This window comes from Mustela putorius, unplaced genomic scaffold (assembly GCF_011764305.1).
Source record: "Mustela putorius furo isolate JIRA1106 unplaced genomic scaffold, ASM1176430v1.1 tig00003869_pilon_pilon_pilon, whole genome shotgun sequence".
NCBI classification, from domain to species: domain Eukaryota; kingdom Metazoa; phylum Chordata; class Mammalia; order Carnivora; family Mustelidae; genus Mustela; species Mustela putorius.
Genome location: NW_025422021.1, coordinates 24,602,116 through 24,674,204, shown reverse-complemented (window position 1 = coordinate 24,674,204; position 72,089 = coordinate 24,602,116).

Genomic DNA, 72,089 nt, shown 5'->3' with positions numbered 1-72,089 from the left:
TATCTTGAAAAGTAATTCTATTTTTCCTATCCATAACTCTCTTGTGTTGTATTCACATAAATCTTTCAGAGGAAAAACAGAAATGGGGAAATCTCAACATGAAATTCATTCTTATTTCCTGTATGCTAATTTGTGAGTGTATATAGGAAGAAATAAATGTCAAATTAAGCTCATAAATGTTGTTACCTGAGGAAAGCCCTCTCAAAAATGGAAGTGAGAAGCTCTTAATTTATAACACACTTCAAAAGTTGATAATGCACCTGTCTGAAATGGGATAGATACTTTGTCTTAAAATTTCTACATAAATGAGAACTTTCCCTTCTTTAACTAAAAGCAATTAAGAAAATAACTATTATCATGCCTTACCACACTCAGTGAGTTAATAAAAACTTTCACTGAAACACTTTTTGTACCATAATTTTCACATAAAATACTTCTCTATTTTTCATTTTCAAGACAACTACCAAGTTTCCAGAAAGAACTGTGAAGTACTTAATGAGACATTTATCTGGTCTATGTATTTTATATTTAGCTGATAATATAATGAGGCCAAGGTACTGGAATGAAACATCCCTAACATTTCACATAATTTTCCACTTCGTCTCCACGATTTTTGGTATTTCGGCAGGGTATTTTAACTTTTTGATGTTTTGAACTTTACCATCACTATCAATAATCACACTATCAGATGTAGCATCCTACTAAACCTTATCCTGAAAAATACATTTTCATTTATCTTTGAGTATATTGTTAAGATGATTGCAGTCTAACAAACAAAGTAATATGTTTTAAATTTGATTTTTCTATAATACCATATGAACTTTTTTTATAACTCTGATGTTTCCTCATGCACATTTTAAAACTGTATTGCAAAAGCAGAATTTCTTATGGTTTCTCAAGTCATTTATAATTTTACATGTATGCCTCTCTTTCAAAAATATAGTTAATTATTACACTTAATAACATATAGCTAATAATCCTATAAAAATGTAAAATACTTCCATCTGGTATTTTTTATTTTCCAAACACATGACAGCTTTCATTGTTACATGGCAGGAACAACTGAAAACCAATATGTTTAACATGAAGCATAAAAAATTCTCTGTAATTTTCTTCCCTTTTGTGTATTTCAACATTACTCTGAAAAGGAAAATTAAAATTACAGAAAAAAATATTCATTTATTCTCTTAAACATATTTCTCCTCTGAAATGTATATCTTATTCCATGTTCCTTCTTATTTCATATGACAGATCAATCTGTCATCAAAGATCAACAGCAGTTAAGAATCTTACTTTAATAGGAAGAAATTGTTTCTCTTTCTATGGTCTGCCACAATAAGAAAGGGGAGCACATAAAAAAGTTCTATATAAATAGCAAAACACTATCCAAATAAAGTTGTTTTTTCACCTTATTTTCAAAAGGTGGTTTAACTTAGTGAAACATTAAGAATTGACTCTATATAAATTGGCCCCTAAACTGTGATTCCTGAGCAAGTGATCTCTTCTGCCTCAGTTTCCTAATCAACAAGATGAGAGATGATGGTAATAAGCATACTACATTCCTCACAGGATTTCTATGACTTTGGAGGTGGTATAAATCTGGCAGTGACTTTAAGCCATGAACAACATATAAGGAATCATCATTTTGCTTTAATTTATGGCAGACTGATTTATATGATCAATTAAAGTTTATAGAATGAAGAATCAAGAAATCCTACATGTAGAAAGATAGGCATCAACTTATAGCTCTCACTTGATCTTTTGCTATTTTATTTTATAGAATTCTACAAATCAAAAATTAAATTAAAAAAATATGTTGGTAAATTTCCCAAGAGTGAGGAAAATACATAATTGTGTTGTGTGAATACAGTTGAATAAGATAAGCAAAGAGAGTAAGTAAAATTTCACCCAACTCAAAATACTGCAGAAGAAATTGCAATCACATCTACTATCAAAATTTCATGGTTCCCAGATAGAAACACTCTCTTGTTTCCTGATTCCACATGGTAATCTACTGTTTTCCTTTCCTTGAATGATTTTGAGATACAATTGAGTGCACTGAATATATTAGAATACATTTGCAATTTAATTCTAAAATTCCATTTTTGTATTTAGGCACAAATATCCAGAGACACTAGGTTAAACACATGCAGGTAGCTGATAGATAGGTAAATAGATAGATAGTAAGAAAGCAAAAATAACAGAGGTAAAGTTTCTGATAAATAGACAGGATAAAAATAATAGTTTAAATATTCCCGTACCTATTACAACTATGATAATAGTTTAAATATTCCTATATAATTTGGGATTATTTAGTGGATATAAGATATGTGATCAAAGAGTTAAAGAAAGAGGAACTGTTAGAAGTTGGGTCTACTGTTAAGCATGGAGGAAAATCATTATGTGTCAAGATAGAATTTTATTCTTAGAGACAAAAGAATAGTCCCAGGATGGCTGAGAGGGGAAATTCTGCATTGTGTTCATAAAATCCTGAGCAGAGTCCCCGAGGGAAAAGTAAAAACTCCACAGAGATTGCTAACATTGAGTTGGCCCAAAATGACAGAGGAAACATGGAATGTGGATAAAACATGCTTAAAACGGGCTCAGGGAAATTCCTCTCTGCCAAAATGAAATTCAAGTATGAAGAATGTATTCCCCAGTGGGCAATGCTGCACATTGATTTTTAGGACCCCTTCCAATTGTCCATAAATAGAAAAGTGCGTGTTAGTAGTTGTAGATGGATTTTTCCAATTGTATTGGGAACTTCCCTATGACTAGAAAAGTACTTCAGTGGGAAGTGTCAGCTAACAAACTGCACCAGAATACAGGAATATTCTCAATTGACATTAAAAGAGCATATAAAGCCTTGGGAAAGTTCTTTTGACAAGCTCTTAGCAAACTGCATATGTAGAATAGCATAAAGTAGTGCATTATTGAATAATCCTCCAATGTGGTTTTTAATTATTATTGCTATCAGCTTATGCAATAAGCTTGAGTTTTCAAGGTGGAACAATCAAATTACTAAAATAAACAAATTTGAAAAATTTCTTAATAAGTTAATTACCCTTTAATTGTATTATCTGGTGTTTCATTCAAATGATCCAGTCAATGAATAGTAGCACAGTTCTTTTTAACGTATAATAACTTACAGAGTCTTAGTTTTACTTTTTCTGGCTTTCTACTTTTTAGCACTTCTTTAATTTTTTCTCCTGACTAACAACTGTGAAGTGGTCAAAAGGCAGGGATAAGGAGGAAAGCGAAGAGGAGGAATCCACAGGGTGTAGATAATCCACAAACAGGCTAATTGGTCCCTGGATAATTGCTGATCTCCTCAGCAGCAATGCAAGTGAGAATTCCAGGAAAATGAAAATACTTTATTTATATCTGTTCAAATTTTGTTTTCAAAAATAAAAGTATTAATCAGATGAGTTTAAATATTTGATCAACATCTCTGATCTATAACTACTTTCTAAATATTTACACACTGCCTTTGTCTGCATTATCATGGGCTTGTATTTTCATTCATTTGTAACTGAATAAAGTCCTGACTGATACGAAACTAAAAATAAGGACTAGAAACCATCTGTGTTCCCCTGCCCCTTATTTTGCTTTCCTGTATTGTGATTCTGCCTCAGCCCTATCAGTGACAAGCTGTATGACCTTGTTCAATTACTTTACCAACATTACACAAGAGGGTTTTCATTTCTTAAATAAGAATATTCTACAACATTAAGGTATTCACAAAAACATTTAAAAAGTGCCTATTTCATGAAAGGCTTATCTTGGCATGAAAGAAACTCAAGCAATGACTAAATCATAACCCTTGTTTTAAGAAGCTAATATTCTCTCCGGAGATAAATACCTGTAATAGAAAATGGTGTTATTTCCACTTAAGATCATGAAACCAAAATACAATGGATGCGAAGAGATAACTTCAGCTTGGAAGAGTAGATTGAGAGAAAGCATTATTGGGAAAATGGTATTTGACCTTGGTCCTCAGAGATCTCTAAAATTTGTCAACCTGTGGTGTCCTAACTGATGAGAAATTGCAAAGAATGAAAAAGAAAGTACATGCTACGGAAGCACAGGGAATTTTTAAGGAAGTATGTACAGTGTTGTTTGGTTCAAGTATTTAGTATATGTAAAAGAGTTCTTGGACACAGGTTAACTAGGCAATCTGGGACTTTGAAGTTCAGGGAGAACATGATTTGATCATGAATATTTTTCAGCAGAGTGATTGTTCTCTAGAAATATTTAGCTTGATACAATGTGTGGTGTTAACACAGAAAAGAGACTCTAGGTAGGTGGAGCTAGTAAGGAGGCTATTTTAATGATGTTTCTGATGGGTGGTTGATAACTGAACTAGAATGCTAGTAGTAGAAATTGTAAAAGGAGAAGAAGTACAAAAGGCAGACAACTTGTTTTCTAGGTAGAAAGAGAATCAAGACCACTAACATTTCAAATTGGTTGAGTAGAGGATAGTTCCATGACATAAAATAAAGGAATCCAAAGAGAAGTCAGAATGTAGCCAGTTATCTGTAATTATACTCATTGACTTTGACATATTAATAGTTAACCAATTGGTCACTGAATAGTGTGTAATTGGATTTCTGGACAGAATGTGAGGTTGTGAATAATACCTTGGTTCAAACTGTAAAAGTGGATGAATTATCAAAGAATATAGGTGAAGAGCAAAGAAGTGGCCTTAGAATAATGCCATAATTTGGAAATTTGAGAATAAAATATGGGCCACAGATTTAATATAGAAAGAGCGGTTAAGGTATGGAAAGAGAACACAAGTAGCAAATGATCCTAGAAACAAATATAAGAAAGAAAAAAAAATGTTTGAATACTTAATGTGTGGCAGAGAGGGAAAGCAGCTACAAGGCACAGCAACAAAATTCATGTTGGTCATGAGAATTCCCATGGAGTTTTAAAAACCAAAGCTCAATTTGATCTCTCAACTTCAATTTGGGTTTTTATGGTGAATAATGTTTAGGATCAAAACAAAGATGTATTTGGGGCACCTGGATGGCTCAGTCAGTTAAGCATCTGAATCTTGATTTCTGCTCGAGTCTTGATCTCAGGGTTGTGAGTTCAAGCCCAGCACTGGGCTCCACACTGGTTGTGGAGCCTACTTAAAAAAAAAAAAAAAAAAAAAAGGTGTATTAAAAATTGTAAGCTTGTATGATGGGAGAGTATTGATGCTATTAATAGAAATTAGGATGTGAATGTGAGGGAAACATTACACAAACACTGCTGGAATTTAATAAACAGAAAATGTCAATTGTCTATAGTGGTTAATATGGCAACAGCTTGCTGTTTGACCACTAGGAAATCCCTCCTGATGTCACTTGTATCTATATGATATAATATATGTTTTATCTTGAACTAAAAAATAGTTACATTAGTTCACATGCCAGTTGAATTCCCAGAACCCTGACCCAATATTTAGTGCATTTAAGTTATAGATACATCTTTGCAAGCCTATTCTTTTAAAATAAGTTTTTGGTGTGTGTATGCAATCCGAGGTGAAATCTGGGGTAAAGAGTGGGGTGTGGTTCACAGACATAAGCATAAGCCAGTTTGAGTACAGAGGATTCTAGAGGTAATATACATTAGAAGGTCTAGTTTAATATCACACTGATTTCATAGCTTCTCTGGCCCAGGGGACTCCAGGAAACAAAAGCATTCTAATGCCTAGGAAAGGCTTAGAAATGACAAAGATATCTGCAGTATTTTAAAGACCATTTTAAGACTATCCATTTTCCTAGATAACTGTAGAAAGGAATGCTAAGACAGCTTACAAGGACCAGAAATGATTTTGTATTTCAGTTCTCCTAAACAGAGATGAATGGAGAACTGTTTTCTACTTGTGTATATATGACAATATGAGGGCACATCATATAATTTAGCTATACTCTGGATTTACAAAGAAAGCTATGTGCTATTTTGGGGTTGGAATTTTTCACTGTTAATTTCCCATCTATAACAACTCTCCTTTTGAAACACTGTCCACAGATCTGTCCTGGAAGGAGCATAATTCACTTAAAAGGTTATTTCTGAACTGTGACCACATTAACTTGATTGCAACACAGAAGAAGTATACATGATAGAATTAATTCATTTCCTAAGAAGCTGTGATACTATGATATGAGAGGAATAAAGGTATCCGGATGCCCTCTAGTTTCATTGTGTGCTTTCAGTGTTTTGTGCTCACTCCTATCATTCTTGTCAAGCGCATTCACCTCGAAGCTCATGACTATGTCTCATTTTCCCTCACCACTATACATGTTAGACACATCCCAGTTCAACATTTTTGATAAAATGTAGCAACCAAGATTTACCAAGCAATTTTTTTTCTAAACATTTTTTTCAAGATTTTATTTATTTTTTGACAGAGAGAGACACAGAGAGAGAGGAGTGGAAGAGGGAGAAGCAGGCTTCCCACTAAGCAGGGAGCCTGAAATGGGGCTCGATCCTAGGACCCTGGGATCATGGCCTGAGCTGAAGGCAGACGCTTAACGACAGAGCCACCCAGGAGCCCCATTCCTGAGCATTTTCTGAGTGTCAAGGATTGTTATGAGCATTTAATTCTCAAACTAACACAGTATAATAGTTTAGCTCTCTTTCTGATGTTTGATGGCTAACAGCTTTCAAGCCCTGCTTCTCCCCTTTACCCTACATTTGGGGAGGCTGATAAGAAAGCCCAGGTTCATCCTCTCCTGGGTTTACTCCAGTTGTCCAAGGATCCACCTCTAAGAGTGGGTGGGATCTACATCTAAATTCAGGCAGTCTGGTTTCAGAGCCCAAACCTGAACTGCTACACTAAGCTGCCTCTCTATTTTCTTCCAGTGGAAAAGATTCTCAGATGGATGTCAGTAATCATGGTATTACACCTGAATAGATTAAAATGCATTAGAATAATAAAATGAATAATGTGAGCTTATAGATTTCAGTGCTAATGGTAAGTGAGCAAAAAGTTCTTTGTGTTAATACCTGCATTTTACAATTAAAATTCTTTATAGAAATGAGATATCTGTGGCTAAGTTAGCTGTAATAATTAAAAAAAATACATAAAAAGCACTTCAGATGTTCAAATGGTTCTCACATGTTATGATTATCTGTCAACTGAAATTTCTTAGGTTATATTAATTTATTAGGTTTGGTTACCTTTAAGAGTATACTACCTGTGCTTCAATTTGTTCTAGTAATCTAATAATTTAAGTCACCTGCAGTGAAAAATTTCAAGGACATAGAATTCTAGCCTAGAAGATTTTTTCTTGCTTTCTGCTTTAGCCGCTCATCTTCAACAGTCAACACAATCCAATCTTTACTAGCACTGTTAGAATTGACATTGGAATCTGCAGCAGTATTTGTCTTAATCCAATATTTGTCTCATTCCCAGTTCTTACTCTCAGTATTTACCTTATTCCTGAGTGTTTTAATTTTTGTATTTGTTATATGCCTTTTCTTCTCTCAAAGACTCATCTTAACAGGTTTTCTCTCATTGCATCTGTAAATGACGGTGCAGCACATGCATGTGTAATGTGGGACAAGGCAAAGTTCCAAATAATGACTAGATGAGCCAGCAGGTGAATTCAGAATTACCAAGCCATTGCTCTCAACTTTCATGAGTTTAAATAGCAGTGATGAATAGTCATGGTGTATGGGCTTGTCTTCTCAGACCTGAAAAATGTAACTTTTTTAGCTAGTTGGTTAGAGCAACTTCAACTTCATACGCCTTCCTTCCTTCCTTCTTTCCTTCTTTCCTCCTCTTTTTTTCTCCCAAGTATAAATAATATTTGCAAGAGAAATTTTAAATTGGTTATTTAAATTATTTAAATTATGCCTATATATACCAAGAGAAGAGAAACCATTTCGAATCTAATGCACAGTACAGTTAGAACCAATTCATTGAAGGGCAAAAATTATTTTAAATTATGTTTTTATATTACTTACTTCATGAATACAATAAAAGAAACAATATTGGATTTATAAAAATAAAATCAGAGTACTCTGATAGGACTTTTAATCATGGTTTATACTAAAGAATTGAATAATTTTAGCAAATATAGCAATATATATTATGGTCAATACTAATACACAACATAGTTTGGTAAATTTGTTCTTACTCTGAAAATTTAATATAATTTCTTTCTCAAACAATGAGTCATAAAAAAGTACTTTTAATTTGCAGAAATAAGTGGATCTGCTCTGTGTATAAATATTTTTTTAGTCTGATGAACATGATATACTTGAGTAGAAAAAATTAACAAGGTAGGTATAAAAAAGGTTGGATTAATGTAGGGAGTTGATTTTCTCATAACCTTAGAGAATAGACATAGGGAAAGAAGGAAGATAAAATCTGTGAGTATCTAATAAAGAAGATGGGTCTTTCTTTGATAATAAAAAGTTTAACTCAGGACATATATGCATAGTTAAAATCCATCTGCTGGAAAGGGATAAATGTGATGTTTTATATTTTATACTTCATTCAGTGAAAAGTTAAATGGGTCTAGGTGAACTAAGTTTACATAGCATTACTAATTATATAATAATAAAACAAAAGAAATATTTCCACCATGCACCAGTAGGAAAGTGATGAAACCAACTGAATCTGGAGACCCAAAGCCTACTCTCGATCCCACTAAAGCCCCATGGTGAATTCCTCATATTTCAGAAAGGTACTATGGTGGATTCTGTGTCCCACAATGGGGTCTCCTCTCTAATTAAACTTCCAGGCTCCTCCCTGATCTGTGTTTCAGATCATGTATTTCAGTGACAGCACTGAAGCAAACAGAAAAGAACTCATCAACTTACTCTTCTAAGCTATTTACTCCAAATAGGTAAACATTTTTCATCCTTTAGGCCTGAGTTTTCTTCCCCTTAGACTGGAACTAGAGAATGAGTAAGGGAGAAACACGGTGTATAAAAGCAAGGTTGATAGGAAAAACAATTATATATATATATATATTAAAAGACTTCCAGGGTTGGGTAATGAGGACAACACTGAAGGACAAAATAAAGTGTCAAATAGTTGGAGGTGTAGAATATGCCATACATAAGGAGGATTCAAGATGACCTGTCACCCTTGCAATTTTCCTGTAGGTCAATTGATTACTTAGGTCAGCAGTTGAAAGCTATAAGGGCAATAGTCATCAAATTTTTAGACTGTACTCCCTGTCAGCTAAAACAAATTTTGGGGTATACTTTATACACTTATTTATCATCCATGTTATATTAAATATATATTTATATTATAAAATATACAAAAATGAAACACAGAAAGGAGTAGAAAACTATGCATGGATGTTTGTTCTCCAGGGGATTGACTTTCGTTATCATATGCACTTCTACCCCAGCAGTGCTTGCTTACCTGGCTTTGGCGACCATAAACTTAGAGGAAAGGGCCACAAACTACAGATTAAATGCCAAATCTGTCCCTCTATTCAATTTTTGTACATTTCATGAACCGGCAGTGCTTTTTACACTTTAAAATGGTTAGGAAAAAAATCAAAAGAAAATATGATTTTGTGACATGGGAAAAGTGTACAAAATGCAAATTTCAGTGTCTATCAGTAAAAGTTTATTGACACATGGTTATGTTCATTTGCTTACTCGTTGTCTGTTGCTGCTTATGAGCTACAGTGGCAGAGATGAATAGTTGTGACAAAGACCATAGAGTCCACAAAGCCTTAAATAATTGCTAGGTGACTATCAAAAAAGTTGGCTGACCTTTGACTTAGAGGATAATATCACGCTCCATGTAAATTCTTTCCCTTCAGATCACACAAGCTAACTTTACATCTAAGACCTTTCTCTTGATCAAATTAGTGCACCTCTTGGTTTTCTATTTCCTATATTCTAGAGCTGACAATTGAGTCAGATGATCCCAAAGGTTGAGAAAGTGCCCAGTCAAATATGAAACTAATTTTTACTTTGAACAAAAGTATACAAGTAGGAATAAGTAGGCAGTCATGGATTTTTCATTGTCAAAAAAATGCATATATATATATATATATATATATATATATATATATTTCAGTTTCATTCTATTTTTTTGCGCTCTTCTGATTTATTATCTACCCTTCTCACCTCATCTTCTTCCAACAAGTTGGCTTGCATCAGTGGACAACCTTGCCCTGTTCCCCTCCTTGTTTTGACCAATGGATGATATCAGAAGACTGGGAAAATGGATGAGGTATGTATTTCCTAGTTTCCTTTCTGGGCTTTCTGCATCCATGACTTGAGGGTAAGGTTATGGAAACAAAGGCAGCTTTGCAGTTCAACCTTTCTTTAGGAATTTTAATCTAAAATCTACAAATGTACATTTTAATTTTATAGTTTAGTCTTTTTAATGTTGCACCAAACTGACTTTTTACACATATATATTTAGTCTGCTTCTTCCTCTCCTTCTGCCCTTCCCCCTGTTCCTTCTCTCCTTTTCTGTCTTGCTCTCAAATAAATAAAATTTTTTAAAAATGGAAAATAATAAGTATTAATATGTATAATGTGTTTTCTGTTAGCTGTAACAAAACATCAAATTCTTCTCTTTTTTAATCTCTGGATTCCGTCCTTCCACTCTGCCATTTCAAAGTGGTACTCTCTCCTCTATAACAAAAATCAATGCACAAAAAGACTAGAACATTCTTAATATAAATGTGCGTATATTGTATTTGCATATTAGTATCAACAAGGCTTTCTTATTGGATTTTATGTATTCAGAAAGAGACTAAAATGATGGGAAAATACAATGGATTAGAAAACGGATTGGTTTACAAATACACTTTATTCTCCATGAATGCCACATTGCTGATGGGTGTGAGGGGCTTCTCCCACCTTTCTTTCCATGAGAAAGAATATGCCAGTGATGGTGATGTAGTGACGGGAAAGAAGTCAGCCTAAGCTCTCTCTGTTCCATGTCACTACTTAGAATAGAGATTTTCTTCTTAGAATAGAATTTTTCTTGAATTGGCTAAAAAAGTCATACTCCTCATGCTGCCTTCTGCAGTACCATCTGGGAAGGGAATTAACAGTCTGGGAAAATAGTCTGTGGTGGAATCCTTTGCACTTCACTGTGGTGGACGGCACAGACCAGTTGCATTTTAACAGATGTGCAAAATCTTTGCAAGTTGCCTATTATGCTTCCAAGGATTCAAATGAAATAAAGTACGAAATTTGCTCTATAAAACCAAAGATGAATAATCTAAATTCTTCAACTGCAATTTTTGCTCATCATTCATAGGATATTATGTACCCACAATAAATTGTTAACATATACTCACATTAATAGAGACATTGACTTATTGGCATGTTAATGAATAATGTTTATTGCACTTGTGAAAATACCTCCAAGAAAGTCACCTTCTAACAGCTAAAATATGGAGCTGGTTTTAAAAGTTAAAAGTAGTGAATGATCGAAAATTGTTTTCTTTTTAAGGGGTCAGGCATAATAGACAAAAAAGTTTAGCTGTTTAATGCAACATGGCAAGCAGCTTTTCCCATTATAGCCTTGATATTAAAAGTAATTTTTGAACATGCGATCTACCTTTTTTCTAATAATTTCTTCAGATATTTTTTAATTGTTTTTCCTTTTTTATAATATTGTATCACTCCTTAGAGAGTGGCTTCTTTCAAATACAAGCAATTTCTTTAACTAATAAAATGCAAAACCAAAACAGCAGCAAGGCAACACCAACATAAGCTTCTGTAGAACCAGCCTTCTACTCTGATGTGGCCCACTAGTTCTTCTTTATTGGCAAACTATCTCTAATAAGTAGTATTTGTAAAATTAGCTCTTTGTTTCCATTTCTCTTTTATAACTGTGTCGTTATACTGTTATACAGTAGAGAGAGCCAAGCTGTAGAAATACTTAAATCATGGGTTATAATCTAAACACTGAGATAAACAAATGTGACTGACTAGGTTAAGTGTTCTTTATAAAATTATGACTTTAATGAGTAGATGTATTTCTATAAGTAAATTCCATAATAAAATTCAGACATTTCTATGCAAAAATATAAGCATGATTAATTTAACTTTAAAAAATATGTTTAAATAATCTCACAGGGGGCGCCTGGGTGGCTCAGTGGGTTAAGCCTCTACCTTCGGCTCAGGTCATGATCCCAGGGGCCTGGGATCGAGTCCCGCATAGGGCTCTCTTCTCAGCAGGGAGCCTGCTTCTCCTCATCTCTCTCTCTGTCTGTCTCTCTGCCTATTTGTGATCTCTCTCTCTGTCAAATAAGTAAATAAAATCTTTAAAAAAAAAATAATCTCACAGTAACTGCAGAATATACAGAATAAACAAAATAGGATATAGACTCATGAAAAACATTGAAAATGTATCCCTAACCACCAAAATTATTTTTAACAGTTATTCTCTTCAGGAGATAACCAAGTTATTCTCTTCACACAATCTAATTCAAACTATGTATATAGTATCATAAAGTACTCTCTCTACATGTTATAAAAAATTTTAAAGGCTGCATAATATTGCATTATAAGACTTTTCAAAACTTAACCTAACATATTTGCTTACTAGGCTATAATCAGATGGTTTTAATAGGGAGACATTGGCTATTATCTAATTGCCTTCCTGTTGGGAATAGGTTCAATAAGTTTTTATATATTTCAACAAAGGAATATCATGCAGTCAGTATCACTGATGATGTAAATCAATATTTTTTTTAAAGAATTTATTTATTTGACAGAGAGTGAGGGAAGGAAAGAGAGCACAAGCAGGGGAGCAGTAGAGGGAGAGGAGAAGCAGACTCCCTGCTCAGCAGGGAGCCTGATGTGGGACTCAATCCCAGGACCTTGAGATCATGACCTGAGCCCAAGGCAGAGGCTTAACCCACTGAGCCACCCAGGTGCCCCTCAATATTTTTTTTTTTTATAAGAAAATAGATATACTCAGGGCACCTGGGTGGCTCAGAGGGTTAAAACCTCTGCCTTTGGCTCAGGTCATGATCCCAGAGTCCAGGGATCGAGCCCTGCATCAGGCTCTCTGCTCAGCTTCCCTTTCTCTCTCTCTCTCTCTGCCTGCCTCTCTGCCTACTTGTGATCTCTGTCTGTCAAATAAATAAATAAAATATTAAAATAAAAAAGAAAGAAAAGAAAACACAGTTGTATCTGGAAAGAATATACTGTCCATTGCCTGAAACCAGAGCGGACTCATGTGGTCTTAGCTTCTTTACATTGCTAACTTACATTCAGAATCTGAACTGGTGAAAAACCTGGCAGAAATAAAACTTCAAAAACCCAGAATGCATTGGACGCCCACTGAAAAAACACAAGAATTTTGCTGAGAACAATTTCATGCACACAAAATTAAAAATTACTTGATATGATAATATAACATCAAAACACGCCCATGCAGTGTTTTTACTTTAAATTAAAACTTCAGATATTGACCTTAGGACTCATGAGTCCTTGGTTCTAGCGCATGAATGGGTAGAACTCAACAGCCTTAGCGAACAGGGGGGCTGGATTCCCCAGTCCTTAGCTGTTAGAAACAGCTGAATCAGAGATTCAATCATACAAAAACGAAAGTTAATATGCATGGTTTTTAGACATTAGAGTATATTGTACTGAGCTTGTTGGCTTTCTCAACAACACTAGTGGGCACCGAGGCCAAAGACTTTAAACTGCAAAGAAAATTTTGTTTCATGTTCAGTAAAGAGCATGACCGAACATACAGCTTTAGATTGTGGGTGTCAGGAAGTGACAGATGAACGGCCCCCATTTCTCTTTCTCTCAAATGTCAGTCAAATTTGGGAACAAGAGGAGAAATTCCAAAGGGGGCATATATTTCATAATTTTATAATTAGTCTATTGGTTGAAAGGAAAAGGAAGAATATTAGGAACTAGAATAAATGTACAGATTTGTCAAAAGATAAAAAGGCTGTTATGAACTGTTACAAATAAAAGCATGTTTACAAATACAGAAACAAACATAAGGAAGATAATATTATTGGAAAGAAGTTAGTGCTGGAAAGAAGTTACAAGCTAATTTTATCCTTGCTCATAACAGCAAACCAATATATACCATCTAACAGAAGAGGCAACAATGTATTATATAATACATAAGTATAAAGGTAATCAACAGAACTCAATTTCTAATGAAAACAACTGAAAAACTAAAACAGCAAAATAATAGATCATATTCATATCTGTGTGAATATATACAATATATAACATATTTTACCTACATATACATATGCATGTATTTATATGTATTCATATATGTTTGTATGCCTTTTAAAACAACTGAACTAAGGCCAAACATATCATAAAAATAAGTGAAATAAATGTAGCTCACCTATTACAGAAAAAACGATCAAACTTATTCATAGAATATAGCTCATTGCTCTTTACAAGAAACCCAAAGAAAAATGATTTAGAAACATTAAAAATAAAATTATAGGCAACATGCACAAGGCAAACGTAAACAGAAAGAAACATATACTGTGATCTTATTATCAATTAAAGTAGACTTCAGTTAAGTCAGACTGAGAAATACAAATACCATATGATTTCACTTATATGTGGAATATAACAAAAATGAATAAACAAACAAAAAGTCGAATCAGACCTGTAAATCCAGAGAACAAACTGATGGCAGCCAGAGGGGAGGGCAGTGGTAGGATGGGCAAAATGGGTGAAGGGGAGTGGGAGGTACAGGCTTCCAGTTATGGAATGAATAAGTCATGGGTATAAAAGACACAGCATAGTGAATATAGTCAATGATATTGTAATGTGACAGATGGTAGCTACATTCGTGGTGAGCACAGCATAACATACAGAGATGTCGAATCACTGTGTTATACACCCAAAACTAATGTAATATTGTGTGTCACCGATACCCAAATAAATAAAAAATATTAATAAATTAAAATTCAGGAAACAAGTGGATATTATTAAATTAAAGGCTACAATTTAAAACAAAGGTGTAACAAAATTATAAATATATATTTTATAAATATAAAGCCAAGAAGCTACTTTGATATAGTAGAAATTAGAGGGAATACGGACAAGTAATAATGGAATTTCAGGGAGTCAGTTGATAATACAATAAAAATAATACTTATAAACTTAACCAATATGACTGTATACCTTGAAAATAGAGAGCAGGTCTTCCTTTCATGAACACACTGAAAATATACAAACACTGAAGATATATTTGGTTACAAGTAAAGTCTCATTGTGTTTTGCTAAATGCAAAAATATTAGGACTATTTGTTGGTAACTTTGCAAATAAACAAGATATTAGTAATAAATCTTAAACAAGTTGCTTCCTTCTAATTATTAAAAAATCATTTAAAATTATTCTGTAGACCAAACATTAATAATTTTTAGAAAAAATAAGGAAAATAAATATTAAAATGTATGGGATATTGCTAAAACAGTACTCTAAGGAGAATTCTTAGCGTTGAGTATTTAACTCGATAATATAAACTAGTTGGAACATATAAATTAAGCACACTACTCACAGATTTCAAAGAAAGCATAAAAGTAGCCAAGACAAAAGCAAAATAAATTTAAAAATTTCAGTAAACGGGATAACCTACTTAACCAAACCCACAAAATCTCTGAGATATGCCTATGTATTATTTTCATTATTTGTACTTTCTTAAAATTCTGTTGACTTTCATTGTCATTTGATTATGAACAGATTAATGATATACTTTTAACTTAACAAAAGGAAGGCTTTCTTTGCTTCATCACTTCATTTTATTATTTTCTAATTTGCTTTGTTTATTTGCATTATCATCAGAAAAGTTTTTTTGTATTATTTATATTTTTATAAATGCACAATTCATATAAAAAAAGAGATAATTGTTAAATATCAGTGTTCAGATTCACTCAGCTCTTTAAGACCACATCTCATCAAGACCAGTGAAATCTACATTGCAGACTAGTTACAACTATGTTCTCCTAATATTTTTTTTTTCCTAAATCACCCTTGGAGAGATGTGTTAAACTTATTCTTATTGTTTTTTCTTTTCATTTATATTTTATTTTAAGATTTTATTTATTTATTTGAGAGAGAGACAGTGAGAGAGAGCATGAGCAAGGAGAAAGTCAGAGGGAGAAGCAGACTCCCCATGGAGCTGAGAGCCCGATGCGGGACTCGATTCCGGGACTCCGGGATCATGACCTGAGCCGAAGGCAGTCGTCCAACCAACTGAGCCACCCAGGGGTCCCTCATTTATCTTTTAAATTCTCCATTATGTTTTTATAAAAGTTGTTGCTCTCTTATTAATATAAATATTACTTGTAGACCCTGTATTTTGATTTTTACGCTTAGTATTTTATAGTGACTTTCTTTGCTTGTTTAATTTTTTCCTCCTTCCACCCTTCCTTCCTTCTTACTTTCCCTTTCTTCGTTTTCTCTTGCTCTTCTGCCCCCACTCCCCGTTCTCCTTTTACCTCCTTTTTCCTTTCATTTCCTTCCTTACATCCTTCACTCCTATCTTTTGAAGTGTGAATTCTTCTTTGTTTATGAAGATCGTGATCCCTTGTTTTAATTTGTTTCCCTAGTATATCTTTGCTCATCGCTTCATTTTTAGTAATTCTGAAATTCTTTCTTTTTTTTTTTAAGATTTTATTTATTTGACAGAGAGAGATCACAAGTAGGCAGAGAAGCAAGCAGAGAGAGAGAGAGAGAGAGAGAGAGAGGAGGAAGCAGGCTCCCTGCCTATCAGAGAGCCGGATGCGGGACTCTATCCCAGGACCCTGAGATAATGACCTGAGCTGAAGGCAGAGGCTTAACCCACTGAGCAACCCAGGCAGCCTTGAAATTCTTTTTTAATATGCATCTTTTAGGGGCACTGAGTGGCTCAGTGGGTTAATCCTCTGCTTTCAGCTCAGGTCATGATCTCAGGGTCTTGGGATCAAGCCCTGCATCGGGCTCTCTGCTCAGCAAAGAGCCTGCTTCCCCCTCTCTCTCTGCCTGCCTCTCTGCCTACTTGTGATCTCTCTCTCTCTCTGTCAAATTAAAAAAAAAAAAATGCATCTTTCATAACAAGTGAATTTAGGTTTCCTTTTTTAGCCAATCTGAACATTATTTTAATTGTGGAGATAGGTCACTTAATTACTGAAATGACTTATATAATTTATCTTACATAACTATATAATTACATAATTCATGTATAGGATGTAAAAGTTTTAAGTATTATAACATAATAGATAATGTACTACAAAAATGTTTATTTTTCATATTTATCTTAATATTTCATGGGATTTGCAGGTTTTCTAGTGGAACCATACTATAATACACTTAGTTTCTATTTATTAAAATAGATTTTCTATGAATTCAGTTCTATATTTCAAGTAGAACTGGAGGGAATAATATAAGTTCATTCTTACAATGATTATTATATATTTTAATCATCTCCTTAAATATTTTTATTTATTCTCTCGTAGGAATAATTAGATTTACTAATAACCTCTTCTTTTCCTTTCCTTCCTTCTCACCAGCATCTAGTTTACTTCTAGTTAATATCTATAAGTAACTCCCATGAAGGTTAATCTACAATTTACATACATTCTTATATTCTATCCTCACCATTTTGTTAGTCGTATTACACCATTTTTTTCATTACATATGACATTTGCATGGCATTCTATCATTTTTATCTACCTCACTTAATGTTGTATATTTATTAAGTATATTCAGTACTCACCACCAAAACTTGTGACAAAACAGCTTCTACAATTTTATTGGCTGAAAGTTATCCTCTGGAAGATGCTCCAGGAAATGTTTGTCAAAACAATGTTATCTGAATATACAAAGGTACATAGCAATGGCTTGACTTAAAGTGACTGGATCTTTACATCTGGTTGCTTAAAAGGTATTTTTCTCTATCTTTAAAAACCAATAAATTTACAGAAATAGATCTGGGTATTGACAGCTCCAAGTGTACTTTCTAGGGTATATGGTAATTCCTTTCAATGTGCACATTCAATATTTTTTAATTTCAGAAAATGTTACTGAATTAGAATTTTTAGCATATGTTGTGTTCCGTTGCTTGAGTTTTCTTCTTTAAAGGACTTCAATTGTACACACACTGAATTTTTGTATGTCTTCTTTCACCCTTCATTTTTCTCTCAATCTATATCTTTTCTCAAATATTTGTCTATTTTCCTGTTTTTAAACTACATTTTATATTCTCTTTTACAATACTTTTCTTGCTCTTGTGCTTATTTTAATTTTTTTAATTTTTATTTTTTATAAACATATATTTTTATCCCCAGGGGTACAGGTCTGTGAATCACCAGGTTTACACACTTCACAGCTAATTTTTATTTTTTATTTTTTTATTATTTTTTTAAGATTTTATTTATTTATTTGACAAAGAGAGATTACAAGTAGGCAGAGAGGCAGGCAGAGAGAGAAAGGAGGAAGCAGGCTCCCCGCTGAGCAGAGAGCCAGATGCGGGACTCGATCCCAGGACCTTGAGATCATGACCTGAGCCAAAGGCAGCGGCTTAACCCACTGAGCCACCCAGGCGCCCCCATAGCTAATTTTTAAATATTTCTTAATTTTTTCTCTATCCTTTTTCCTTAAATATTTATCTTTATTTACTTTTTTGTTTTTTACTTCTTTTTATTCTTTTATTACTATGCTATCATTAATAAGAAAAATATCTCGGGGCGCCTGGGTGGCTCAGTTGGTTAAGCCTCTGCCTTTGGCTCAGGTCATGATCTCAGGGTCCTGGAATCCAGCCCTGCATGGGGCTCTCTGCTCAGTAGGGAGCCTGCTTCCCCTTCTCTCTCTACCTGCCTCTCTGCCTACTTGTGATCTCCCTCTCTGTCAAGTAAATAAATAATGTCTTTTTAAAATATCTTCTGTTATTAACATGAATATATTTTTAAAAGTCCTCTTATAGCTACTTTCATTCTTTTGAGATTTGTTACTCCTGAAACTTTCTGCTTAACCTTATGTGTGAACTTTTCCTCTTTACACTCGGTGTTCCTGATGTGGTATTTTGTTGTTGTTGTTTTTTCCCTCCCAACTCCCAGATTTTTTTCTCTCATAGTCTTAGGTCTCTGTCCTTCTAAAAAATAATTTTTAGAATATGTGCAATGTCATTAAGGTAATGTAACCAAATATCTTGGGTTTGGGGTGACTCTTTTAGTGATGAAACTTCTGGATCCAGGAAAACTCCTCAGTTAAGAACAAATGGAAGCTAGTCACCAAACTCAGTATCTATTTAACTCCAGTACTAAAGTAGGATTCTAGTCAATTTGATGTCTATTCAACTCTAAGAGCCTCACAGCTCTTTAGTGAGTCCTTTAAGTCTTTTCTGTTTTGCTATGTTCTTTTCCTCAGACCTGTTTGAGGATTCTCAGTGGGATATTCTCTTTTTGGAGGTAGCTGTTTATTAGCTATCCCTCTATTCCAGGATTCTTGGACTTTTCAACTCCAATTTACCTTATTCTACTAACTCTTGAGAAGCAAAATTTGTTTGGCTTTGTTTTGATGTAATTGGGTCCTACTCATTCATATTTTATGGTTTCTCAGTATCTTATCACATTGTCCCTTTTTAAAAACTTTCTTATTTTGTTTGTCTATTTTGTTAGTGGATTTGTGTAGATTTTTAAAATCCTATTAAAATAATGTCCCAACTCAAATTCCCAGCAGTTATAAATATTTCCTTCTAATGGCTATCCTTTTGAAGGGTCCTCTACCTTTGTGTAGCCTAGAACCTCTACCGTGATTGTATAATCAACAATAGAGTAAGTTGAGACTACTCTGAAAATGTGCATTAATTGATTATTTAATTTTATGTCTCTTTCTCTTCTTTTTTTTTTGTTTTTTGTTTTTTTTTGCATTTCATTGCTCATCAATACTCTTTCTTAAATGGACACTGGAGGGGAAAATAAAGTTAATTTACCAGATATATTTCCAGTGGATTTTGGATGATCTGCATAAATCTACTTAAGATTAATTATGATTTTCTGCCCTGAACAATACAATTGTCTTGAGGTGCACAAAACTGACCCTCCCCTTTTAACATCCATTAATCCCTTGGTGAGATCACTTACTTTAGCAGCATAAAATTATTCAAAGTAAAGGGCTTATTGGAAATTGGAAAATCTGTGAAACCTAGTGTTAATGAAATAAAAACTTTTCAAGTAAGAGTTAGTAACATTTTTAAACACCATATCACCAAGGCACAGTTTCTTTAGTATCATAAGAACTTAATATGAAGAGTTTCTTAGCAATTAAGCCTTTAGAACAAGTGATCCTTTCTCCCCGTCCTGTTTTTCTCTAATTCTGGTGTCTTGAACAGTTAATCTTCTCCTCTTCCTCTGAGTATATGAAAATCTTTAAAAAAAATAAAAACATAAAATTCTATTGCAATATGATTTTATATCTGTAGATTATTAATCAATTTTTAAATATACTGTCTTTGGTAAAAATGAATCTGCAAGTATTTTATTAAAATCTTTTAAAAAAATACTTGCAGGGGCGCCTGGGTGGCTCAGTGGGTTAAAGCCTCTGCCTTTGACTCAGGTCATGATCCCAGGGTTCTTGGGCTCTTTGCTCAGCGGGGAGCCTGCTTCCTCCTCTCTCTCTCTGCCTGCCTCTCTGCCTACTTGTGATTTCTGTCTGTCAAATAAATGAATAAAATTAAAAAAAAATACTTGCAGATTCATTTTTATTTGATATAGAGAGAAAGAGATCACAAGTAAGCAGAGAGGCAGGCAGAGAGAGAGGGGGAAGCAGGCTCCCTGCTGACCAGAGAGCCTGACATGGGGGCTGGATTCCAGGATCCTGAGATCATGACCTGAGCCAAAGGCAAAGGCATTACCCACTGAGCCACCCAAATGCCCGTGGAAGTATTCTGATAATCAAATAAAGAACAATGATAGTATGTAAATCTAGAAAAATATTTGACCTCCATTACAAAAAAAAAAAAAAAAAACTTTCTTTAATAGGAGAGTGAAAAAGTATTGGGATGACAACAAGTCTAGGAAACTGGGCCATTCAAGGTTAGAAATGTCATCAACCAGATACTTCTTTGGAAAATATAAATATAATAACTGGGTTAAATAAGGTACTTGATATTTTTTATGAACAAGGAAGATAAAAAGAGTGAAAAAAACCCACAGGTGTTGGAAAATAAAGAATGTATTGTTTATTCAGTGAATTTTTTATGAAAACAGTACACATATACTAAGCTCATTCTGAATAAAAAGGGATTGGGAGTACGATTCAAATTACTAGAGATTATTTGTTATCTGGATGTCTTTGGTAACAGATTTTTCTTGCCAATGAATCAGATTATCTTCAATGCCAGCTTTCCATTGGCAATGAATATATCATTTTACTTTAGTATTTGTAGCTACTCTCAGTAATATATGTGCCAAGGACAACATCATAGTAAGAAAAGTAAAAAAGCAGTGGGCTTAATCATAAAGAGTGAAAAATAATCACTCATTTATTCTATTCATGTAATTGAGGTAAGTAGGTTCTCAAAATTTTAAAGGGTATTTCTTTTTCAGAAATACCATTTTAATAGTTGAAAAACCCGCTGCTATTTCAATCTCCATGATCCTTAAAAAAAAAAAAGTGATATTAAAGAATAATTTAAAATATAATAAAAATGTTCCAGTTTAATTTTAGTCCATCTGAATGTTTTGGTTTTTAGATAAAATAAAACAGTTTCATAGTTAGTATAAAACTCTTTGAAATATTGCACAAACAAGAGGTGAAATATTATATTATATCATGCACCGTCAGTATCTCACACCTTCCCATAAGGTTTTGGTTTCTCTCAAAGGTTGTCATTCATTGGACTACTAATCTATTTGTTATTTGGATTGGAATTTTAGGAATAAATTTGAACTCATGTCGCCAACATTGTGATTTCTGGACAAATATTCACCACAGAAAGTCAGCATAGTTGTTTTAATATCTCTCTGAGACAGTACACATCATTTTGTACATTCAGGCCATCATTCTTGCCATAAATAACAGAGGATGATAATCCATGCAGAAGAAAATGGAAGACGAAGTTAAAATAAATACTCTGCATCTACCATTGTTCCAATGTGGTACCATTTAACTTCTGCACAGACAGTAATGTCTATCATTGACATTTCAGAAAAGAACTGAAAACATTGTAAACCATTTTCTGATGTAAGAAATTATGGTACCCAAACAATGCTTCAGTCTAAGAGGGGAAGGCTGATGAGTCTAGCGTAAAACAAAGCTCATCATAAAACCTGCCATTACCCTCCTATACAGGATGCATATGAAAATTCGCTAATAAGAAATTCAACTTCTAAGATTCTCAGATTTGTTTAGGCTCCTTCTGTGGCCACAAAATGGAATAGAATCAAACACGAAGGCAATAGTAAATGATGGTATCATGGAAAAACTAAATATGCAGTAACTGTCCAAAAAAATCACCAATCCCATCTTTCAAGTCATATTCAATGCTGATGGCTTTTTATTTTATTTTAATAAATCACTTTGTAACTTAAACAATTGAATCATAACTATCTCATATTTGATATTTATATCCTTAGGAATCCTTTTTAAATGTGTCTAATTCTACCTATAAGGTAGTTACAGAATATTTTGAGAAGATTGGGGATAATTAAAGATTACAAATGGGGAAAAATAGGAATTTGTTATAGTTTTTGACAATGTTAGTGAGCAAGTTAAAAACTCTTCAAAAACTGGATTTTTATTTCAAATGTGTGTGTATGTGTGTATGTGTGTAGTTTCAGCTATTTTTGAAGATGGCAGATCTACACTTTGAGGGCTGTCAGGTTTTCTATCCAATAGAGTTGTTGAAAAGTACATTTTCATAGTTCAATTTGCTACCCCTGGCCAAAATAATGTGACACTTAAAGAGTGATATGATAAATTAATTGATTTCTCCACATCACCAGGCACAGAGATGGTTTCTTTTATGTCTATGGAGGCAAAGTGAGGTTCTGGTAACTGACAGGACTGTAAAAATATTCATCAGGTTTTTCTTCAGGGATAAGTAACTACAGAAAACAAATATCCCTGAGTCTTTTACATGGCACAAAATTATACTGTGTATTCGTTTTTTGATAAGGAATATCTGAGGTATTTAGATATGGAAAAACTATAATATTTATCACAGATAGGAAATGAGGGGGCAATCATGTCTTACTCAGTGTAGATTAAAATACTCAGCTTATTTATTTAAATGCAAATTCTATTTATTTTTAAAAATCATTCTCAGTGGTTATTTTATGTTCAAAACAACAGGCAAAAGAATGATCTCAAGGAAATAGGAAATACTGTGACTAATTTTGTGAACAAGTATCTCAAAATGTTTGCAAAATATCAACAGAGAGATAATATTCCTTTTTATTTATAATTATATAAAGTTGGACAAAAAAAAAAAAAAAAAGGAAGTCTAAAACCCCTTAAGCTGACAGGCTGCCGAGCTATAACTGGCAGAGTGAGTACAGAGAGATTCAATGTGAAAAGTGGAAGATAATGTGCTCACACACTAATGGGCACTGAACTAGACATAGGCTCATTTTTCACATCATGTCATCTCTAAGGTTTGAATAAAAAGTAATGGCCAGAATGAGCCTGGCTCTATCTCAGACATTATCATTTGCCTTCTCAGTTTTATTTGTGTTGACTTGTACAGTCTAAAAAGATGACAGTCTCTGGGCCTCTGGATCACTCAGAGTGATAATACACAGCACATTACACTGTTGGTGACAGGTTCTGTTCTCCTGGATGGCATATGAAAGGAACGCATCTCTTTCCGTCATTTCAAATGCTATAAACTGACAGAATAAAGAATCTTGCAGAGGGGACATCACAAACCCTGTCTGTTATGATTTTATGAGATAAACTGGAGTTTCCAGGGTATCTTGTTCAGGAAATTAGTGTCAGTCAAACTTTAGTGTTTTTTTTTTTTTTTTAAGAGATAAATAGCAGACTCTCAAAAGTAGCCTTACTCTATTTCATATAGCAAAACCACCAAAACCGTGTGTTCAATCCAGAGAAAAACTGGTTTTTCTCTCTTAAAAAAAAAAAAGAAAGAAAAGAAAAGAAAGAAAAAGAAAGAAAGAAAGGAAGGAAGGAAGGAAGGAAGGAAGGAAAAAAGAATGCTCCTGGACTACTAAAGTGCAATAAACTATCTGCGGCTTCAAAGAGAAATAAATGTCTACGTATCGATGAGATCTTTAAAGAAATCACTAGCCTGGTTGTATGAAAGAATAAATCAGCACTTTTAAATATTTTGGAAGGCTCATTTTTTGCTGAATTGCTAACTTAATGTTCTGTTGAACTATAAACATGCCAAGACTATAATGTTTTTTTCTTGGTACATTTATTCAAGGTTTTATCTTCTTTCTCTTTATTTCAGTAACTATTACTGAATTGATTTACAGTAGTTTGAATTTAAGTGAAGACACCACAAAAATATCACCAAGGTAGATAATAATATGCAGAATTTTATTAATTTATCCTAAACGGAATAACATATGGATTCCCTATTCTTAACGTTTTTTAAAACATTACAGTGTCATAAAAATTTACAGGTACTTGAATCATAATCTGCCAATTGTCGTAGCTTTTTCCCATGTAATTTCAAGTACTTCTATTATAATAAACGTTCCTTGCATGACTTAAGTTTAAGTGATTATTTAAGTTAGACTTGCTCGTTGTACTTTTCTGTCCATTTATATGTTTGAAACTTTTTTACTGTCAAGATGAGTAGAAATGAATGTCAAAGAATGTTTCATAACATACATTTATAAATGGTCTTTTTGTCAAAAACTTTTATTATCAACTCATTAAGAAATTTTAGAATTTGACCGAGTATATGGATTTTAAGTATAGGATAGGCCTGATGATACAGGTTTTTCACCATAAGGAGTCTTTTAAAAGTTAAAGAATGTGAGTATAACACCCATAGTGTGGCTAGGTAAAAGAAATGATATTTAAAAAGCAATGAGAACTTATTTCATATGTATTTCTTTTCTTTGGACGTCTTACTAATTAATTAGTACTGAGACTGCACACTACTCTGAAATATAAATCTAGGTTCCTCTTTTAAAAAGAAAAAAAAAAAAAACATGAAGTAGGTAGCCTCTAGTTAGAAAAAGTATGATGTCTTTCCTAAGTTCACATGGAGCATTGCAAAGGTGTGGCTCATCATTCCACAGCTGGATTTTCAGAATTCTCTGGTTCTTGGAAGATAGATTTGAAATTCTCTGAATTTCAGATCTAGGGAATGATTGGACCACTTTAAGTACCCAGACATGTTTGATCAGACTCTCTTCACCTTCCATTAGGGTGTTTTCATTCATACAGTTCCATAATGAGATTTACCCACCTGTCATCTACTTGACATTCAAACAATGTAGTCACTAGCTCTTGTTTGATGGAAGACATAGGGAGAGAAATAAGAGTGAAGGAATTAAAAGGGGTTTAACAGCATTAGTCTGTAGTAGGAGTATCTTGGTTTTCCTTTGTAATTTTTAGAGTTGCTCACTTTTTTTTTTTTTCTGACAAGCAAGCCATTTTTATGAGACCCAGCTTCAGTCTGCAAATTGTTCTCCAACCTGGAGATTTTCATTCGCTCTCTTCTCTTCTTTAAAGTCAGGACTCAAATGTAGTCTGTATTCTCCTACTTACATTGTATCACGCAGTTTGATGCCCTTTTTTATAGTCTACCCCCTCTCCTGTGTTCTTATGTGTTTTGTCTAGTCTATTCCGGGAGGTGAAAAACAGCCTGAATTATTATTTATTGCACACACACCCCAATTTCCTCAAAACAGTGCTTCATAAATAGTGAACACAGAACTGTGGGCTGATGAATGAAAGATGGCCGAAGAACTACTTTCTTTCATGGAGCTAGCTAGCCCCTTTCGGGTGAGTTTCATTGAAAGCAAGTTTGGCTTCCCCAGATAGACCTCAACTTCATAAGTATGAAAGAATCTAAAATGTTGTTTTAATGAAATCTGTAATTAACCTAGCAAACAGCAATATTTAAAAAAATAACAGTGAGTAATAGCTCACTTCATTCCTTGAATAGCTACATCTGATAAAACTCATTTATTAATAGAAAATAGAAATAAACATAAAACTCATTTATGTATACACAATGCACATATTTAATGAAGAACTTCAAGTGAATATCCTTCTATATTATGTATGTGGGAAAAAATAGAATCGAAATCCTTTAAAATTGTATACCAAGTTGGTATATGGAGATGTACATATTATAGAATACCTTTTTCCCAGTATCATTTCCAAGTAAATATCTGTTGTTACAGAAATGAGAATAAACTGTAGCTCCTAATAAAAGTCTGCAAATTCACAATGTTCTATATCAAGCAGGGTCATAACTGACCATCTACTAACACAGGGACATGGAAGATGCAGTCACTTGCTGAGGCTTACTGTAAAGTCATTTTTGCTCTTGGAAATGGGAACCGCTGCCCAATCCCATTAGGATTCCACCTCATGTCCTTAGACTTCCTTCCGCCTTTCTTTGTTCAGGTCTTATCCCTCTGTGTGGGTGTTGAACTCGCCTCCCAGAACAAGTAAGCCTCCTGCTTGTAGTCTGCCCATGGAGTCACCAGGTTAAGGGTGTATCTTCTCCATTCCTGATAAATGCCAGTTTTATCTGCCCATTTCTTTTGTGTGTCTCTCAGTGAGATAGCAGGGTTAGGACATATCACATCTTGTATTCTCCATGTCCCTTTTATTTTGGAAAGCTTTTGAGAGCTTAACATTTCCCTGTTTCTTGTTGTTCAGACCAAACCATTCCCTTCTGAATCCGTTTACTTGTGGCCTCTTGCCTCCTCCAGCAAATCCAGGCTTCCTCTTGTCATCTTCAAGGAACCCGCCCCTATCTCGCCTCTCTATCCTTGTATGCACTGCTCTAGCTGTCACTTTTATCTCTAGCCAATTTTAACCATGTAAACAGAGTAGAACCATTATAACAGTTAAGAGGAAGTCAAGTGATTTCAAAGTCAAACTAGGATTAAAAAGAGTGGAATCCAAATTTCTCCAACCTAAATTGATAATGAATATTTACTAAGACTTTAACTTACTACAAGATAAAAAACTTTGAATTCTCCAGACATGCTTGTATCTAAACAATAATGTGTGTAAAATATACATAACATCCATACACATATATGTATATATTGAATATTGAATATTAGCTCAACCAGTTGATCTTAAACTTCCAGAGAATTTTCATTTAAATTGGGTATGAATTTAAAATGACCACTAAAGTAAAATGTCCCAAATCCCTTCCTTTTCCTCCCATGTCCTGATAAATGACTGAATCCCTTTTTATATGCACCTTACAAACTTACTAATAGTTGTCTAGCTTCAGCATAGAGCCTTTCAAGATTTTTTCTCGTAAAAAGCCCATTTCATTCTCAGTTGCTTCTATTTAAAGAAACTTTTTCCTAACTTGAATTGAAATCTGTCTCTTGGTAACATTCAATTGCTGGATTTTGTTCTTGCCTCTGGAATCATATAAATCATGGCTAAATAAATTTTCACATCCCGTCTTTCAAATATTTTAAAATATTTATTGTGTCTCACCTAAATTTATTAGATTAAATAATGTTAAATAATCTCACTACTTAAACGAACCATTTTATCATTTCTTTGATGATCCTGCTTTGTGTTCTCTATTCCTATTCACTAAAATTTCTTTCAAAATGCAATGACCCAAACTAAAGTCTGATGGTCTAGCCATGTCACTCTTATAACAAAGTTAAACTAAAAGTCCAGTACAATTTTTTACATAGGTTTTTCCTTAGGCAAGCCTTCCGTATTGTGTTTTTGTTAAGTTGGACTTTTTTAGACTCTATAACAGGTGACCTTATATTAGTCAGTACCACATTACAACCATATTGGTTTATCTATTTATTTTTTGCCTGTCAATATTTTTTTAGATATTGATAATAGGTGGACATTTTCTATATCTCATTCAGATTCATGCAACATAAATATAATTGGTATGTTGTGTCAGTACTCATCAAAGCCTTTAATAAAATAGTCTAGAAAAATTTTAAATATCATTTTTTACAAGCTTAGAAATTTATTTTGATCAAGAAGACAAACTTTAGTTGATCTAACAAAACATGAAATTTCAAAACTCCTATTTTTAACTATGATTCTAGTGAAACTTTGCTGTAATACCATAATTAGATATTTAGATATAGTAAGTTTATACATTTTCATAACTTTTGTTCATACATAATTTTAAACTTCAAAATGATTGCAAACATTGACAAAATTTGAAACATTATCTGCTTATCTCTCCAAAGAAGTTATGCTCAAAGTTTTCTAAAGAATTCTATGTGCTAGACAGTATTCCTAAAGCTTCTTCTATATGGCTTCTCTGGTACAGAGATTACCGGTTCAACAAGGCATAAGTAACCATCAAAAAAGTCTTCTAAGGGAAAATTTAATAATAGTTCAATTTTCTGGTTTGTAAGCAAGGAAGTCCAGACTCATAATACATCAGAATTTATAGTATCAAACATATTTTTGTCTTATCTTTTCAGAAATATCTATATTTGCCATGGTGAGTACAGTCTATACCATATTGAATCACGTGACTTTTTTCCCCCTGATATAAATCTCAAAACTTAGGTGAGAAGTCCTGATTCTAAAGAAAACAAAGTCAGACATTCCATTGAGATTTACCTCCAGCTCTGGGTAAGTCACTTCTCCTGTCAAGTTTCCCTAACTACAGAGTCAACTAATGATATGTCACCTCTTTCAAGGGAATTTTTGAGAGTTAATGAATGTGCAGTGAGCAATTTAAGGATCAAACACACTGGGCAAAAGACGAAATTTTTATTATAGTGGATACTTGCAGCCTTGTGTAATCTGCTAGTCTAAACCATGTGCTGCTTTGGCAAATGCTCACTGAAAATAGCAGACCAGTTTGCGAGCTGGTATGCTCTCAACACAGCAGATGGACATGCAATGAAGTAACTAGCAAAGAGACCTTGTTTCGACATCAAACATGTTTTTGTAGGGCCCGATTCCTGGGCAAAAATGTTTTAGTGATGCTGCTGCAAGGAAGGTACATGGTAGGTATCTTTTGCATTAAGCCTTTGCTAACTTTCCCCATCTCTCTGGGGAAGTTATTTCAGGCATTCACGCATTTCAGATATGGAAAAATTCATATTTGAAAATCACAATGGCTTGGATATTTTGGTTAAGAGTTTTGAAACACCAGTGAAGAATGAGGTTTAAATAATACTTATTTTTTCATGAGAAGCAGCTCCAGTTTTCTGGCCCCGTGAGCAAACAGGGGAGATTTATTGCACACTCTGTCATGATATTTTTTTACTCAAAGTTTATAATCTTTTAGTGTCTCAAAGTGATGTCCTTGCACTCTTTACTAAACCAGAATATTTCAGATATTTTGATGGGCTCCTTTGAAAAGTAATACATCCACACAGTGAGTTATAAAGAGTAGAAACTCATCAAAATTAATGGGAATCTCAGATAATTTTCAGCTGTTGTCAAACGGAAGACCTTCATATTTTAGCGTTAATATTACAATTATAATCACAGCAATCTATGTGGAATCTATGTCTGCAGAGGCAAATGGATACCTTAAAATTAATAAGTACAGTCCACACTTTAAGGAAATAAATCATTAAAGTGTTTCACAGGTTGATGTGAATTTCTTTTGTTCTGTAATAAGTTTTAATATAATATTTGTTAAGGCTACAAAATTCATTGTGATTCTTAGACACATCATAAGCCTATCAGCTTCGGGAAGCTTTTTGAGAATTCAATTAAGAACAAAAACTAAATAATACATACTTATCACAAAAAGGCAATCAAACAATGAAAAGTGCAAGTTTCTTTTTTTCTCTAGCAGCAAACCCCTAATGCCTTTCTGAATATATAACCACTTAATAATTTCTTTTATTTGTTCAGAAATCTCTCATGTGTGTTTTTAAATTTAAAATTTTATGTTTATATATTTAAAATAATATATTTTGGAAGTCTGCATATGAAATGCACATCAATTTTTAATAGCTTCATATTAATTATTATATAAAGAACTAAAATTTATCTTAAAAGTCCCTCATTAGTGGCCTTTTAAATATCTGATAAGGGTCTCATTACTGATCTTTTACTGAAATTTCTTGGCTATTGTCACATATTTATTCCCCCCTATGAACCCTAGTGTCATTTTGTCAAGTGCCCCCAAGTGAAAAGTCTGATGGAATTTTAATTGGTATTGAATAGAATTTATGAATTTATTTTGGATGAATTATAATAATATAGCTTCCTATCAAAGAACATTGTTTTTCCTACTATACCTTCAAGATTATTGCTATCTATCATTTGTAAAATCCCTGGTATATAGTAGATCATGGATTTACAATGTTTTTCATATAGATTCAGTATACATCTGGCTAGGCATACTCAATGACGGTGATGATTATTAATGTTATTGATGTGACTATAAATTATAATTTTTTTTCTTTCTCTATATTTTAACCTGCCATTGTTTATATAATAGAAATCTACTTTCTGTATTAATTGGCTAACTATTCACTTTGCTATATTCTTTTACTGCTTGTTGATCATAGTTTATTCTCTTCAGTTTTTTTGCTTATATAGTCATACCATCTGCATAAAGTATTAAATCGTCATTCCCCTTGCAAATTTGTATGTCACTTAATTCCTTCTCTTCTCTAATTGCACTGGCTAGATTTTCCCGAATATTATTCAATAATACTGAAAGTAAGCATCTGCTTCATTTCTATTATTTAAATAAAATGTGTTTAGTGTTAAGCTGTTAAAGTATACATTGGCTTTTGTTTTTTAATAGCCCTATCTCTATATTATTATGTCAAAAAATAACCCATCTATTTCTAGGATAGTAAGTAATAATAGTAATAATTTTTATGTGATCAGTTATGCATGTTAGTTTTGGGGGATAGACTGTACGGTGATGTTTCTCCTCACTCTTTGTACACATTTCCCACTCTGTTGACTTTGGACTAGGTCATGACTTGCTTTGACTAGTGATACACAGGTGCAGAAGCTTTAAGTGGCTTTGTGTTGTTTTGTTCCCTTCTACCTTTCTGCCCTATGTCATTTAGAATACTCCAGATGGTTTACTCCTTAAACCTGGGTCCTTAGAGAATCCTGTCATCCAAAACCAGCTTAACATAGCCTACCAAAGCTCAGTAGAATCCAGTCATATGGTAATCCATAGAACTAATGTAAGTGAGGAGTAAATGACTAAGTATTTGGTAGTTTTTCTGTAGAAACAAAGTCAGTATTTACAAATGTCTTTGATTATGTGATAATTAATATATTATTTTAGTATGTTTTATGAAAGGAAATGATCTTTACATGTCTGGGATGAAATCTGTCTGTCCACAGAATGTTATTTTATACATCTGCTTAATTTGATTTGATATTTTCTTTTGAAATTTGGTACCATTTGTAAGTGAGATTTGTCTGTAATTGTTTTGGCTGTCTGATTTCAGTATCTTTGTCAAGTCTTACTATTGGTGATATAATAGACTTTAAAAAATAATTTAGCATCTTTGTTCTAAAAGTTATGTTTTAGATTAGTTGAAGTTGCATTTGGATTTGTTTATTCACTTTTTATTTGAAAGATCTTACCAACAAAACAATATAGACTTGTTTATTTTTTAGAGGTAGCTCTTTTGTAGTGTTTTAATATCATCTTTGTTTATTGGTCTATTAAAAGTTTATGCATATTTTAGTAAAAACTCATTTCACAGATTTTCAAATTTATTTGCATAGCAGTTTATGATATACTCCCTTATAATTCTTTCCCTTTTTGTTCCTACACTTAATTCCTCATCTTCGTTTAAATTGTATTCATTTGCTTGGACTACTTAAATAGATCTCTATTTTCACACTTATGAATATATTGCCTAATGCCCATGCAGTGGCGAAGAAGACATTTTTAAAATAGAAATTACAGTAACTCATTCTCCTGATTAATCATTGCTAGATAATTCCCATTAAAATTGTCATTTCATATCACCTTGTAAACCCTTATTCTTTCCATTAATACTGACTTACTTGCTAGTTTAAAAAAAAACATCTTATCCCTGCCTGAGGTCTCTAAATTTGCTCTTACTTTAGTCGAGAACATTCTTCCTCTACAGCATACCATATTTTGTAATGTGCCTCCACACTGTGAATCCTCATTATAGATTATGTTTTATTTTCTACTTTTTAGAACTTGCGACCATCAAAAGAATATTTTATTCACTTATTTTTGGCCTTATTTTTTTCTGCTAATATGCATCCTCTATGTATTATTAACTTCTGTGACTGACGTACTTAGAACAACACCCATAATAGAATTAATAAATTGTATGTTCTCTTGGTTTCATTTAATAAATTTGAAATAATTCATTATTAATATTGTAACTCTTGCTTTATTTGTTTTAGAATTTGAATACTATCTTTTTCTTCTCCTGTACTTTATACCATGTTATCATTTTGTTTTAGATGTCTCTTGTCTATAGCACATAGTTGGCTATAGTTCCAACCTTTTTTAGAATTGGAGGAGAATATAAGTTTCTAGATTTTTTTTCCTGTCTTTTGTTGTGTAAATTATCTTGTTTTCACTATACTTACATTTAGTAATCTTTTTTAAAAATTTTGTATCATATTTGTATATTTGTATCAGTTTTGAATTGGGTGGTTGCAAACAAGAGATCACCCAGTATTTTGCATAGTGAATAACTTTCATAAAAATTTAAGCACCGTAAAGAAAAATTACCAAAAAAAAAAACCAAGAAAGACCTTCTATTATAAGAATAGATATCAGTGTTCCATGGTTCTGGGTTCTACGAGTATCAGGTTTGAGGATTATTTTGAACTGCATAATAGGAAAAAAACTTATTGGATAAAGTGTTAGAATTGCAACGTAAAATCTAATGTGCTTTTCAATGCATAGTGAGAAATGAGGACACGATTTAAAATTAAAGAAATCAGCTTTTTCTAGATTCTGTAGTTGTATGACCAAGAATGAAATTAGTTCAACTGGGTAGAAAGCTATAGTCTGTCTCAGGAATAGGATCATGAGTCTGTACCTACACGTACTGGACTATTACCACTGGGACTTCCACAAAAGACAATAAATTTTAAAAGACTGTATTCTGAGGAAAAGGATAGACAAGAAAAAAATATTCGTCCCTCAGTACGAGAATGGAAAAGAAACTAATCTTTGGTTACTTGATCTATTGTTAAGAATGAATACATCTCCTCAGAAATTGTAAACATTGGCTTGTACATTAAGTAGGTTTCAGGTTCAAATTTACTTTATCCACATAATCTGAGAATCTTTCAAAAAACAATTACAGGTAAATTTTTCTCTTACACCAATGACAAACCTGCGTGCAAGACAGAACAAATACAAAGGCATTTTAGAGCACTCTAGTGTTACTTAGGTATGATCTGTGGATTGGTGCTGGTTCATGAACTGATTGCTACTCATCAGTGACAAGATAAGTACAGAAACTGAGAGTGTTAGAAATGGTGATAGCTATTTGACAGATTAGTTAGTGTAAACTTGACCTGATATTTTTAAAAAACCTAGAACTTTTATTTTTTTGTCTCTGTTAACTCAATTTGTTCTACTAATTACTTTTTATTTTACTTATAAAAGTAAAAATCTAAATTGATTTGAAAGAAGAAAGTGGTTCTCTTACTACTGATACTTTGAGAGGTAAACATGCCCAATAATGGCAAATAATTCAATAGATAAAATCTGTCTCACAATATAAAATTATTAAAACTACTATGATTAAGAGTCTGTACAAATAAAAAATTATACTTTAGATACTATAATTTATATGTGTAAGTGAGTAAGTGGAAAAACAGCACAACAGAAAAACCAAAAAATAGAACATGACAATATAAAATAAAACATAAATTATGTGAATAGGAATTCAATTTAATTTTAAGAAATGAAAACAAAAATAAAATCTTAATTGAAAAGTTAACATCAGATTAGATATAGTTAAACAGAGAATTAGCAAAATGAAATAATTTGAAATTTTTTTTAATATTGCATAGAGTAAAAGAGATGAAATATGAAATACAAAGGAGGTTAAGATAAAGCCTAGGCTGGGGCGCCTGGGTGGCTCAGTGGGTTAAGCCACTGCCTTCGGCGCAGGTCATGATCTCAGGGTCCTGGGATCGAGTCCCTCATTGGGTTCTCTGCTCCACAGGGAGCCTGCTTCCTCCTCTCTCTCTGCCTGCCTCTCTGCCTACTTGTAATCTCTCTCTGTCAAATAAAAAAATAAAATCTTAAAAAAAAAAAAGATAAAGCCTAGGCACAATGGATAGCCTCTAAATAACTGTGCAGTGTTCTAAAGGAGAAAGAATACAAGTGATAGTATTTAAAGAAATAATGGCTGAATATTTCCCAGCATGAATTCTCAGAGGCACAATACCGTGGAGTGCCTGGCTAGTTCATTTGATGGATCATGTGATTCTTAACCTTGGGGATGTAAATTCAAGCCTCATGTTGGATGTAGAGATTAATTTAAAAAAATTTTTTTTTTAAAAAGTAGTGGGATACAGAATAAATCTTTAACAAGATAATTAAAAATGTTATAGCAAAGTTCACTAAAAAAAGGAGGAGACTGTTTTAATGCAACCAGAGATTATAAATAGGATTACTTGGAAAAGAATGATACTTAGGATTATAGGTAAATTTTCAAGACAAAATAGAAGCCATAAATTAATGGGGAGGGGAGTGGTGGGATGGTGGGAGATAACTTTAAAGAATGGATGGTTGCCTGAATAACTCAGTTGCTTAAGCTTCTTCCTTCTGCCTTCAGCTCAGGCTAAGATCCTGGCATCAAGCACCAAGTCCAACTACCTGCTAAGCAGGAAGCTTTCTACTCCCCTCTCCCACTGCCTGCTGTTCTCCCTGCTTGTGCTCTCTCTTTCTTTGTTAAATGAATAAGTAAAATCTTTTAAAAAAAAATAGAGTGGAGAGAAAATATTTGCTATGCTTCAGTTTTATATATACTTAAGTTATAATTTAGAGAGATAATGGAAAAGAGACATTTTCAGAAAATGAGACAGGGAAGGCTGAATGACCAGAAAATAAATTAAGAAAATAAAAGAATGAGACATATAATGCAAAGATGGACAGTAAAAACTGATAAGTGTGTGGGTAAATCAGAATAATGTCTGGCAGTACAAAATAAATAGTTACTTTATAACTACACTTACAATAATAATATTATTGTAACAGTAATGATAGTTTTATTGACTAATGAATACTGGATATCATGTAGAATGTAAACAGTTTTTGGATTTGGGGATTTAAAAATTCAGGATTTTGTGAAAATGGGAAAAATAATTACTATCACTTGACTTGGCTGTGTATATATATATATATTAAAAGTTTAGTGATTAATACCCAGAGGAGGGAAATAAAACGACTAATTTCCATAGTAGTAATGGAATAGAGAGAACTTGGCCAATCTATAGAGATAAAAGTCACCAAAATATAGGGGAAAGGGAAGCAAATGAAGGTAAATAGAAAGTGAAAAAAAAAACGTGGTAGTAAAAATCAGTAAACATAACAAATATAAATGCACTGGCCACTGTATTTAAAAGATAAATTCTCTTAAAAATAATAACTCAACTTAATCTAAATAAGCTTGATATACCTCCAATAATATAAAAGTAAAAATATCTATAGAGCTAACATACAGATCTAAAATGGATATCTACAAATAAAATAGGAGGAATATAACAAAAAGCACTCTGAATTTTTGTTTCACTTAATAAATTACAAATAAATAGAAACACTAATTGGCATAATTATCAGGATAAATGGACAAATCCACCACTAGATTTTAGATACATATTTGTTATTAATAAATTAAGCAGAAAATAATATTAGTAAGAAATTACTTGAACAAATATACATTCTTATGATATATATAATCCCACTATCATTTAGAGAATTTGCATTTTTATCATTATACACTTAAGAAAATTGAACACATACTAGGCCACAACAAAAATCCTAATAGCAACAACAACAACAAAGTTCTAGGGGAGTAATTGTTGCATAGAAGGTGTTCTCTAACCTGGAAGGAACTAAGATATAGATAAATAAGAAAAAGTTAACCTCTCAAACCTATTTAATAACTTACTTTTGGTAGCTGGTGGGTCATATGAGAAATTATAATAAAAACTAGAAATATTTAGAATTGTACAATACTGCAAATGTTAAATTTGTAGAGAGATGCTGAAGTGATACCTAAAGAAAAATTTGAAGTTTTAAAATTTATATAAGGAAAAAAAAGTGAAAACCTAGAGACTTCCTAAAAACTGTAACTTAACCAAAATTCCTGAACATAAAACAATACTTTTGTGTTTCTCTATCTACAAATCTGTACCTTGCCCTTCTCTCAAAAAATAGACACGTTTCTAGATGATTTTATAGGAATACTGTATATCATATTTAAGCAACATAAAGACCAATATTATAAAAATTCTTCTAGAGAAGAGAAAAATTTAGTGCTTACCATATCATTTTATAAGGGTGATATACATTTTATATTAAACAATGCAAGATGTATAGGAGAAACTAGAATTAAAACCAATCCTATTTATGAAATAGATGAACACATCGCTTTTTAAAGAAAACCAACAAACCGGAATGTTCAAGGTTGGTTTAACACCAAAACATATCCATTTAGGTATTACATTAAAAGATAAAGTAGGAAGAAGAATAGTAAGAAAATTTCAATAAATGAAGGGAAAACTAAAAGTAAGATAGATTCCATATTGTATCACTAGAAATGGAAAAAAATATTTTCCTTGATAAAGGTTATTTACCACAAACTTTCACAAAATTATTTTTCAAAGTGAATACAATAGTTGCCTCTAAATCTGTATAAAAGGTAAGGGTGGCTTCTCTCACACTTCTGTTCAATAATGAACTAGATATTCTGAATAGTAATACATAAAAGAAAAACACAGTTATAATTTAAAGAAGAAAAGAAAAGGATACTTTTCAAACAAGAAATTATCTTCTAAAAATTCCCGGCAAATCTATAGAAATATTAGTGGATACAATATGTTATTCTAAATCAAGACTATATTTTATGCCAGCAAAGCATTATTAAAACACATACATAACTTTAATATAATGATAATACTAGAAAAGTACTAAAGATTATAGAATACCTAAGATTACATATACATCAGTAAATAGTATAAAATGTAGATATAGAGGATGAGAAGTAAGTAAATATTCATGTTGATAAGTAGGGATACAATATACATTGCAAAGACTTCTGTATTTGACTGCAATTTCAAACAAAATTGCAAAGATTATTCTACATAACCTCTTAAACTGATCCTAAAATATGTGAAAGAAGGGCCTAGAATAGGTGTGATAATTTTAAACAAGAGAGACAGTATTGGGATTGTTCTATAATTAAGAAGAATAAGTACGATGTTAGTATAATTCTGGTGATTCAGCATTGACAAAAAAAAATAAATAAACCAACATTATTTTACTTATTTTCATTTGGTTTCATATACCCTATAAATGAGCTACTTTCAATGTGCAAACTAACTTAAATTTGTAAATGAGACCCACCTATATGTGGAAATTAGATGAAAATGGAGACATTAAAAATCAATAGGAAAGATAAATTATTAAATCTTCCAAGACAAAATTGCTTACTTCTAGCCCCTCAAAAGAGGAAAGAAAAAATATTCTTATCTTGAGACATTCACAAAAATAAATTTCAGATGGACTAACCACCTAAGATATAAAACATACTTACAAAAGCAAACATGAAAAACCGAAAAAGAAGAGAAAAATACAAGCCACAAGTAGAAATATGTGTAACATATGTGATTTTCAGAGGATTAGTCTTATAAAGACTGTATACTTACAATAAGAAAGAAAGAAAGACCCTATTAATATAAGTGGTTATATTTGAATAGGAAATTCACAGAAGTTGAAAACCAAATGGCCAGGTAATATACAACAAGATATTTAATTTGGTTATTAATCAAGAAAACACTAATTAAATCACAATTAACTAAATTTCAGACCAGTTAGGTTAGCAACATTTAAAAGAATCCAGAAAGAGAAAGAGATGATTTCTCTCATACAATTTTTAAGAAAAGAAAAAAAAAAAAAAGAAAAAATACCATTGAAGGTAGTGGGTGACAGCTTTTCTGTCACTAAGAATTTTCATGGGACATGTTCCCTATGGACCCTAATCCCCTATCAGTGCTTGACTTCTACTTTCTTTTGTTCTTTGTCAAATGAATGATTGTTCTCTTTCTAGTTGCTCACAGATTACCTAATCCTTGTTCTGTTTGAACATTATAACAAACTGTCCTCATGCTGAAAAATAACACATGACAACAACAGTGTGGCTTTAAATTCATAATTATGGAATAACTTCTGAAGCTAATGTCTATTATTTACATTCAAGATTTAATTGATCAATCAGGCACTTGCCAACAAAGGAGTTCATTTACAGGGTGTATGAAAATAAATGGAAATTTTAAAAATGACATCAATTTCTCCAAACCATTTCCCCATTCCCCTTCAAATAGCCCCAATTTATTTAAAGATTACATTTTAGGGGCACCTGGTTGGCTCAGTTGTTAAGCATCTGCCTTCAGCTCAGGTCAGGATCCCAGGGTCCTGGGATCAAACCCTTTGTCAGGATCCCTGCTCAGCGAGGAGCCTGCTTCTCCCTCTCCCACTCCCTCTGTTTGGGTTCCTTCTCTCACTGTGTCACTCTCTGTTAAATAAATAAATACAAGCTTTAAAAAAATAAAGATATTGATAAAAAATACTTTTTCTTAAAAAAAAACCTTGAAAGACAATTTACATAAAATAAAATACACTGTTTTTTAAATTAATTTTTAATGTTTTAACAAACATATAATGTATTTTTATCCCCAGGGGTACAGGTCTGTGAATCACCAGATTTACACATTTCATGGCACTCACCATAGCACATACTCTCCCCAATGTCCATAACCCCACCACTCTCTCCCGATCCCCCCTCCCCCCAGCAACCCTCAGCCTGTTTTGTGAGATTGAATTTCTTATGGTTTGTCTCCCTCCTGATCCCATCTTCTTTCATTTTTTCTTTTCCTACCCCCCAAACCCCCCACATTGCATCTCCACTTCCTCATATCAAGGAGATCATATGATAATTATCTTTCTCCAATTGACTTATTTCACTAAGCATAATACCCTCTAGTTCCATCCACATCGTCACAAATGACAAGATTTCATTTCTTTTGATGGTTGCATTGTATTCCATTGTATATATATATATATATATATATATATATATATATATATATACCACATCTTCTTTATCCATTCATCTATTGATGGACATCTAGGTTCTTTCCATAGTTTGAATATTGTGGACATTGCTGTTATATAAAATACACCATTTTAACTATAACGTTTTGGAAATGTTGCCAAATAGATTTTCTTATGTAACCATAGCCACAATCAGGTTATAGAACATCTTAATCACCCTTGAAAAGTTTCCTCTAGCATGTAGGCAATCAACTCTTCCCCAAACCCTCCATCATCCTCCGTTCCAGGAGATATCTTATCTATTTTTTTTTAATTGAGTAGATTGGTTTCTTCCAGACTTTTATATACATACAGTATCACACTGTATATGTGTTATCTTTTGTGATTAGCATAATGTTTTTGAGATAAATCTGTATTACTTTTTAGGCCAACTAGTATTATGTGGCTATGCAGAATTCTCATAAACTCCATATCCACTTTGCCCTATAGTTAATTTCTTGTTTTAGTTTGATGTATTTATCACTATTAGGGAACCAATATAAATATACTATTACTAATATAAAGTCCTTACATTATGCATATTTCTTTCATTTTTCCTATTTTTTTTTCTGTGCCAAGTGTCAATTCATGACACTACATCCCATTTGCTGATGTCTCCTTTGGCTCCTCTAGGCTGTGACAGTTTCTCAGACTCCTCTTAATTTTGATGGTCTTTATAGTTTTGAGGCTGTTGGTCAGGTATTTTGTAGAATACCTCTCAGCTGGGATTTGTCCGATGTTCTTTTCATGATTAGGAAAAGGTTATGGGTCTTTGGGAAGAAGGTCACAAAAATAAAATGCCATATTCATCACACAATATCACAGATACTTACTATCAACTGTTGATATTAACCTTGATCACCTGACTAATCCATTCCTTTTTATTGCTAAATAGCATTCCACTGTATGGATACAGTAATTTGTATACCTATTCATCTATTGAAAGACATTAAGGTTGTTTACAGCATTAAAGATTATGCAGTGTTACTATAAATAAAACTTTTGCACAGGTCTTTTTTAAAAACATAAATTTCCTTTCTCTAGGGTAAATACCCAGTAAAAGGACTGTTGAGTCATAAGGTAGGAGTAGATTTAACTCAGTAAGAACCTGCCAAAATGTTTTCCACGTGTACATTTGGCATTTCCATCAGCAATGAATGAGAGTTGCTGTTCCATATTATTTGCTCTTTTCAGTATTTTTTGAAGGAATATTTTAGCCATTCAACCAGGTGTGTAGTGCTAACTCATTATGGTTTTTATTTACATTTTCCAGATGGTAAATGATGCTGTAAAACTTTTCATGTCTTTCTTGCCATCTGTACATCTTCTTTGGTGAAGTGTCTATTTTAGTCATTTGTCCAGTTTTTAAAGTTGATTATTTATTTTCTTACTGTTTTGAGAGTTTGTCACATATTCTGGATATAAGTCCTTTGTCATATATGTGTTTTCCAAAAAAATTCCATTTTTTTTTCTTTTATGGATCATTCTTTTAATATCATGTCTAGGAACTCTTTAGCAAGCCCTAGTTCTAAAAAATATTTTCTTATAATCTCCTCTAAAAGTTATATAGTTTTACATTTACACTTAAATCTGTGATTTTGAGTTAATTTTTTGTATAAGATGTGAGATTTAATTTCAAAGTCTTTCTTATTTTGTTCTTTTTTTGTTTTTGTTTTTTTTTGGCTATGGATATTGAATTTCTCCTACCACTCTTTATTGAAAAGACTATTTTTCTTTCATTGAATTGATTTTACACCTTTGTCAAATGTCAGCTGTCTGTATTTGTGTGGTATTATTTTGGGCTCTTTATTCTGTCCCACTAATTTGTATGTTGATCTTTCTGCCAATACCACACAATATTATATACTATAGTTATATAAGAAGTTTTGAAATCAGGTATAGTGATTCCTCTCTCATTCTTCTGTTTCAAAATTTGTTTACCTATTTTAATTATTTTGTCATATAAATTTTATTTACTAATCATTTTTTCACAAGAAAAGTCAAATTTAATAGGCATACATACAGGGAATCCACATAGGCATGAAATTCTGAAGACAATGGCCATATAGATTTTAGAGTAATCTTATTTACTACAAACTATGTTGCTAGGATTTTTATAAGGATTGTGTTAAACTTTTATGTGAATATTCAGATCATTGGGCTTTTGCTTAGTTTAGTATTCAAATTCATGAACACATTATGTCTCTCCATTTACTTAGATCTTCTTTGGTTTATTTTCTGAGTGTTCTGTAGATTTAGCTTACTGTTCCTATAAGTGTTTTGTTAGATTTGTAGGTATGTTTTTCATGATTTTAGAGCTCTGGTAAATGTTATTTTTTAAAAAGTTTCCAGTTTTCATTATTACTATATAGAAATACAACTGCTTTTTCTGTCATTGACCAAGTATCTTGTGGCTTTGATGAACTCTTTCATTAGTTCTACAACTTTTCTTGTAGATTCCTTGAGATTTGACATGTAGACAATCATGTCCATACAAATGGGGGAGTTTTATTTCTTCTTTTCCAATTTGTATGTACTTTATTTCTTTTCTTTGCCATATTAAGTTGACTAGATCTAATAAGATGTTGGATAGAAACTATGAGAGTGGACATCCTTGCCCTATCTTTTATCTTGAGAATAAATCATTTAGTCTTTCATTGTTAATTATGATATCAGCTGTAAGGTTTTTTCCTCTAGATTTTTTTTTATCCTATTGAGGAAGTTTCCTTCTAGTTCTTGTTTCTAAGGGTTTTATCATAAATTGGTTTTGAATTTTGTACAATGCTTTTTCTGCACCAATTGATATAATCATGCGGATTATAATCAACTAAATTGATCAATTTATAAATATTGAATATTGCATTCCTGGGATAAGCTCCACTAAGTCATGATGTGTTGCTTTTTAGTTTCTTGGATTTTATTTGGTAATACTCTGTTGAGGAATTTTATGTCTATCTTCATGGGAATATTGGTATATAGTTTTCTTTGTATTGTGTTCATCTGATTTTTAATCCAAGGTATTTCTGGCTTCATAAAGTTGGATGATAATTATTCTCTCCTCTTTTATATTCTGGAATATATTGTGCAAAATTGTTTTCTATTTGTTCTTTAAATGTTTGTTGGAATTCATCAGTGAAACATGTTGGCTTGAAGATTTCTTTACTGGAATGTTCTTTTAACTAAATTTAATTTCATTTCTTTAATACTATAGGACTATTTAGGGTATCTATTTCATCTTGGATGAGTTTCATAGTTTGGGCTTTTCAAGGAATTGTTCTATTTTATCTAAGTTTTGAGCTTATGTCCATAGAGTTGTTCATAGTATGCCTTTATTATTTGAATATCTTCAGGGTTGTTAATAATATATTTTTATTATACTAAAGACATACTTAGTAAATGCAAGTGCTTGATCAGACTTGTGTGTATTTAAATGTATTAAAAAACTTGCTAAAACAGTTTTTCCAAGTAGTTATACCATTTACATTCCCACGAAAATTTATAAAACTTCTGTCTCTTTTAGTTCTTTTTTTTTTTAAGAGTTTATATATTTATTTGAGAGAAAGAATGAGAGCATGAGAGGGGAGAGGTCAGAGGTAGAAGCAGGCCACCCACGGAGCTGGGAGCCCAATGCGGGACTTGATCCTGGGACTCCAGGATCATGACACGAGCCAAAGGCAATTGCTTAATCAACTGAGCCACTCAGGCACCCTGTTTTAGTTCCTTCTAACTCTTGTCTTTGTTTTTACTTTTAATTTTAGCCAAGTGTTTTTATTTTTAAGATTTATTTATTTATTTGACAGACAGAGATCACAAGTAGGCAGAGAGGCAGGCAGAGAGAGAGGAGGAAGCAGGTTCCCCACTGAGCAGAGAGCCCAATGCGGGGCTCGATCCCAGGACCCTGGGACCATAACCTGAGTGGAAGGCAGAGGCTTTAACCCACTGAGCTACCCGGGTGCCCCTAAAGATTTTTTTTTTACATGTTCTAAGTAATTCTTTAGCACTTCCATTGCAGTTATTTTCTGTCAACCTCCTTTTGATATTCACAACATTGTTTTTTAAAGAACAAGTGTTATTAATTTTGAAAAAGTCCATTTTCATATTATTTTGACATTTAGTTTCAAATATTTTCATATTTAGTGTCAAAAATGCCTTTTACTATCCTTTTACCTGTGAAAATATTTTCTAACATCACACACAGTACACCGAAGATAAAAATCTTAATACAGTTTTGTTTTGCTTGACTTTGATTCTTATACATCCCTGAACAATACTCATATTGCTATATTCTAGAATAATAATTTTAGACTTTTATTAAAGTAAATACTAAATACTGTCAATATTTATTTATATTTAACCTTGTGTTTAATTGAGGTTGCTCATTGGTGTTTCTTGTAACATGCCTTTTTTTTTTTTTTTAATGTCTTTTATTTATTTTTTTTTTAATTTTAATTTCTTTTTTCAACCTGGATCCTTTTTTCTTTTTTTCCTCTTTCTTTTCTTTTCTAGTTCCTGAAATACATTTTCTGCTAACATCTGTAACAGGTTAACTCCCTTAGTTGTATGACTAAAAACCTCTCTATTTTGTCTTAGTTTTTATACAGTTATAGGGCTAGAAAAAGTACTGTAGATTTAAAGTAATTTCCCTTTTTGCTGAGAACTCTGAGGCCAAATTTATTCTCATTCTTTTAAGCTGAGTATGAACTATAAAAACATTATGACTTAAAAAAAAAAAAAGATATGATGTTTCTTAGTGAAATATTTAATCGTGTTAGTTTTGTGGGAAAAAGTCCCAACCAATCTTCTTCTCTCCACCCCTCTCATTTTACTAATTCTGTTGTCTTATTTTGGATCTACTCTTAGATGTGTATTGGAACTTCTAATATATCCTCTACATTTCTCAGTTTAAATTTCATATTTTTCATATTTTACATTTCTTTCCATCTTTTTTTTTTATGTTGCTCAGGCAGATTTTCTTGTCCCCTCACCTATATCCATTCCGTTATTTAGAGTTCACATCGTGCAAAATTTTTATTTTGATAGGCATATTGTTTCACTTCCAAAATCTCTCATTGTCTTATAATAACCTGGTCCTATTTGATGTGTATGCCTTTTAACTATTAACTAAACTCACAATTTTTTTTTTCAGATTTCTCAGTCATTTGTGCTTCCTTAGCTACTAATTTCACTTAATACCAGGTGTTATCCAACATCAGATGTTTGGTGATGTTTCTGTCATGTAAAAATTCCACGTCGGATGAAAATTGTATAAACTCTACAGAAGATGTTTTATCGGGATCCTCTATAGCAATGGGGGACATAGTGACCTCTCCAGGTGGCTGAGACAGTTGTCCTTGTTTCCCATAGGTGGCTACAGACTTATTTTTAATACAGTACATTTTAACTCCTGAAGTATTTAGCCCCCAAGACCATCAGGCACTATGCTTCACCATTTTCCCAGAGCAGTAGCTAAAAGCGCTTCTAAGAAAAGCCTCAAATCATGACTATGGCCTTGGCTTTCTACTTTGGTTTTGCTTTTGCTTATTCTGAAACAAAGCATCAGAGAATCATTCCAGACATAATGTTGCTTCTTGGTGTTCAGAAATTAATTTATTTACTTATTTATTTTTCTATAATGTTAGAGTTTGTGGGGTATTAGAAGTAAAAACTGCTTTGAACTTCTATATAAAAAAATGCGAAGTATTAATTTCTACAAGGAAAAACCCATCATGTAAGGACAATTCTCTCCTTAGCAATATGCTGTTGACATATTTATTAAAGTAGAATTTTAAGTACACTGTATTTTATATGTCTATCTCCATAGTAGACTATAAATACTTTGAAGTCAGTGACCGTATATTAGACACAGTATGCTACAAAATATCCATTCTCCTCTTCTCTACTAACCAAATTTCAATTTATTTTGGTACACATCCTACTTATTTTGAAGCTAGATGCAGACATTGGACACAGTTCTGGCCACTGAGATAGAAACGCAATTCAGTGGGTATGGTTTCTGGTTATTGGGGGCTGATTCGGCTGGCATGTGTACCTCTTTGCTCTTTGCCCTTCTTATCTGGAATGTGGACATGCTGTCTACAGTTCTAACATCCTTACTGCCTTCATACTGATGGAAGAAAGAGTTCACTATTCTCATGGCCATGAAATAAAACCACTATCCTCTAGTATAATTGTGTCAACCAATTCTTGTATTCATACTTAAAATAAGATGTCTATAAATGCATCATTATAAGAAGATTCATATAAACCTAAGTTTCTGAAAAAATAACTGTCTATAGAAATGCAACTGTCTTGATTGGCTTATTCTATGCAACATGTATCCCTGGACATGGAACTTATTTCTTCCAAACTAAGTGGCTGATATACAATGGGGAAACAGTACAATGGATGTTAAGGAATAATGCACAATGTGGAATTTATAGTTTATATTTTCAATTACCCATCATACCTATAAATCCCTTCCCTTACACCTCTGAAAATTTCATGCTCATGTATCAACTCGCCCTATCAGAAAATAATCCAATCTTCAGTTCATGTAACCTATTCCATATCTTCCCTTAAGAATACCCTTAGGCTTCACTTTTCCCACAACACTTTCCTTAGGCTCTTCTCTCCCTATGCCAGGTTATCTTCCCTGTTCTGTGTTCTAACTCAACTTTACCTACCTCTTTTATTTTACTTATCTCACTAGATGGCAGTTACCATATTATTTGTCTGGTTGCCCCAAATAAAAGATCCATCTTTTTCTTTCTAGAGCATGCTATATTCATTTTTGTATACTTATATTAATTCAATTTTTGGATTGTATTGGATATTCAATAATTATTTGTTGAATCATAAGTAATTCTATTGAGTTTATCTTGGCTTATGTTTTATTTGAACCTTTGTATTATTAGAATATCAGGAAAAGGAGTGGGGACTTACTATAGTTGTTTCAAGTTTAAAAGGTTCTCTGTCTTTACAATATTTAATAATCAATGTGTCACGGTAAATAGGTTAATTGCTATAAGCTTAGAGTGACCATAAAATACCCACAGAAATTTAAAATATAGCTATATTCTGAAAAACAGTTAGGGACAAATTTTGGGTTTAAAAATAATCCAACTATTAAGATAACTCTGCTCAAGTGTGCATGTGTGCCTCTCTCTCTCACTCAACCTGCACACACACTCAATGAAATGTCAGCATTTATTTCCTTATAATGATTAGTTAGATTGTGATGATGCTACACAAACACAATTATGAGATACGATAGCAGCATAGCATGCCAACTCCACTCATTTTCAGTGTTTTCACAATTCTACCATTTTAAAAAAAGTAGTTCACATAATTATTTTATTTAAAAAAAAAGAACAAGAGTAATAAAGGACTAGCAATATATCACTCTTAAGATTTTTAAATAAGAGCACAAACACACTCAAAACACAAAATATTATTTTTTCTGAAAAGAAGAGCATTTTATTTTCTAATTAGAAGTCATGAATTTAAATGAATGTGGAAACATTCAATTTAGAAAGATATGAGCATAATGATGAAGTAACTTCAATTTAGGAAAAAACAAAAACAAAAAACAAATGTAGCTACAGACACAGCATACACCTCATTGATTTTTAAACAGCCACAACAGCCATAAATATATTTTTAAAATTCTGCCTATACATCTCTCTCTATGGCTACAAATCATGTTCAGGTTAAATGAAAATGTTCCCAATTGAAGTGTACCGTTATCTGTTCTATCCTTTATCAGCTTCACATGTACCATTCTAAGGTAAACATGTAATCGTACACTTGGAAATTTTGATTTTGAATCTTGACAGCACATTTCCAAAGGTATAACATCTTAATCAAATTTAAAAATAAAACATCCCAGTGCCGAGCTTGGTTGTAAACCTAAAATTATATAACATACATGTTTTTATGCTTTGTCAATTACATTTGAAATAGGGGACTGTTTGTTTCAGCCCTTCTAAAAATGAGACGAGGATGAGAAAACAACCTATTTCCTTATTAGGTTCAGAAGTCAAAGGACTCAGCCAGGAGCCGCAGGCTTCAAGAGCATAGAAGATTAAGACATATATTGGATTCATGATGGAGGGCAGAAAGTTCATTTTCAAAATAAAACAGAATTTTATTCATATTCCTTTTAAAATTCAGATTGCCATTTGCCAGCTGACCTGTGACACGGCAGCAGTGTATTACATTTTCAATGAGCAGTCTGTCTGGAGCGGCTGGTGGGAGAAACTGCTTCCTGGTTTCTAGGTTTGTGTTTTTCTAACTAAGATATTGTTGTCAGAATTTTAGATGGTGCAAACAGGGGCAAGGTAACATATTTATTTTTAATAAGGAAGAGATGTAGAATAGCATTGTCATCAGCCTTATGCATAGAATAATCCTATAAAAAAAATCATAACAGCTCAGGTAAAATGTGGATATGGGACCGTCAAAGATGGGGACGCCGGCATCTCAATGAGAAATAAGGGCAGTCCAAAAAATGCATCTTTATTTAAAAAATAAATACATGTGAATGCCTTTTTAAACAAGTTTTGGTAGAGTGCAAGTCAAGCCAAGGTTTTTGATAGTCAGGGACTAGATTTATCCAGCTCACCATCTGTCAAAATTATATTATAGATGACACATATGCATAGATACAAGACCACTGATTTTCATATATATTAAAACCTGAAACTACTGCAGGATATGAAAACCTACAAACTGTTAAGCCAAAAGGCTTACATCTAGAACTTTTTTTTTTCCCCCACATTGTTTTAATTCTATTTTCTTCCTGACCTGCATTCAGGAGAAATGAACATATAATCAATGGAAATCATAAAAATTAAATCTCATTTAGAAAATATAAAAATAGAGACTTTCAGAAAAAATGAAAATCGGAGAAAGGATATACCCTTCCTTTATTTTTGGAGCTGCTCTTGTGGGTGAATAGATCCAGTACATATTCTAAAATATAAGACAGCGGTTTTAAGATGAAGGGAGAATAATTTTTAATGTTGAATAGAAAAAGGTGATATTTGTGAAAACAGAAAACTAGCAATAATGAGAAGACATGTGACTAGGTGAGTGAACTTGAACCAGGACACCGCTGTCCATCTTTCACCCTTGAGAATAGGCTTTGTGATAAGAGTTACTTGTGTGTTGTTTTTGTTAACCTCTCACATGAGAAACAAAGGGGGAAAACAGCAATTTTAACTCTGCGATTTAGTACCACACTTTTCAAATGGAATCAGATAGAGGAAGAGAGCATCCTTCACCTCATATTTACTTTGGACAATTCATGTTTATAGAGTTTTCTCACATATTGATAAAAATAATATGTTTACCAAGTAGGAAGCATTGGCTTTAGTTCATTTGCTGATGCAATGAAATAAATGATTGGTTTGTAAGAAGAGCTCTGAAAGCTGACTTTCCTCCAGGGTTGATATTGTGAAATCATCCCTTGCCATGATACAGTTTTTTAAAAAATCCTCCTATTTAACTATATAATTAATTCTCTCTTTTTATCAATAATAACAAACTTTCCATATTATCCAAATCGGTGCCAAGACTCATTTTTAATTAAATAAATATTTCCAGGTAAAAACCTTGATAATTTGTTGTGTTTAAAAAAAAGACAGCAGAAGTAGATTGAATGGCAGTGGATTTCACTTCAAGAACAGCTGTTTTAAAAGCAGATCATTTCTATTATAATTTAAAATTCATGGTAGGAAAAGAAAACTGGATATCTTTCTCAGACTCTTCCCAAATGTGTTTGCTTACTTTTTCACTGTAGTTTAATTTCTATAAATCTCACCTTATGATCCGTGAGCTATCAAAACCCATCTAACTTCTTAATGGATAACTTACAAATAAAACTTATCCTTTTTTTTTGTAGTTTTCAAATTCAAATTAGACAAACACATTGTCTTTCCATGAAATGTTTTAATGCCATTGATTTTAAACATTTGGCTTTTGTGTGTAGTTTTGTAGCCAATGAGAAAACTAGAGAAATCATGCTATTATAAGCTTTGCTTTTTTTTAATTATGAAAACACATTTTTTTAAATGCACACAATTTCCATAATATTCAAAACAAGAGGAAAATCTTTTCATTTTCCTAAGAGGAAAAGAAGGAAAGAAAAAAAAAAAAAGAGAGAGAGAGAGACTCCTGAAATAAATTCTAAATGCAACAGAACTAGTTTTGGATAATTTGATTTGCATGTGCCATATGTCAAATCATACACTCCTCTTCCTCCAAACACATACCTCAAATACGACCAAAAGCTTGCAAATCCTGATATTCTGGCTCTGTCTATGCCACATATCACACCAGCCTGCCTAGACTGAGTGCCATAGAACAAGTTTCATTGGATAGCATGAAATATCACTGTCAAAATTGATGAAATTAGTATCTTTGGAGGTATAATGTGCTGGCATAGGTCACTGGGCATGTTTCCCAGTAGCTCACACAGCACCAAACAAAATTTTGAGTTTCTTCCTCTCGACTAACATTAAATTGATGTATTTTAAATTATTGGGGGAAAAAAAAAGTTTCAAGCCAGCGACATAACCAGTTGAATCCCAAACAGAAAACAGGTAACCAAATTTAGCAGTACAATGGGATTGAGATTGCTTCTTCACTGAGCTAATTCTCCCAGAATCCACCGTTCATCTCATCACTCCTTATAAAATACAGAATCCTTAATTGGTCTCTGCTTCTCCAACATGTTTTTAATGAAAACGCAGCACATAACTCTTAGTTTGTTGGCTGCCAGAGCCCAATTTACAAAAGTGGGAGTGCGAGATAAGAAAAGTACATCTGCAGAGCAGGCTGCGCAATGAATCACACGATGCCAGAGTTGAGTAGAATATAATTGAGTCCAACATCTCTGAGCACTTTCACCATAATTAATGATAATCTGTAACAGAGGAATCTGAGATTCCAGTTCAGAGAACTGTTTAATTAGGCCAAGTAATGAAAGCAGAAGCAGTACAAGAATATGGCCTGTCTCATGATTAATGATTCATGCTACTGAACACAAAAGTGCCGCACCGTTAACTCTAACGGATGCTGCCTCTCTCTGGCATTTACAAAATAGTGAAATGCATGCATTTTTGTATTTTAAAGATGTAACTGGCAGTATCCTTTCCTGAGCTATTTACATGATAAATATGGTTCCGAAGGTAACTGTCGTCTTCACAGGTTCTTTGCTCTGGGGTAGTTTAAGATAAATATGGTATCTGCCTTTACATCAGTATTAAGCTAAGTGCTGTTCCAACACAGGATAATTAACACTTTCATTTTCTGAGTTAGTAAAACATTATTTTCAATATTTTTGGGGGGGTTTAAAAATATACGTCTCATTGACCAAAACATGCTTCTTAAGATTTTTATACACCTCACTCATGAATCATGCAATAAAGAGAAAAAATAGGTTAAAGATCATATCTAAGGTGCAGAAAAAAATATAACATGTTCGATGGGTATTATTTGAGGGAGCCAGAGTATGAAATAGTCTCTCAATGGACAATAGTTTGACATTGGGATTGCCCTGCAGGTATGGGGAATAAGACAAAAGAAAGAATGTTTTATCTGAAGCCTTAATTTACAAGCCAGCAAATTATATGGGCTTTATGTCACTACTTACTATTTTTTAGTAAAATAAGAAATAGTACTTATCAAAGGCATTGCAGAATTGCCCTGTACATATGCAAGAGCTGTGATAAGATAGCTTCCATAACACAACAACATGTGTACTCTGTCCTCAACAAAATTAGGTCTCTTTATGTGTCTGCTGCAGAAGCTTCTGTGATTCAACACCCACTGAAAATCAGACTAATTCAGAAGACACCTTATCTGTGATATGGATTCAGAGAAAAGATTTCTGGATTCTCTTTACTGTTTACCCTGCCTTCTAATACAACGGGCATAGTCAATGCAACTCATGCTTGACATCCAAATATCTTCTCTTGGTCCAAAGAATATGTGATCTAAATATAATTCCAGTGTTCTCAGTAAGTTTGGATCCAGGTAAACGAGAAGGAATGTAAAATTTCATTAATTGTCTTCCAGTAGGCTAAAATAAAATTCCCTGTGTTTATACATTTTTCATTCAATGTAAAGAATGGTTGATCTTCCAGGAATATTTTGTACAAAATTAATAACAGATCCACTGTAAATGGAACAATTTTGTAAGAGGTATTAAAGAACCACACTTTATTTCAAAACATTGGACATATATAATATTAAAATGTTTGCCTAAATCACTGTACAGTACACACAGTTAAAAAAAAAAAAGTCAAGGGCTGCCTGGGTGGCTCAGTGGATTAAGCCTCTACTTTCGGTTCATGATTTCAGGGTCCTGGGATCAAGCCCCATATCAGGCTCTCTGCTCAGCAGGGAGCCTGCTTCCCTCTCTCTGCCTGCCTCTCTGCCTACTTATGATCTCTCTCTCTGTCAAACAAATAAATAAAATCTTAAAAAAAAAAAGTCAAAATTCTCTTAGTTCCTTCTGCAAATATCTGAGTGGATTTTATTTATACATGGAAGGATTGATTTTGTACTATAATCATAGATGACATGCATCATATACAAGAAATAACAATTTTCTTTTGAACCAAATAATGTATTTAGTAAAATGCTTTAAAAAGGACTAGCACATATTCTTTAGCCAGTTTGATAAATGTTGTATATTTAAATCATTTGCAAATCACTTTATTATTGGCTGCATAGATTGTAGAAGATTAAAAGGAGAAGAAATAGGTTTCATGATGTGTGAGGTTCTCAAAGGAAGAAACCACCTTACCAATTGTTCTACAACCCATAAAAATAGGTAACATTTTTAAAACAATTTCTATTTGCCATGAACTGGGTTTCACAATTTAATACATTATCTTATGTATTCTTTACAACAGACAACCTAATGAAATAGTTACTATAATTATCCAAATGTTACACATGAGAAGATGAAAAGTTAAAAGATGATTCAGCTAAGATGAGCTCAACAGCATATAATAGGAAAAAAAAAAAAAAAGAAAACATATCAGTGCCTTAACAAAATTATTTCTCGGATAAAAAAAGCCCCAAGCGGCCACGGTGATTCCAAAGTGTCATCAGGAAGTCAGAATTCTCTTTTTCCCTTGCCTTACTCAGCAAATTACCATATGGTCAAAGATACCAGAGTTCCAGCCATTATTACGCTGATATTTCAACCAGCAGAAAAAGTGAAGGAAAAAGAGATTCACTTCATCTTACTAAGGAGCCTTCAAGTAAGTACCACACAACATCTCTCCTTAAATTATACAAGCCAGAACCTATCCATATGGACTTATATAACTATAATGTAGGCTGGATGACATAGACTTTAATCTGAGTAGCAATGTGTTGATCTCAAAATCAGGTTCGCATCATTAGGAAAGGCTAGAAAAATAGACGTGATAATCAGCTGGCATTCTTTGGCACAGAGAGATTTAGTGACTTACTTCTTGTCCCACAGCTATTAAATGGTACAGCCCAAATTTGAATACAAGTGTGTCTGAATTAAATGCTTTTTTCTTAACCAGTATCACATATACCTATTGACATGCACATAGCAGCTTCTCGTTGAATTTTTTACTTTTAACTAAATGATAAATTACAGAAAATTATATTATCATTTTATTTTTGTTTATATTAGAAACCTGAGTTTTTTAAAAAACAAAATATTATCTGTTTGGCCAGCTGAAGTACCATTTAGAGGTAACATATATAACTATGAGAAAGATAGGAGGAAGATTTGAGGTATGGCCAGTTATTTGACATTAACTAAGAGCAATATATTTGCATTTTTAAATCCAAAATCTACATGAAGATTTTTTTAAATAAATGGACTAACAAACATTCTGCAAGTTTTGAGACGAATGTTTTTAATTATATATGTACGATACATAGACAATGACCACTTAATAACAACACATATTTGGTGATAGTAATTTTAATATGTAATTAGGTAGGAAATATATCACAATTTCAGAGGTGTTAAATATGAAAAAAAAAAAAGCATGTTAGAATAGAAGAAATACTACCAGTGTACTCAAGTAAAGAACCCCATAGAGGGATTAAAATGTATCCAACTGATAGATTAAGATAGATCTGTATTCAGAGAAAACAAGTGAATTGTGTAACAGATTTGAGGACACAAATTAGAATTCAGACAAAAATGCTAGAAAACATGACAGATTAAGAGCATGAAAAGTACAATGAAAAAAGCCACCATATATGTCTTCAGACATAAAAAGAGACAATGGGAAATTGGGAGGAAGACACATTGAAAAAAATAGTGGCTGAGAATTTTCCAATATAGAAACAAACAAGCAAACAAATAAGCAAACAAACAAGCAAATAAGATGAATTCTCAGGTTCTGAAAGCTCACTGAGCTCTGAGATGCACAAGTTAAATATAACCCACAAGCAAACAAACAAACCAAAAAAACCCGTAGATTTTTGCAATAGATTTTCTAATTTTAAGGACAAAGAAAAACAGGAAGAAAAGATAAACTACCTAAAAGCAAATAATAATTTGGATCATGATGAATGTCCTCTTGCAGCAACAACCATCAAGGGTCAGTGAAAGAGTACCATTAAGATGACCAGTGAGAACAGCTCTCAACTTTGATCTCTATACCTAAACTGTCAACTGACAATGTCATGCAAATGAATACTGAGAGATTTTATCAGTGACATATAATTGATACAAAATTAAAATACTAAGATACACTTCAGACAGAAGGAAATTAAAACTAAGAGAAAAAAACAAAATCCAAAAAACAATAAAAGAGAAAGAAGTCAACAAATGAATCGGTTAATGTAAAAAGTATGTCATGGCTAACAACAAACTAGTTCTGGTTTCTGTCTCAGGTAGAAAAAGCCAGAGAATATAGTTCTCACTCAATGAAAAGAAAGAGGCAGTTAATCTTTAAAAATCACAACTTTCGTTGAACCTACTAGAAAGCTGAGGTCTCAAGGCAACGACATTGTCTGAAATCTCTCAAAAGGGAGATACCTTCACAGAGAGGTGGGACAAGAACAGTGACTACCTACCAGAGCAAGAATCAGATGAGGCTTTGTTTTAAATAGGAAGAAGAATTCACCTAAAATTTCTAATGAACGGATAAAGGATGAATGCAGGAGAGCATGAGGTTAGAAGTTACAGAATCCCTGGGAGCTGCAGACACAAGCAGAGTTCACATTTATGGGTGGGCTCTTCTCTAATGACCTTCCAGGATGCACAGGAGAAAGATTACGGCAGGGGAGGAAGCTGGAAAAACTACCTTAAGAATTTCACGTGTGGGCACCTGGGTGGCTAAGTCCTTAACTATGGGCCTTCAGCTCAGGTCATGGTCCCAGAGTCCTGGGATTGAACCCAGAACCCCACATCAGGCTCCAGGCTCAGCAGTGAGTATGCTTCTCTCTCTCCCTCTGCCTTCTGCTCCCCCTTCTTATGCTCGGGCTCTCTCACTCTGTCAAATAAATATATAAAATCTTAAAAAAAAAAAAAAGAGAGAGAGAAAAGGATTTCAGGTTTGTAGGAGAGGAAAGGCTGATCCTGCAGGGAAAAGCACTATGTCCCTCTCAGTCCTCTTTCCTCTAAAGAACAAAGACATTATGCTGCTGAGGATCTAGCAGCAAAGCTGGTCAGCACCACCACAGAGTGGAAGACCTGCAGTGGCTTCGGAAAGGTAAAATTTTAAAAATCCATTTTTCTTGAAAAAGCAGAATGAAACTGTCCTGAGTAGAAGCTATCAAGGGTCTTCTGTCACTGTGCCACTGTGGCATGGGTCTGCCTAAAACAGGTACTGAATCAGGCCAACAGAGATCTCCTGCCCCTTGCATGCAGGGGGTTCCATAGAGCTCACTGGGTTACAAGCGAAATCTGTCTTCTCATAGAGGGGCAAGACCCTGGAGACAGACCCTCTCTGAGATGCAATTATGCGGAGCAGGTCCCAGAGTTCCCACTGAGGGGAGAGATACTGAGAAAAATACCCCAGAAAACAGTCCATACTTTAAGCACATGGCTATAGGAGAGAAGGATGAATGAGGATTTGTGGCTGGTCTAAGAATTAAATTGACAAAAGACAGATTCTCAGGAGAAAACAACCTATTTTAATTATGTACATATGGGAGCTCCACGAAAGCATGAGACTCAAAAGGCACCCACACTCTTTCAGATGTCTATACCGTTCTGAACCAAGGAAGAGATAGGGGGTTGGGCCTTCTGTGGTTGTGGTACTAAATTTACTGGAAAGTGAAACAAGGAAATGTTTGGTAAACCAGAGTTGTCTGTTATGCACATAATTTTTTAGGTAAAACTTATCTCTGGAAGTAGTTCTCTTCCTGGTACAGATCCCCTTAATAATGTAAATTTCTTCATATTGCTGATTTCTCCAAGTGAGGAAATGTATATTGCATTACAAAAAATTTTAAAGGAAGCTTTTTAGACATAAGGACTACAATGCCATACAGAAACATGGATCCACACAAAGACACAATTTCCTGGGATTAGGAGAATTAAGGTATTTTACCTTATTTGCTTATTTATCTAAAAGAAAAGAGGTGGTCTATTGTAAATATACTAAGAATGTATTACACTTTATAAAGAATTGTAAAAAATACTCAAGTACATTAAAACTGGTCTAAAAAGAAAGAAAATAACTAAACAGAAAAAGAAAAACCCTAGGAAGTTGATAGATTTTCAAATCCAACCATTAGAGTAAATTAGATGCAAATTATCTAAACAAAGAGATTACAAGAAATAGATTGTTAGATTTTTAGATAAAGAGTAGAGGAAGATATAAAAATATGCTATGTTCAAGAAGTATATTTTAGGGGCTTCTGGGTGGCTCAGTGGGTTAAGCCTCTGCCTTTGGCTCAGGTCATTATCTCAGGGTCCTGGGATGGAGCCCCACATCTGCCTCTCTGCACAGCTGGGAGCCTGCACCCCCCCCCCACCTACTTGTGATCTCTCTCTCTCTCTCTCTGTCGAATAAATAAATAAAACCTTTGAAAAAAAAAGAAATATATTTTAAATACAGAAATACAGACAGGTTAAAAATAAAAGGACAATAAAAGAATAATTATATAAACATTTATTTAAAAAAAACCTTGTAGTGACTAAGAATAGATGATGTGTACTCCAAAATAGATGACTTATCTGGGATAAAAGGGATATTCTATGAAGACCAAAGAGGTGAAATCACAAAGGAGGCATAGCAATCCTAAGAGTGAATGCATTGCTTGACAAAACATCAAAACACAAAAGCAAAAATTGATAGAAATGAAGGGCAAATTCTAGAGAGAATTCCAAAATTATGATTGGAGATATCAGTACTTTTCTCTCAATAATAAATAGTAAAGGTACGTAGAAAATCAGAAAAGACATAAAGACCCCCCCCAAAAAAAACCCAATATAAATCAAATTGGCCTAATTGATTATAGAGAAATAGCTGGATACATGTTCTTTTAAGGAGCATGTAAAATATTCATCAAATTGCTTAATTGCATATTAAGCAATAAAATAAACTTCAAAGAAATCATATTGATATGAAATCATATATGGAAATCATAGAGAATCTATTTTTTAATGAAAGAGAAGTTAAAGTATTGGGTTGCCTGGGTGGTTTAGTGAGTTAAGCGTCTGACTCTTGATTTTAGCTCAGGTCATGATCGAGTCTCACCTTGGGCCCTGTGCTGGTTGTGGAACCTGCTTAAGATTCTCTCCCTCTGCTCCTTCCCCCTTCTCTTCTTCTCCCTCTCAAAAAAAGTTGGGGGGGGGGAAAGTATAAAAAAAAAAAAAAAGTTGAAAAAAATGGGGCGCCTGGTGGCTCAGTGGGTTAAAGCCTCTGCCTTCAGCTCAGGTCATGATCCTGGGTCCTGGGATCAACCCCTGCATCAGGCTCTCTGCTCAGCAGGAAGCCTGCTTCCCTTCCTCTCTCTTTGCCTGCCTCTCTGCCTACCTTGTGACCTCTGTTTGTCAAATAAATAAATAATTTTTTTTTTTTTATAAAGAAGTTTTTAAAAAAGGGGGGGAGCTTGGGCACTTGGGTGGCTCAGTTGGTTAAGCGACTGCCTTCAGCTCAGGTCATGATCCTGGAGTCCGAGGATCGAGTCCCACATCAGGATCCCTGCTCAGCGCGGTATCTGCTTCTCCCCTGACCCTCTCTCCTCTTATGTTCTCCCTCTCTCTCATTCTGTCAAATAAATAAATAAATAAATAAATAAATCTTTAAAAAAAAGGGGGGATGGAGCTTCAGTAGAAATCACTAAGAGAAAGATATTGGGAAAACCCTGAATTATTTGGAAATTAAGCAACAACATGTTTATTTAGTAAAAAAAAAAAAGTGAGTCAGAGAGCAAGTCATCGGGGAAAGTAGAAACATTTTTAATTGAATGAAATTAAAATGCATTAAAAAATGCATTTCAAAATTTAAGGGAGGCAGCTAAGGCAGTGCTTTGAAGGAAAATCAATTAAATATTACAACTATGATACATATAAATATTGTAAAATATAATTATTATATAATCACTAATTATATAATTAGTATAAATAAAAATGAAAATCATATTATGAATTATGGAAGATTTCAAATTATATTTCTAACATTCTACCTTAAGAAATTAAAAACAAATATTAAATACAAAGCAAACAAAAGAAAGGAAATAATTAAGATAGGATTATATATCAATACATTTAAAAAAAATTCAACAAAGAATATACAATCAAAAGCTGATTCTTTGAAACATTCAATAAAATTGATACATTTCTAGTTAACATTGACTAAGCACAGAGACTGACAGAGAACAAGTGACAGAGAAAATGTGTCAAAATTACCTGTACTGGCAATTTAATTGAGACATCCTTACAGATCTGACAATAAAAGGATAATAAGGGAATATTATGAGCAACTTTAAGCTTATAAATTCAAGAATTTTAAGGAAATGGATAAAAGTCTCAATCAAAACTTAACTTTAGAAGAAATACATAACCTGAACTGTTCTGTTATTTGTAGATCTGAATTTGTAGGGGAAAGGCTTCTAACAAAGAAAACAACAGGACAACATTAATGTCCACCAAACATTTAAGGAAGAAATAATTCCAATCTCTCGAAAAATAGAAAACAAGTGAATATTTACTATTCATTTTATGAGGTCAGCATCATTTTGCCATCAAAACCAAGGAAAAGACAAGAAGAAATTGCAGACCAATATTTCTTAAGAACATACATACAAAGACCGTTGATAATATACTAGTAAATGGGGGTGCCTGGGTGGCTCAGTGGGTTAAGCCGCTGCCTTTGGCTCAGGTCATGATCTCAGGATCCTGGGATCGAGTCCCATATCAGGCTCTCTGCTCAGCAGGGAGCCTGCTTCCTCCTCTCTCTCTCTCTCTGCCTCTCTGCCTACTTGTGATCTCTCTCTGTCAAATAAATAAAAAAAAATCTTTAAAAAAAAATATACTAGTAAATGAATCCAATAATATATAAAAGGAAAAAATACTTCATGATAAGTGGGGTTCATCCTGAAAATCCAAGGCTGGTTCAATATCCATAAACCAATTAATTATAAGTCACAATATCCAAAGCATATAAGGGAAAATCCTTATCTATACAAAGTACATCTACAAAACAATTAGAGTTAACATTATTTTTGATGGTTCAAATACTGGTTTTTTTTTTTCCCCCAAAGAGATGGAATAAAGAGAGGATATCTTTTCTTACCACTCCTATTCAACATTATACTGGGGATTCTAAAAATGCAATAGACAAGAAAAACAAATGTAAATCATATCTATTGGAAAGCAAGAAATAAAACTATCTTAATTTTTAGATTGATAGGATTGTCTCTCTAGAAAATTTCAGAGAATCTACAAAAAATTTAATGTAATTAATAAGTGAGTTAAACAAGGTCATAAGATACAATGACAATGTATAAAAGTCAATTGCATTACAATATATGAACAGCAAGAAGTGGAAAATTCAAGGAAAATTAGAAAAAGTACCATTTAAAATAATACCAAAACTGTGAAACACTTAGAAATAGATCTAAAATCCATGTGCAAGATCTGTATGCTAAAACATTGATTTTAATAATTAAAGAACATGAAATGAAGGAAGAAACATTATGGTTATAAATGAAAAGTCTCAATATTGTTAGGGCCTTGATTCTGAAATTGATAGCAATATGTTACCCTCTATTAGACTAAAAGCTTTCTGAGGGCAAGAGTAATGTCTAATTGAATTCTGTCACTTTGTACACAGTAAACTTTTTTTTCCCCTAAGAGTTTATTTATTTATTTGAAAGACAGAGAGAGAGTGGGAGAGAGTCCCCATGGGGGTGGGGGAGTGCTAAGGGAGAGAGACAAGGAGACTCCCACTGAGAAGGAAGCCCTGTGGGGGCTCCAGGACCCAGGATCATGACCTGAGCTGAAGGCCTACTGCTAACCAACTGAGCCCCAAGGTCTTCAGTAAACTTCTTAAATTAATTTAAGAATGCAGGAGCATACTCAGTAATAAAAAGACATTTACAGTATTGCATCACTGATGTAATGGATCTCATAATTATGTACCTCTGTTTTTTAATAGAAATTTTTTTGACACGATGAAATTATAAATATGAGGGCAGATACAACATGTAGGTTTAGTAATTTTTCTTATATTTATGATTAAATGTAATTATTGAATCCGTGGAAAAGCAGCATAATGAGCAAGATATAGATATCTTTTTTTTAAGAAATTGTAAATGACTATAGAATTCACTTACTGTTTCTAAGATTTTAGATTTTTTTTTCCTGGCAATGTCACATAATTAACATCAGTAGCAAATTTCATGTGAAGCTTGTATGAATTTTTCTCTATTTCAAAATATCTTTCCTATGTTTATGTTTTAAAAGTGGAGAGGGAAAATAAGTACTATATAGATGGATATTAATAAAGGCTATGGAGTTACAAGGATCAGGGTAAGAAGAGAGTGAGATGATGCAGGTATATTTAAGATGGGTATTCTGGGAAGACTTCTTTGAGGTATCACATTTGTGAATAGATTTGATGTACAAGAGGCCATTCGTGAAAAAACTAACAGGAAATCGGTGGGAGAAGAAGGCAGGCGCCAACCCAGAAGGAACTTGCCGACCATGGTATGACGAGAAGCCAGTTCAGGTTTTGAGCAAGAGCACGTTACACTGTGAGCTCTTCAAAATAAATGCAACAGTTCCATTTATCTCCACTACTGACATTCTTGCCCAGGCCATCATGGAATCTTGCCTAAATTCTTTAAAATAGCCTCCTAACTAACTTCTTTACTTGTACCCTTGTTCCTTTAAGGTTGAGTCACAACACAAAAACAGGTGATCCTCACAAAAAGTGAGAGAATATCACTGTTTTTGCTTAAAGCCATCCAATGACTTCTTATGTCTCTCCGAGTAAAACTACAAGTCTTTCAATGGCCCACAAAGTTCCCCATAAATGATCCCTGTCTAGCCTTCACCTTATCTCCTATCAGGTATGCTGCCTTTCTGTCCCGGGACTCAGATAGGTACCTTGCCCTGGTCCTCTGTGAATGCTTTTCTCTCCGCCTATGGTGATTTTTCCCTAGAAATGAATGGTTCATACTCACAAGTCCTCCATGTCTGCTTAGTTGTCAGTGGCCTCCGAATCCTTCCCTGATAATGCCCTATAAATAACATCCCACCCCTGAGCAGCCTTCTTTCATCCCTTTACAAAGCTTCACTTATTTTTCTTCATAATATAATCAAACAAATTATTCCTTTCTTCTAAATACATTGGCTTAAGAAATGCTTATTAAATTATTGAGTATTTGTGAATTCCTATGTTTTTTCATAGGAATTCAGAAGAAAAGATTAAGAATATTGCCCTGCTCCTAGTACAGAGCCTTACATAGGGAATGACCTGAATTTAGCACTATGTCTTGCTTAAGAGAAAAAAAAAAAAAAAGATGTTAAAAAAAACTTCTAAACCAAGAAAGAAAATCAAAATGAAGTTTTGAAGTTTTATTCCCCCTCACCCCCACCCCTGGTAATAATTTGTCTTTTTTTTTTTTTTTAAGAAACTTACTTCAAAATTACATTTGAAGAAAAACAAACTGCAGTTAAATCTTCTAAGAACAGGTTTCAAGTATCAAATGAGGCAGTGTGGTATGGAAGAGTGCCATTTGAATTCTTATTTTATTCTGGGAGAATTAACATGTGCAAAGACTTTAATGAATAGATTAAAGGAAAATCACTGGTGTCTTTTTACCTCATCAACAAATACAAATGGTATAACAAAAAGTTTCCTTTTCTTCCTCGCATATCTGCCTGAGAGTTTTCTAAAGCAAAGGTCATGTTCAATATACTCATTTATTTTTCCAACTTGAGGAAGAATTTTTTTAATGGTCTTGACAATATAGGTAGTCATATATTTCTTCCACTTGTGTGTGATATCTGTTGAGTTCTACTGTATGTGTATAAAATGTTTCATGACTCATTTCCCACACATTGATTCCCTGTTGGTAGTGACCAGCATCAGTATCTCATCCATTGATTAGTGCCATTTGTATGGATAAATGTATATTTTTTTCTCATTAAAATTTCATAGTTTTCTTTCTCTAGAACTTGCATATGATTATTATTTTGAATATTTAGATTTTATTTTCACTGTGAAAGAAAAATTTTCATTATATTTCTATATGGTTATTACTTTTATTAAGAAACTCCTGATTTTTTAATATTTATTTTCTTACCTATCATCTTATTGAACTCTTTTAATCAGTGTAATAATTGTTCAGATGATTTACTTTGCTACAATAAGAATTATATTATCTGTAAATAATAATAATCCTTTCCCTTATTATAGCTCTTTTAATTTTCTTTGATACATTTGTTAGATATTAAACAACAAATATGGGAATATCAAGACGAATTTTAATAAGAATTGCACTTATGTTTTATCATTATAGGAAATGTCTGATGTAAGCAAATAATAATAATAAGCTCTTTGCCAAGTGCTAGAAAACCCATGGTTAAAAAAAATCTAGTATCTAGAGCTCAAATTTGACTAGTCATAGCTTTATAGAATAGTAGCATTTTTGTATAATTAGAAAAACATTTCAAATATTTCTGATAACCTTCTTAGCATACGTTGAGAAGTTAATATTTTTCTCCCTTTTGAACTATTGATGTGAAAAATCATATACACAGATATCAGAATGTCGGATTATTTTTGCTTTTTTAGAAAATAGCACATTTGGTGATTTTATCAGTTTTTGACACTCTGATGATATTTTTCTAATATCATATTTATGATATTTTGAGTCAGACTGCAGGGGTTCATAGTTTAAGCCTTGAAAATCTGAATTCATATCCCATTGCCCTCTTAGTTTAGCTTGTAACCTTAGGCAACTGGTCCAAACCAGCTCAGTCTTTGCACTTTTTGTGTAATGTGGAGATAATAAAATAACCTACTCTTTCAGATGGTTGAGAGTGTTAAATGGTATAATATATGTAAAGTCCTTAGCATAAAAACTAGAATGCTCAATAAACATATAGTTATAAATGTACTTGTCAGTTATTCCCCCCCCTTTTTTTTCCTAAACAAGTTTTTTATATCAAGGCCATGAAAGCATCTTAAAATTAATTAATTAACTCCTTTCCACTGGGCTATGTAATATGTATGATCTAACTGACATATAGCTTATTTATTCTTTAAAATTCAGTCACAAATCACTCATGAAAACATTTAAAGTTGGTATAATTTCTGAGTAATCATTTGCAAATTCCAGTATTTTTCAATTTCTTCTAAGGCAATTTATGTACTCATTCTCTCAGATTAATTTTGATAATTTATATTTTCTCAACTTCATTAATTCCTTACAGCTTGCTATATTTATTACCATGTAGTTATAAGTTAATTGTTTAAAATCATTTTCATATATAGTAATAATCTTTTTTACATGCCTAAATTACTTGCTTATAAATATTTTTGCTATTTGTTTTTTTCTTACTGATTTTTATCCACGTACTATTTATCTACATGTTGGGCACATTATGTTTATAATTATTATTTTTTTTCTTTTATCTGATTTGATAGTTTAATTTTTTTCCATGATTGATTTCTCCTTCCTACTTTCTAGAGTTTTTTGCTTAACTCTGTGGATTGGATGTTTAATTGATTATTTTCAAGTTGTGCTTTTTAAAAATAAAAGTATTTTTGCTCATGAATCTGCTATGAGGTACACTTTTGGGAGAATGGTCATAACTTTTTGTAGAAAACATGCTCATTATAGTTATTTTTCAAATACCTCTTAGTTGCAATTTTGACTTCTTTCTGTTCAAAGTTTCAAGTGGAATTGGTCATTTTAATTAAGTGGCTAGATTTTTCTTTGCTGCTTCAAGTTCAGTTCATAATTTCCAAACTTTTGAGGAATGATAAAATAACATGTGTAATTTAATTCCTGTATAAGATTACATGTGAAAAGTAAAAGCATTAATATGCCCATTGTAAAATAGATCAGTACTATATAAAAAGTGAAAGTCCTTCATCTCCTCATAACCATGAGGAATCTTTCCTTGTAGATCGGATTTTCTGCAATTGGATGTTAATAGAGACTTAAGCACATAGGATGTTTCTTAGGGATCCACCCTTGTGGAAGGGAAGGTAGGGGGCTGGACTGAGAAAAGAAACTGCCATGCAAACTTTAAACACCGCAGGCAATTCCATGTAGAACTCTGGAGCATATTTGACCCATCCCAATATGTTCTGTGTGGTGTCAAAAGGGCTATCCTGATACCATCTCCTCCACCAGCTGCGGGATATGAGTCACCCTAAGAAGTCTGAGCCCTTTGGACATGCTGTTCTCTGCAGATAAGGTAGACCCCGAAACACCTGACAGCTAGACACTGTCTGTGGGAAGAGGCTACACGGAGGTCTAACTCCGTGCACACAACACATTTTTCTTTTTTTTTTTTTTAAAGATTTATTTATTTATTTATTTGACAGAGAGATCACAAGTAGGCAGAGAGGCAGGCAGAGAGAGAGAGGAAGGGAAGCAGGCTCCCTGCTGAGCAGAGAGCCCAATGTGGGACTCGATCCCAGGACCCTGAGATCATGACCTGAGCCGAAGGCAGTGGCTTAACCCACTGAGCCACCCAGGCACACCCACATTTTTCTTTTAATACAAGCCTGGAATATTTTGTCAAAACGTTTTATATGCATTTTTATTTGCATCTTATTTCTCATCTAAATGATCTTTGGATTTTATATATAGTATTATACATAGTATTTATATATATATATATATTTAGCACACTATATATCACTATGTATATATACATATAAATATATATGTACATATATATTTAGCACACATTTACTCTTCCAATCCTTTATACACTCATTCAAAGCTGTTTTTTAATAACAAGATTTTCTGATTTTCTAAATAATTTATGTATTAGTTGACTGTATTAAATTGTCAAAAAAATTGAAAAGACATAGAGTATATCTCCTGGGCTATTACTACATTAAATATTTCTATAATATTCACACATGAATAACAATGCCTTTCAAAATAAACTTTTCTTTGTTGTCTTCTGTCATTTAATATTGTGTAGTGCTTATTTCTGTTTAAATACTTCAAGTCTTGTCTTTAAATTTAAAAAATCTCAAGACATGTCTACAAATGATCAATTATTTTTGCTTGGACCATGATGATAACAGAAGTAGGGAAGAATTATGATCCGATTTACATTTTTACAATTATCACCCTGACTTTAATCTGGAGATTATTTTATGAGGAGAATGAATGGATGTAAGGAAAACAATTAAAATTGACTCTCAGTTTCATAAAAAGGATTTTAATGGATAAAGGTAACAAAAGAACAGAAATCATATGAAGGAGATGGTAAAATCAAGTTTAGTTATAAATCTAGTTTGGGTAGTTACAAACAATCATAATTGAGATACATAAATGGCTGTTGGGTCTAAAGCTCAGGTAGTTGTGCTGTGAATAAAGTAATAATAATCATTAGTAATTCAAGATGTACAGGATCTTCTAGAGATTGCATAGTATAAGAAAAAAGAGAGGGCGCCTGGGTGGCTCAGTGGGTTAAGCCGCTGCCTTCGGCTCAGGTCATGATCTCAGGGTCCGGGGATTGAGTCCCGCATCGCGCTCTCTGCTCAGCGGGGAGCCTGCTTCCTCCTCTCTCTCTCTCTCTCTCTCTCTGCCTGCCTCTCTGCCTACTTGTGATCTCTCTCTGTCAAATAAATAAATAAAATCTTAAAAAAAAAAAGAAAAAAGAAAAAAAGAGAGATCAAGATAGAGGCTTGAAACGTACCAACATATAAGAAGAATATAGAAGAGAGGGCAGTACCAGCAGAGAACAAGAAACAGTCGTCAGATGTTGGAGCACTGTGGGAACATTCTGGTACAAAAAGTGACCCTCTAAAGACTGCGTTGGCTGCTGCTCATAAATTTTGATAAGTTATGTTTTTAGTATCACTTAATCATTAATAGTCTAGATACTTCGTGATTTTCTCTATTATTTTTATTTTCTTAAAAGATTTTATTTATTTACTTGACAGAGAGAGAGAGAGAGCACAAGTAGGGGAGCAGCAGGCAGAGGGAAAGGGAGAAGCAGGCTCCTGCTGAGCAAGGACCCCCATGTGGGGCTCGATTCCAGGACCCTGGGATCAAGACCTGAACTGAAAATAGACACTTTGACACTATAATTTTTAAAAAGCACAAGTAACCCTTTGATTACTCAGTAAGCAGTGTGGTTTTTAAGTTCCAAATGTCTTGTGATTTCTAATTAAATACCATTGTGGTGGGTAAACATGCTCTGAATGACTTTGATCTTTTGAAATACGCTTAATATTGTTCTATGGCCTAGCATATGATCAGTACATAGGTACATATACATATGATCAGTACATACATATACAGTATGTACTGTATTCAAATGTGAGAAAAATGTAGTATTCTGCTGTTTTGGGCTACTTGATTGTATAAACATCCATAAGGTGTCTTAATTGATGGTGTTGTTCAGTTACAATTTTTTAAGCTACTTACTCAATTACTTAGAGATTAATGTTTAAGTCTCCAACTGTAATTGTTTTGATTTATGTATTTGAGAACTTTGCTATATGGGTTACTGATTTAACTATATCGTTATTATTATCAGTTTGTTATTATTGTTTTTAGGAACAACAGGTACCTATACCAAATGACAATGTAATTTGATTACATTAAAAGTTTGAAAGATAGGGTGCCTGGGTGGCTCAGTGGGTTAAACCACTGCCTTCTGCTCAGGTCATGATCTCAGGGTCCTGGGATCTAGTCCCACTTCGGGCTCTCTGCTCAGCAGGGAGCCTGCTTCCCTCTCCCTCTCTCTCTGCCTGCCTCTCTGCCTACTTGTGATCTCTGTCAAACAAATAAATAAAACCTTTAAAAAAAAAGTTTGAAAGATACTGGTGACCTGCCTAAAGGAAATTAATAAAACATTTGAAGTAACAAAAATCCTTTTTTCCCCAAGTTTTTATTTAAATTCCAGTTAGTGAACATACAGTGTAGTAGTAGTTGCAAGAGTAGAATTTAATGATTTATTACTTACATATAACAACTGGATCTCATCACAAGTGCCTTACTTTTTAAAAAAGAGGGAGAGAATTTACAATTAAGTATGGATAGTTTACTTTAAGTTCTCATTAGTACATTTTAAAGTTTTTGGAATTTAAGTTTTCTTTAACTTTTAACAATTTTCCACTTAGAGTTAGAAAATTAAACTAAGGTGGTTGGAATAGTCAGAATTTTAGGAATAAATACAAATAAAATACATTGAACATTAGAAGAAAGGGGACTTCAAAGTTCAGCTAATGAAACCCTGGAACTGTACATAGGCTTGTTGGCTTTTCCCATACAGAGCATAGGGTTTTCTTTCTAGAGTTTTCTAAGACAGTGACCATTCATCTATCTATGTCCAAGTTTCAAAAATTCTTATTTCTCCTTTTTTTATATTCATTTAATTTTGTGGATTTATCCATCAGCACCATCACCATCCCTTCTTTGGAAAGGTGATTTTTTTTTCTTTTATTTTAGCAAAGATTTTGGAGGAAATGGAGGCAAATATATGTCTTCAATTTGCCATCATTAACTGCCAGGCTGACAAATATGTTTTTGCATCAACTTTTTATTGTTCTTACTACTACTTATGCTGCTGTTTCTGTTTGCTGTTTCTACTTCTAGTTTCATTTGTGGAGCCTGATCTTCATGGTGTCTGGCACCTAGTGGGCCCAGAGCCCTAAACAGGAGTACAAAAACCAGGGCCTATGGGGTCAAGAAATAAGAGAGTTCTGCTATGGGAGTAGCAAAAAAGACTTTAATATAAACTGGCCATTATACATGAAGGATTTTTTTTTTTTTAACATGAACGATTCTTAGAGGTAAAAGCATACTATAAATACAGAATATGTAGAATGTACAGAGTTCTATATGGATCCAGAACAGCATGAATGAAAAGAGAGATTACATTTTATCCTTTATGTGACCAGATATTCTGGCTCTTTTATTTTTTTTTTAAATTTTTTTTAAAGATTTTATTTATTTATTTGACAGACAGAGATCACAAGTAGGCAGAGAAGCAGGCAGAGGGAGAGGAGGAAGCAGGCTCCCTGCTGAGCAGAGAGCCTGATGTGGGGTTCGATCCCAGGACCCTGGGATCATGACCTGAGCTGAAGGCAGAGGCTTTAACCCACTGAGCCACCCAGGTGCCCCTATTCTGGCTCTTTTAAACCACATTTCAGGTTTTTGATTGTTTGTTTGTTTGTTTGTTTTTAATTTATTAGACAGAGACCACAAGTAGGCAGAGTCAGGTGGGGGATGGGGGGAGCAGGCTCCCTGCGAGGCAGAAAGTCCAATGTGGGACTCGATCCCAGGACCCTGAGACCACGACCTGAGCCGAAGGCAGAGGCTTAACCCACTGAGCCACCCAGGAGTCCCCACATTTCAGTTTTTAAAACTGGCATGTTGCAGGCTTCGTAACACCCTTAGTTGTCTTGCACAATTTCTTCAGTGCAGTATGCTCTTAAGAGTTGAGTTAAAGGTGGTATGGCATACTGATTAAGATCATGGCGTCTATAGCTAGATTGTCTGGTTTCAAGACATAGTCTCACCATTTACTAGTTCTGTGATCTTGGTAAATATACTTAAAGAAGGTTCTTCTCAATTTCCACATTTGCAGTTGGGGTTAATAATAGTATCTAATTCATAGGGTTTAGGTAGTATTTAAATTACTTAATGCATATGAATCACTCAGAAATGCATCTAGCACTTAGTAAACACTGTGTTATAATGATTATTAGTTATTATTTTTATAACTGTTATTTGTATTTATAGTATTTATTGGTGGGTGTCAGAATCACAGAGTGGTTTGCACTTCAAGTACAATTCAAGCTGGGCTAAAATAATGGTTGCACAATTTTAATGAAAGGATATCATAACAAGCTCAATTATTCCACCATTTAAAATTTCTGACTGAAGTTTTATCTATGTGTGCTTATTTATCATCCCATGAAACAAAGTTTAAAGAGCTATGGGTCTTAAATATAATAACAATAATCATCTGTTAAATGAGCAGTTGTCTTATGAGATCATGAGTTGGGTGTTTGGATAGAAGTTAATAAAAGTAGTCACAAAGGATTCTGTCCACTTCTGTGCTGAAGAGGATCATATTTAAGGCTACATTTAATTTGCAAAATGTCAAAGAACACCAAAAGGAGAAGTGTATTGCATTAATTTGTCAAAGAATATAAACCTCATATTCATCAGTTATTAATCAAAATTATTTATTGATTTTGTTCTGTCAGCAAATCCAAATTTATAAGGACTATTGGTTATCAAAATTTAGATTATGTAAGTGGAGGTTTGGAATTTTTTTTCTATCCAAGGATGCTTTAACTTAGCATCTCTGTTTATAGGAATTATGGATTTCTACAGGGTTTGTATTAACTGAAGTCATTTTCACAAATGACAAAATTAAACTAGTCAATTTTACTATTCACATTAAAAAGTAACAATGTTATTACCAGATTTTTGTTTTAGTAACAAATTTGTCAGAAATATACAGTATCAATTATAATGAAGACTTACTGGAGATAGGGAAATGTTACAATAGTATTTATTGAAAAACATAGGAAAGAGTTCTAAATTTCAGAAAGTAGACATGGTTATAGAAATAAATCAAGCAACAGAATTGGTCTAAAGATTAAAAATGGGGATTGAATATGATGTTAGTTGTGACTTTGCCATATATGGACTTCATTATGTAGAGATATGTTCCCTCTATACCCATTTTGCAGAGAGTTTGTTTTTATCAAAAATGCGTGTTGAATTTTATCAAATATTTATTTATGCATCTATTAATATGTTCCTATGATTTTTATCCTTTTTCTTAGTGTGATATATCATATTGATTTGTGGGTATTGAAACCTCCTTGCATCGCTGGAATAAATCCCATTTGGTTGTGGTGTATGATCCTTTTAATGTGTTTTTGAATCTGGCTTCCTAACGTTTCATTGATGGTTTTGCATCAATGCTTACAAGGGATATTGGGCTGTCATTTCTTTCTGTTACGTGTTTGGTTTTCATATGAAGTATTTTTTTTTGAAGATTTTATTTATTTTAGAGAGAGAGAGAGATAGTGAGAGAGAACAGGAGCAGGGTTGCAGGAAGAAGGAGAAGCAGGCTCATGGCTCAGCAGGGAAGTAGAGATGGGGCTCCACCCCAGGACCCCTGGATCATGACCTGAGCCAAAAGCTGCCACTTATCTAAGTGACCCATCCAGATGCCCCTCATATAAACTATCTCTAAATGGTAAAATATAAAAAATCATGATCATGTGTCTTAATGTATTTAGCCATGCCTAATGTGGAATCTTCTTAAAATATACTATTGTCGAATTTTGCCCTTTTTTATCCACAATTTCTTGTTTTATTCAAAGCAAAACTAAGCACAATTTGATTGTACTTTACCATTTACAGTTATTTGTTTTGATTTTACTTATAAGTTATTCAACAAACGTAATATAACTACCAGTAAAATGAATTTTAAAAAGGGAGTTGGGGGAAATTGGAAGGGGAGGTGAACCATGAGAGACTATGGACTCTGAAAAACAATCTGAGGGGTTTTAGGTGGTGGGGGTGGTGGGAGGTTGGGGGAACAAGGTGGTGGGTATTAGAGAGGACACGGATTGCATGTACCACACTGGGTGTGGTACAAAAAAAATGAATATTTTTCTGCATGTGGCTGTCCAATTTTCCCAACACCATTTATTGAAGAGGCTGTCTTTTTTCCATTGGACATTCTTTCCTGCTTTGTCTAAGATTAGTTGACCATAGAGTTGAGGGTCTATTTCTGGGCTCTCTATTCTGTTCCATTGATCTATGTGTCTGTTTTTGTGCCAGTACCATGCTGTCTTGATGATGACAGCTTTGTAATAGAGCTTGAAGTCCGGAATTGTGATGCCAGCAACTTTGGCTTTCTTTTTCAATATCCCTTTGGCTACTCGAGGTCTTCTCTGGTTCCATATAAATTTTAGAATTCTTTGTTCCATTTCTTTGAAAAAGATGGATGGTACTTTGATAGGAATTGCATTAAATGTGTAGATTGCTTTAGGTAGCATAGACATTTTCACAATATTTATTCTTCCAATCCAGGAACATGGAACATTTTTCCATTTCTTTGTGTCTTCCTCAATTTCTTTCATGAGTACTTTATAGTTTTCTGAGTATAGATTCTATGCCTCTTTGGTTAGGTTTATTCCTAGGTATCTTATGGTTTGGGGTGCAATTGTAAATGGGATTGACTCCTTAATTTCTCTTTCTTCTGTCTTGTTGTTGGTGTAGAGAAATGCAACTGATTTCTGTGCATTGATTTTATATCCTGACACTTTACTGAATTTCTGTACAAGTTCTAGCAGTTTTGGAGTGGAGTCTTTTGGGTTTTCCACATATAGTATCATATCATCTGTGAAGAGTGATAATTTGACTTCTTCTTTGCCGATTTGGATGCCTTTAATTTCCTTTTGTTGTGTGATTGCTGAGGCTAGGACTTCTAGTACTATGTTGAATAGCAGTGGTGATAATGGACATCCCTGCCGTGTTCCTGACCTTAGCCGAAAAGCTTTCAGTTTTTCCCCATTGAGAATGATATTTGCGGTGGGTTTTTCATAGATGGCTTTGATGATATTGAGGTATGTGCCCTCTATCCCTACACTTTGAAGAGTTTTGATCAGGAAGGGATGATGTACTTTGTCAAATGCTTTTTCAGCATCTATTGAGAGTATCATATGGTTCTTGTTCTTTCTTTTATTGATGTGTTGTATCACATTGACTGATTTGCAGATGTTGAACCAACCTTGCAGCCCTGGAATAAATCCCACTTGGTTGTGGTGAATAATTCTTTTAATGTACTGTTGAATCCTATTGGCTGGTATTTTGGTGAGAATTTTCGCATCTGTGTTCATCAAGGATATTGGTCTATAGCTCTCTTTTTTGATGGAACCCTTGTCTGGTTTTGGGATCGAGGTGATGCTGGCCTCATAAAATCAGATTGGAAGTTTTCCTTCCATTTCTATTTTTTGGAACAGTTTC